The sequence below is a fragment of the Cyprinodon tularosa genome, unplaced genomic scaffold (genome assembly GCF_016077235.1).
Source record: "Cyprinodon tularosa strain WSP-4 unplaced genomic scaffold, ASM1607723v1 ctg705, whole genome shotgun sequence".
Lineage (NCBI taxonomy): Eukaryota > Metazoa > Chordata > Actinopteri > Cyprinodontiformes > Cyprinodontidae > Cyprinodon > Cyprinodon tularosa.
Genome location: NW_024039458.1, coordinates 110,001 through 163,407, shown reverse-complemented (window position 1 = coordinate 163,407; position 53,407 = coordinate 110,001). Strand labels below are relative to the sequence as shown.

General features: G+C 38.1%; 2 protein-coding genes across 3 annotated transcripts; one reads left to right on the top strand and one right to left on the bottom strand.

Annotated features, from left to right (window-relative positions):
- Positions 1-5,108: 5,108 nt before the first annotated feature.
- si:dkey-171c9.3 (A-kinase anchor protein 11) lies at positions 5,109-13,173 on the bottom strand. Its single transcript, XM_038268610.1, has 2 exons — positions 13,071-13,173; positions 5,109-7,601 (listed from the first exon to the last, which is right to left on the bottom strand). The coding sequence occupies exon 2, from the start codon at positions 7,593-7,595 to the stop codon at positions 6,729-6,731; it is 867 nt and encodes a 288-aa protein (XP_038124538.1). The 5' UTR covers positions 7,596-7,601; positions 13,071-13,173; the 3' UTR covers positions 5,109-6,728.
- A 5,515-nt stretch (positions 13,174-18,688) lies between these two features.
- On the top strand, positions 18,689-32,481 carry ccnb3 (cyclin B3). Of its 2 annotated transcripts, none has more exons than XM_038268615.1 (12): positions 18,689-18,848; positions 19,044-19,167; positions 19,275-19,358; positions 22,698-22,813; positions 22,888-23,059; positions 25,553-25,660; positions 25,773-25,865; positions 29,302-29,439; positions 29,530-29,685; positions 29,770-29,919; positions 31,723-31,853; positions 31,923-32,481. In XM_038268615.1, the coding sequence occupies exons 2-12, from the start codon at positions 19,096-19,098 to the stop codon at positions 32,050-32,052; spliced, it is 1,350 nt and encodes a 449-aa protein (XP_038124543.1). In that variant the 5' UTR covers positions 18,689-18,848; positions 19,044-19,095; the 3' UTR covers positions 32,053-32,481. The 2 variants fall into 2 exon arrangements, with proteins under 2 accessions (XP_038124543.1, XP_038124544.1); XM_038268616.1 differs by having other exon boundaries at positions 18,699-18,848; positions 19,047-19,167.
- The last annotated feature ends 20,926 nt before the right edge of the window (positions 32,482-53,407 follow it).

The following is a 53,407-nucleotide window of genomic DNA, read 5'->3' as shown; positions in this document are numbered from 1 at the left end:
ATGGTTTGACCAGTGATTTGTCTTCAAAGAATATTGTTTCATAAACAACTTTGTTTTAATCTCCAAAACTTTCTCCCTGACCTGTCTGTGCTCGTCTGAGGCCTTAACCAATTCAATTCAGTTTATTTATATAGCGCCAAATTCTCAACACGTCATCTCAAGGCACTTTACAGTTCAACCAGATCATACAATCAAATTGATACAAAGTTTATTATCTAAGGAAAACCAGTTGATTGCATTGACTCAAATACAATCCCTCACACTAAGCATGCTTGTAGCGACAGTGGAGAGGAAAAACTCCCTTTTAACAGGAAGAAACCTCCAGCAGAACCAGGCTCAGTGTGAGCGGCCATCTGCCGAGGCCGACTGGGGTTCAAGGAGACAGAAGAAGAGACACAAAAAGCAGCTGTAAAAGGCGGCCCCGTCCAGGAAACACACAGCCAGGCAGACGAGCTCCGAGCCAGCTCCCATTCCAGAGGATGAAGAGAGCACATCCACTCAGTCACGGTCAGAGAAACAGGTCCACACTGGAAAACAGCCCAATCTCCAGCATCTATAAACAAGGGTGTTGATGGAAGCAGCACAGCTGATATTTCTCTCCAGGATGACGTCACAGCCAAACAGGAACAGACGAGGCAAAGCTACTCTGAGGAAAAGCAGATAGAGCAGAACGTTAGAGATTGAACTAACAGATTCTGCAGAATAGGAGAATAGGGAGAGAATGAAGCAGAATGATGAAATGGGGGTCCCTATGTCCTCCAAAAGTCTAAACCTATAGCAGCATAACTATAGAGATAGTTCAGGATAACCTGAGCCACTCTAACTATAAGCTTTATCAAAAAGGAAAGTTTTAAGTCTAGCCTTAAAAGTAGACAGAGTGTCTGCCTCACGGACTAAAACTGGTAGTTGGTTCCACAGGAGAGGAGCCTGAGAACTAAAAGATCTGCCTCCCATTCTATTTTTAGAAATTCTAGGAACCACTAGTAAACCTGCAGACTGAGAGCGAAGTGCTCTGTTAGGAACATAAGGAACAATCAGATCTCTGATATAAGATGGAGCTTGGCCATTTAAGGCTTTATATGTGAGAAGGAGGATTTTAAATTCTATTCTGGATTTAACAGGAAGCCAATGAAGAGAAGCCAGGATAGGAGAGATATGATCTCTCTTTTTAATTTTCATCAGAACTCTGGCTGCAGCATTTTGGATCAGCTGAAGGCTTTTAACTACAGTTTGTGGACTTCCTGATAGTAAAGAATTACAATAGTCCAGCCTTGAAGTAACAAATGCATGGACTAGTTTCTCAGCATCACCCCTGGACAGGAGATTTTGAATTTTTGCAATATCCCTCAGATGAAAGAAGGAAATTCTAGAAACCTCTTTGATATGGGATTTAAATGACAGGTCCTGATCAAAAACAACACCAGGCGTTTTTACTTTATTATCTGAAATCAGTTTAATCCCATCCAAATGAATTGACTGGCTAATCAGTTTCTTTTTCAGAGACTCTGGTCCAAAGACTATAACTTCTGTTTTGTCTGCATTCAGAAGCAGAAAGTTAAGAGTCATCCAGGTTTTTATGTCTTCAAGACATGCCTGTAATTTATGTAATGGGTTAGCTTCATCTGGATTTATAGACAGATATAGCTGGGTATCATCAGCATAACAGTGAAAATTAATCCCATGCTGTCTAATAACTCTACCGAACAGTTAGACTTAAAATTATGGGCTCTAGTTAAAATTGGTAAAATATATCAATACATCACTTTTTTTGTTAAGAAAAAGTGTTGCCATTTGACATAAATCTAAGTTGATCTGTCCTACCTCACCAAATCATAATATGTTACATCAAAGGTAAAAATCTTAAGGTGTAAAACTATTGCAAGACTCCCTAGGTACTCCACACCATCCAACTTAAAACAAAGTAGAGGTAAAACGGAAGCTATAAAGCTAAGTGAAAAGCTTAGAATGTCAAACGCTCCCAGCTGTGGTGGTAACCCTTTAATGATAAGCAGCCTTTATTTCTTTTTTGTTGGCTTTAGGGACCGGACACATTTTAAGATTTGCACACATCCAGATTTTGTCTCCTCGATTGTGTAATCTCAGAAGCACCTGAACCAGCACACTGGAACCAGCTTGGGCCTTAAATTTCATAGCAATACATCCAACAGCTGTTCACACAAAACACTTAAGCCACACCTGATTCTGTAGAATCACTCGTTTTCACTACAGTTTTATTCATTAACTCTTAACCATATTTAAACACGACTAGTTCATCTCATTATGGCAGCAGTTTGTATTCAGACTTGTTGATTGGTCTTAATCCTGTCCATGTTTTTTTGTCTGTAACTGTTTGATTTGTGTGCACATGTTTTTTTTTTTTTTTTTTTTTTTGTTCTTAACTCAACCCATCTGTGCTTGGGGTTAAAGAATACCTCAAATTATTTGCACATCTGTATGTGTGTTTATGTGTTTAAGTGTGAACATAAAAAGGCAAACAAAAGTCTCTCTGCTCTGGGCCCAAATGTCTGTTTTCTCAAACATAAGTTGAGTCTTTGCACACTTTCCTTAACTAGTTACAGACCAGGAGAAAGCTGAGGGAAACCAGAGCTAGTTTTCTTTGGAAACAGCTCTCTGAAGTCCCAGTAATATTTGTCTCATCTCTAGGGTGGCGGTATTCTGTTAATTTTAAGGTCACAAAAGTTAACATTTTTCTTCCCTTCTTGCCACAAGTTCAACAAGTTCAATCAATTAATAATATAAATTAGATAAGCAAACATGTAAATATTCAGCTTGGATAGGAAAAAAAATAAAATGTATTTTGCTGAGAAGTATTGGACGTCCTTTCTAAAATATTAAATTGCTATATCCCTGTTACGTCCCACAGGTAAATAAAATTAAGCACCTAATGCGTTCTACAAACATCTGCGATAAAATGGGTCCCTCTAATAAACTTGGTGGGTTTCAGTTCTTAACATGGATTAAATCAAAAATTCCCCCAAAAATCCGATGTCAACTGCTGGTGGGATCATGTAAAAGTAAATGCAAATGGGAAACAACAACATCTCATCCTCAAAGTGCTGGTTTTTGTAAAATCAGAGAGTTTATGCTGAAAAAAGTTTTCCAGCTGACTTCCAGACATGGTGAGACGTTTGATTAGCTCATAAATATTACATAGTGTATTCAGAGTGATGGGTTGCATCCAACTTACATTACCCATTAATTGTTGGATTCGTTGGTTTAAAGCACTGCACTACTGGATAGAGGAATGGAGATGTGTTCTCCCTGCTGCCCTCTGGAAAGAGGCTTTGCAGCATTCCCTGCAGGTCCAGCAGGTTCTGCAACATTTTTTTACTCATTGCTAACAGACTATTGAACTGTTAAACTCTAAACTGGACTCTGCATCACACTCGCAACATTATTTTGCACTACCAACGTAGCTGAAACTTTTACAATCCTTTTAAATAAGACAGAACTCAATTTTCTGCTGCAATTAGTTCCAGATTTATTTTGCACTGCACTGAACCTTTCCAAATATAATGTCCTTTGCAGCATTATTTTTTCAACTGTTTTCTTTTTCTCTACACTGTTTACATGCTGATGACTGCTGCAGTTTATAACGGTAATTCACTGGTTCAGTTCACTGTTGTAAGCTGTAAGCAATGTAATTTTGCTTTGTATGCACAAAATGACAATAAAGTTTCTCTAAGTGTTACTTAGAATGACAAATCATCCTATTCTGTCTAAATGTTTGATTCCTGATTTGGCACTTTTCAGGACAACGTTACTTCCTGAAGATTTCTGCTAAGTGTAAAGCCTTTTGAGGGCACTCTCATGATGTGGGGGGGGAATCTTTCCTGTAAATATGCTTTTCCACTAACCATAAAGAGTAGCTTAACTTAATTTACCACTCTTGTGCAGATTAACTCTCTAAATTGTGCCTTGAGGGTGCTATATTTATTTTATTTTGCAAACTTGGGTAATTTTTGGTGAACTTATTTAATTCTGCAACATTTTGCCTGATAATGTCTTACTCTGCTCTGCCTGGGTTGGATGGTAAACATTGCAGTTTAATTCAGAAAGACGGGCTTTGTCCAACATATGTGTTTGACCACACAAATACATCTTGTCCTTTAAATCGTTTCCTACCTTTTATTAACTTACAGTAATCTGACTGAAATTAGAAATCTGTTTTGCAAAAAGTTCCTGCTAATGACGACAGCACAGAATTAGCTTGAGACACAATTTCAAACATAATATATGTAACTATAATATATGTAAGTACACATTTTTGAAAACATCTACAAAGAGACATACTTATTTCATAGTCCTTAAAAAACTTTGTATCTGCATTTTGAGCATTTGGAGACTTAAGACATTTTCCATCTGATTCCCTGCAATTGAAGCTGCATATTAATAAGGTCACTTCAAATGTTCAGTCCAGACTCTAAGGACTAAAGAAGTGAAGGTTATGCAAGGAATGACTCTAACATCTCTCAATCTTTTTGATTTACAGCTTTCAGAAAAGTAATGAAGTTTATGTAGCTTCAAATTGCTCAGCAAATTCATTTTAAATCCCTATACAGTAAGAATAGTCTTTAAATATAAACGTTTCTTTAAAGTAAAACAAGTCAGCAATAGCAGGGCACACAACTCTAAAATACAAGGAGAGAAATCAGACACAAAAATAATAAAGGCTTAGTGAAATATTTCTCTGATAAAATGCATTTAATTTAACCTTTTCGTATAATAAAACCACTAATAATAACTGTTCAGTTAAAGAAACACAAAACAAAGCAAATACACTGTGCACATTTTCCTTTGCGTGCAGAAAAGATGTAATTTGATCATAATTGCAAATTGTTTCATATTGATAAGTTTTAGAGTCATTGACCATACGGTTAATCCTCCTTTGGCCTCACACTAAGAAACATGCAATAACATTTTTCCTGTGCTGCCATCTAAAGGAAACACATTGCTATAGATGCTGGAATCCTGCAGATGCTTAAAAAAAAAGTGAGACAGAAGAAGACCGTTTTAGACTGGAACCATTTCTTAGGCAGGTCCCATCAACTTCCATCACAGGAAGAACAAAATTAGCCATTAGCACATTAGCAATCAGCAAAAAAACTTTATTTACAGAAATGTTTACAGGTACATAACATTGATCACCGTTTAGCACTGGATTGCTGATGTGCCAAAAAAACTGAAGTCAGCTGCCACCATCTTGGTACTCCCCATTTATAGGAAGTGGCACCATAAAAATGCCTGTCATGTAATGTAAAAAAAAAAAACATGTATATCTCATGTATATCATTACTTTAGCACATTTGGCACATCATCAGATAGTGTTTGTTTGTGTGTGTGTGGGTGTGTGTTTGTGGATGTGTAATATTCTTAATATCTGACCAGTATTATTATGCTCCATTAACCTACTAATTTTGTAGTGATGGATTTGTATAATATTTTATATTACATGATTTATAGACTTTATGGTATTAATACTGAATATGCAATGTGATGCGCCTGTTTATCATAAATTACAGGAATCTACTGATGCTATGAAACAGCAAGTGTGTGTCAGAGTGATAACTTTATCTTTATTTTAAAAAGAAAAAAAATTGAAAAAGAGGACATTATCGTTGTTCGCTGCTGTTGCGCACGTATTGTTTACATTCTGATCTGTCTAACTAGGGAGTACCAATATGGCGTCTGGTGACTGCACAGCACTGTGTACTACCAACAGCCTATCAGCAATCTAGTGAATAACTAAAGATCAGTGGGACATAACAGCAAATTAAATATAACTGAAACTTAACTTACGGTAGATGGAGAGTTGTAGAGAGTTTAAGATTAGAAGCAGTAAATATCCTTTGTCATGTACATAGATAGCTATTTTTCTCTTAACTTATGAAAAATTCAGATTAGTTTATCTCAGGCAATAAGTTTAACAGAGGCCAAAATCAAAATTGAATATTTTAAAACAACCACAATTTCAAAAATATTGAGTGAATTATTATTATTTGTAAACTTTTAAATTATGGTCACTTTTTCCATGGGAAGTTACTTACAACAAAAACTTCCACAGGATGTAAACGTAGGAGACTGCGAGTCACAAAAAAATGTTTTCCTGTGTGGAATGTACTAGAGCTTTTAAAGCTTTTCCAGTTGGGGGGAAAATAAAAAATATGTCAAAAGTTGGTGTAAAATATCAATAAACCACCATTTATGTACACCTCTGTGATCTTTTTACATGTGGGTGGAACAGGTAATGTCTTTTGAGCCAGAGAGCTGTCATACATGAAAATGATGTAAAAAGATCACAGCGGTGCACATAAACGTTGGTGTAACATATCAATAAACCACCGTTTATGTGCACCGCTGTGATCTTTTTACATCACTTTCACGTATGACAGCTCTCTGACTCAAAAGACATTACATGTTCCACCCACATGTTTCACAAAGGAAGAAGACTGATGTTGTACTGCCCTAAACATATATTCTCTTTTGAAATAATCATAGGTTTCTTTAAAGTAAATGTTTGCACACGGCAAACAAAATGATGCTGAACGGGTTCATTAAATAGCATTTAACCAAAACCTTAATATGACGGAAGATGCTTTAGAGAATAAGCATGCATTTGGTCTTGACCCCTTTAGCCTTTGGGAAGAACTATTCTGCTTTATTCTACATTTATAACCTCCGTAAAACATTTCTAATAAACTGTAACTTCATAAGTCCTGAACAGATACTCCCCCCTCAGATATGAGCTCGCATTTAGCTTCATCCATGGAGGAGTTGATGATTGTTTCAGCCAGTTGATGGGCTAGCATGTGAAGATCTCTCTCATCTGATACCTGCTTCTTGTTTTTCATGCTCAAGACCCAGCTTAATATGTCACATGATAGAACCTCTGCGAAAGCATCCACAGTGGTCCCATGGGCTTCCACGCGGTCTCCTGATGGGTCATTTGTAGACAAAGAATGCATCAAATGCTCCATCAGCTCCACTTGAGTGTCACTGATTTCTGAGTTGTCCTCCTTGTCTTTTGGAGTTGGTGGAGGAGGTGAGGGCAAGAAGACCTTCGCTAGTCCACCTTTGAGCTTACGAGCGAAACTGCTCCTGCTCCTCTCAAGCTCAGGGAGGAGAGGGGTTGTCGGAGGGGCATCTGGGTAGTCGAGGGAACCTACAGCAGGAAGACCTGACTGGTAGAGAGGTGGATGGCTGGACTCTGGGTTTTTAGGGGTCTGTAATTCCCTGACTGAGACCATCTCTTGCTCCAACAGGTCCTCTTCTTCCCCTGATGTATTAACATTCTCTTGTCGGCTTGATATAAGACCATCGGTATATTGAGGTATGCAAACTTCTTTAAGAGCAATCTCAATGATTGCTGATACCAACTCCTCAGCTAACACCTCTGGTGTTTGATTGGGTTGTGGTACCTCGGGTTCCAGCTTTTCCATTTGTTTAAGAGATGACTGGATTATGATCGCTGCCAGATCTTGGGCAAACTCTTCCAGAGTGTTGGCATTTATGGAGCTTCCTTGGCCGATGTTTTCAGGCCGTGGACACTTAGAGTCTGAGCTTAGAGTCGGCATTGAATCCTGCAAAGATAAAAGACAATAAGCTACAGGGTATGGATTAACATGTTAATGTTCTCTCTTTTTTGAGAAGGTAAAAGGGCATTTTACAAAAAGCCTTTGGAGTGTTTTCCAACTCTTTTTTTTCCCCCTGTCTCCTGTCTGGCAAAGTGGCAATAGGAATTGTTGTCTTAATGCCAGAAAGAGCCCAACAGATTTTACTGTAAGTGGAGCATTATCACTTTTTATTATGGTTTATGTTGGGAATAATTCATGTTATGTGCACATAAAAAAGGGAGAAAAGGTCAAAGACAGAGAAGATAAAAGAGAGATATTGACAAAACTTAATCAGCCGACTTCATCACCTGCAAAGACAAATGCAAAAAGAAGAGCACAACCATCTGGTATAAAACTACTGATACAATACAGCAACATACAGTATTAAACAATACAGGATGCATAAAGTGGTAGCTGAAGATAAAAATTGGCGAGTATGTAAGTATTGTTAATGTTCTTCTTTAAAAAAAAAAAAATCAAATTGCATCTACAGAGTTTAGTGTGGACAGCTGGAGATAGGCACCATCACCCTTCCCAACCCCAGCAGGGATAAGCATGATGGAAAATGGATGAATGGCTGGAGTTCAGTGTGAACTATTGAGATTGTATGTGAACAGCCCACAAAAAAAAAAAAAAATGCAAAAAAGAAATAATTTTTACAGGATCACCCTTTTGCTTTAGTAACAGCCTTTTGGGCTTGTTTCTAGCATTTATTTTCATACTTAAAATACTCAAGATGAATATGATTGAACAGATATCATGTCTGACCAACTGTTATAAAATTTGCCCAAAGTTCTATGTGATGTAGGTCTGAACCTTGACTGGGCCATTATAATATATGAATATGCTTTGAATCTCTGAAATATTCAAATTAATATCTGGACATATTTTTTAACTTGATGAAAGGGGAACCTCTGTTCCAGTCTGAAAGAATGATGCTTTTAAGGTGATTTGCTTTGTTACCAGTTCCCCTAATAAGATGATTATGGCTTCCCCTAAAAGCCAGGTTTGTTCAGCAGAAAAGTGATATTTCTTTGGTGCCAATTCGGCCTGATTTTTAAACTATATGCAGGTGGAATAATCAGTCCTCTGAATTCAATTTGTTGGCATAATATTAGTTTGATTAAAGGAGGGCTAAATACAGTTGCAAAACTTTTCGGATGTTATATTTGTAAGCAATAAAAAACTCCTTTTTTGCAGGTCTATCAGCTAGAACCCCTATAAATGGCATTTAAGTTCCTAAAATGTAAAAACAAAACAAAAAGTTAGAGTTTTGCATAGCACTAGATGAGTTAAAAATGAGCAGGAAAAATCCTGAAGCATATTCGTGCAAAGAGGATAAATCAAAGCAAAGGGAAAAAACTATTTGAATGATTTGGCTAAAATATTTCAGATGAAAATAGCTTCTGTAAGAAGCATGGCAGAACACCAATGCTGCCCATAAATGGTCCCGCAACTTTCTTCACCCTCTGTTTTATAAATATTTCTGCATTCTTTATCTGCTTCAGGCTCAAGAAGAAAAAACTGATGAGCTACGAATAAAAAAAAGGCTTCCAGTAGTTTCAGAAAAGAAAATGAAGTCGGATATGTTGCAAAGCGATAGAATGAATAGACAAACAGAGAGAAAAGGAAATCCCCCTCAGATGGAAAGTAAAATAAAGGCCTCAACCACAGCCTGTCACCATATGAGTTGTCATCTAGTCCGGATGTTACAGGCAGGAAGCTCAGATCAGAACGGCATCAGCTCAAATTGCTACTCTGGCGTCGATGACAGCAGCAGCTCAAAACTTTAGGTAATAACAATGGCAATATAAAAAAACAAAAAAAATATTTTACATGAAATCTTCATGGCATTAATATACAAATGTTTTTTTTTATACCAACTCAAGTGTTTGATGGATATCAACAGTCTGCTTATTGTTCTTTGTAATTTTTGCCAAGTTGATGGTTAGTGCAATTATTCTTCAGGCAAATACAGCTTTTTCAAAAACGTGTCAAAAACGAAGGACATTCTGTAATTTTAATGGAAGTTTGTGTTCTGCTGTCTGAGCAGAAAAGACGGATTCTCTCATCTTAATCCTGAGTGCTGGCAAACACAACAAATGCATGTTTCCTTGAACGGAGAGACAGGGTTGCTGATTTTTTTTTCTCTTACTGATCAGAAAAGTACATCCACTGCAATTTTGGCCCCTAAAAGTATAGAAAGGCACAATAGAATTACAAAAACCGGCTAAATTAAGAAACTAGATTGAAATTATGATATAAGTTGCTTGCTGAAGTATATTGCCCACCATTCAGTTCTAAATCCTGGAGGACAACAGATCGTTGAGAAAACAGTGCTATAGAAACAGCATTACAAAAGTTTATTAGTGACACAACATTAGTTTTCTGAGCTGTTAAACTGTGGCAACCAATGGCAACTAGGATATTTTAAACATTTTTTGGTACCAATCACAAATCAGGAGGAGTAAACGGATGATTTTTCAAGAAGCAGAGATATTATTGTGTTAGAAGACCATATTACTGTCATATTTTCAGAGGGAATGCTGTTTCTTTTATTTTCTTGGACATCAGCAGGCCATTGCTTTGGCTAAAACTATTTCAAGGCCAGCTGATAATAAGTTATTTTTATAAAGATGAACAAGGTTATAATTTTTGAGAACATTGTCTTAGAAAGTTAACATAGATTGCCAAACAATCTATAAATTAGCTGATGTGTATTTTATTGTTTATATCTGGATTGGTGGTAAGTAAATGAAAAGTCTGTTGCTAGTAGCAACGGTTAGTCCTCTACTGTATACAAAAAACTGGGTGGTTCACTGATAAATATAAGTCTTTTTCCATATTGATCTAAAAACTATTTTTTAGCTTAAGCCCCTGTCACTCTATGTTTTAACCAGCGTCCCAGAATCTTCTAAAATGCTGGCATACTCTGAACTTTCTATGTATTTTATCAATTTTGAGCATATACTTAGAGTATTCATAACGAGTACAGTGACAGTCTAACATATGCGTAAGGTACGGCAGCGTAATGTTCGTGAAATGTCACAAACCAATGTCCTGAGGGGGGCAGCAATGCAGCCAGAGGAGCCCAGCCTGCATAAAAGATGTCTTTGATTGAGGTATTAACCAAGCTGCTGTTCACTGCCGGCCAAAAAAAATTAATAAATAAAAATAAAAAGAAAAGGAAAGAAAAAGGTTTGCAGTTGCAGCAGATTTAGCGTCATGTCTGCTAGAAGGTTTGTTGGCGGTGGGCGTGAACGCAGGGAGGATCCATCACCTTCTCGCTCACCCTATGATGGGGATGAAGTCTGGAGGAGAACTGTTGATTTCCTCCCGTGAACCCCCTTTATACAAAAACATTGCCAATGCGCCATTAAACAGTAGATGGAAGTTAGAAACACGTTCAACGCTCGTCTGGAACACGTCAGATACGTTAATATACATTGGAGAGCAGTTCTTGATAGATTAAGCATAACTTATGCACAAGTTACTCATAGGTTTAGGATAAGCTGACTTATGAGTAACTTACTCTTAACGTATGTCAACGATAACTTACCTGTAACTTATGCCCCACGTATGAGCATACACTGGCATATGTCGGGAAATTTTGAGCATTATGTCAAGAAATTTCGGCATGCTCAAAAATGTCTTGCGTGCTCTTAACTGATAAAAAACGGACACAATGTATGCCACCATTTTTCCAGATTTTTCATACGTCAGGCATACGCTGGCCTAATTTGTCATGTTGCGCCAGGGGCTTTAGCTCTTTGATTCTATTTTATTTTTGTTATCACGTATAAGTTTATATCTGCTTTTTTTATTAAGCTTCCACTAATATTCTTGTCTATGTAACCATTGTTTGTTCTCGTACCTACAACAGGTACCTGCTGAGTTCATGTAATTCTATTGCTTTGTCAAGTTAGTAAAACAGACTAAATTGACCAACTGATCTACAGTAATGCTATTATTTTATTCTGAAACAACAAGAAGTCTCAGATCTTATGAAAAAGTTGTTAAATGATGGAAATGAGTTCATTCTTAAGAAGTGAAATTATGCTAATGATATAACAGAAGTCAAATTAGCATAAAATGAATAAACTTAACCTAAAAGTTCCTTTTTGTGTTTGTCAATAGTAATTTCTTAAAGTTAAACTTTATGTTTTATCAGAAACCCTTAAAAGAAACAGTGGGAAAATGGGTTAACTTTTAAGAACCTTTTTTATTCTAATGATAGAACCTTGTTCAGCACAACAAACTGTAAATGAATTGAAATTGGTTATCAAAGACAATGAAACAATGGCATAAAAATAAACTCTGGTAAAGGTTTGAAGCTAGCAAAGTAGATTTTAGATATATAATAAAGATTCTGCAAAGTTATTGATTTATTTTTAGATGGACATTTTATAAGTTAAATCAAGTTTCAGAAACTCTGAGCATCTAAATCTAGTAAATATTTTCTCTCTTTTCTTAATAAGTCTATTGTTTATATGCTTTTTATGTCACTTATCTTAAGCTGAACTTAACTACTAATGCTCTACTGCTGCAACAATCTACATACAGTGGCCGAACCAGGCTGTTAATGTTAACAACAGGCTTTAAGAGCAATGAAATCTCCATGCATTCTAAGCCAGTTTAATTATATTATCATCACACTTTGAGTTATTGATTAAAAAAATCTGTTAAAACCAGTTAGGGAGAGATGTTCTGACGTTTTTATGACAAGCTAATATCTCGTTGCATGATTTGTCTCACAACGGAGAGACCACAGAAAGGGTAAGATTCAGAGTAAAGCGCAAATATGGAACAAATTATAGCAAGAAGAGTTGTTTTTTTTAATGGCAACGTGAATTGGAGTTTCTGATGAGGCAGAGGAGCGACTTTCTTCTTGGGAGTCCTCCTCATTATCATCTACAACTCCAATCATAAGGTGTCGATACTGAGTACCACTACATGCCTAGGTTAAAGTTTTCACAACCACACAAATAGACTATTAGTGTAGTAAAGGCACTTCTGATGATGGTATGTTAGTTTTTCTTTTTTCTGGTTGACCTTTTAAGAAGGGCTTCTCTCTTCTTCCTTCTTTCTCAGTGGTTCACATCGTAAAAAAAAAAAACTTGTGCTAAAAGCTATTTTAGGTTTGTGTGAATATCTAAAGCCACCCTCAAGAATAAACTCGGACAGAACAAAACTGTAAAAATGTCCGAAAATAAAAAGGAAGTACATATATACTGTATATGAACTCAGAAGAGGTACAGTAGGTCGCGTTGCTGTGAACAAACTATATAGGATGTTAGATAAAAAGGACAAGTAACAATACAGATTACAGAGAGAATAAACAACTTTAGAGAAGTTATGGGAAGTTTGCATAAAAAAGAAAAAGCAAACACTCAATTGATCAGCCCGCTTGAACAAGGTGCATTTAGACAAACTTACCACATTGAAGCTTGTTGCACAGTGCCTTCAGTGTAAATGGGTTGCATGGGAAACAGTTCACAAGTTTTGCTCACTTCCTGTATGTTTCTATAAGTGTATTTGTGCGTGGGAGGGGTGTGTTTGAGAAAATTACAGCACCAAAAAAAAAAAAAAAAAAAGGAAGTAAGAGAGGATTGTTTTGTAATGTTGACATTAGTTTATTGAAGTTCAAAGAGCTTATATTCTATTAGGACTTTTTTGGGTCTAGGCTTGTATATTTATTCTCCTTTCTATGTCAAATGTTTTGAAATATGTAGAAACGTTTAATTCAAACCATGCAGGCAGCCAAAGTTGCCAAAAATGATGTGATTAATTAAAATACAGATGCATATCATAACAACGACCGAATAAGAAGGTAAATGTAACATATTATGCAGCTTGAAAGGTAAAATGATCTGTTTAGTCAGGTGGAAAATGTAAAAAAAAAGGGTCTAAAAACTATATATTGGGATTTTATTTTTCAATTTTGCTTCTTATTTTCCTTTTCTTCAAAGTAAACAGTGTAGAAAACCATCACTGTCCTCCAAGAGGCTTTAGTAAAAACAGTATACAGTATCTGTGAGGGAAACATGGTGCTTAGCTGAACTGAAAGTAGTAAAAGGGAATGAATGTATTTCCCCATTAAGGGTGGTTCACCTAGACCAGGGGTCTGCAACCTTTCATATCCAAAGAGCCGTTTTGCCCAGAGTCCGACCAAGTAAAAGTTGTTTAGAGCCGCAAAATGTAACATGACTTTTTCTAGAAAACCTTATTTTTTTAATCTTGTATAGGAAATTAGTTGTTGCCATCTCAAACAATCAACAAATCATGTATTTTTAATGTTAAAACATATAATTTTCAAGCTAATTCATAGAAAAATGTCTCTTAAAACATATTTCTGGTTCTTTTAATCTAATTCTTTTCCCACTTATAAAAAACACTAAAGCTATTGATACCGGTATATATTAAAGTAAATTATTTAGCTCTTTATATACATTTTAGCCACTATTAAGAGCCACTGAAGAGGGTCCAAAGAGCCATATGTGGCTCTGGAGCCGCAGGTTGCAGACCCCTGACCTAGACAGACAAAAGGAGCTATGTTAAAACCCTTGTACAGTCTCCAGGTGCGTGTGTGGGTTCTCTCCGGGTACTCCTGCTTCCTCCCACAGTCAAAAAAACATGACTGTTAGGTTAATTGGCTTCTCTAAATTCTCCTTAGGTGTGAGTTTGTGCATGAATGGTTGTTTGTCCAGTTTGTCTCTGTGTTGCCCTGCGATGGACTGGCGACCTGTCCAGGGTGTACCCCTCCTCTCGCCCATTGATAGTTGGAGATAGGAACCAGCACCCCTCGCTACTTCCAGCTAATGTTGCATTTATGGTGACAAATATTCACATAAAATCTGTTAACTATATGGCTCAGACATGGAGAACAATATTGTTACTGCAGCAAGTAATTACTGTGATTAAACATGCAGAAGAAACATCTAAAGATGGATAGTCTGGTTGGGATTTTGACATTTTCAAAACAGTCAGTGACTGTATGAAGAGTTAGGTAATTCTGCTCAATCATCACTGCAGGAAGTAACAGGTTGTTGTTTAGCAAAGCCCACTAGGTTAGAATTTCACACGCACAAATTTTACTGATTTCTTTGTTGGAGGAGGGCAAGGGATTACCGTATTGCATAGTTTTGCATTCCTATAGTCCCATAGGAAATGGATTTAAGAATTGGTAAATATATGTATTGTACATTTGAGGTTATATGCAAAAAAAACAAAAAACATAATGATTTAAACAATATTTCCTTTTTTGGCTGAAGTCAAGACAAACCAGCATAAAAAGCTGAAACCCTCAGCAATGATTTGTGGATCTTTGGTTTGTACATTCCACATCTGGCGATTGATCCAGTTCTACATCTCGAATGCATTTCACGAGCCTTATGTGAATTGTTGCCACCATAACCCTGAACTCCATGTCCAAACTCACCCTTTGAATTTTCAAACACTCTGAGGAAGAAGAAACTATTCAAATCTGTCCAGAGTGCACTGTGAACAGCAAAATATTCACCTAAACTATTCTAATTGTGAAGCTGGGCTTGCTTCTAGTACATGAAATGATGTATGCTGATGGTTCACTCAGGGAATGACATAACTCTTTCTCACAGGTCAAAGGAAAATGGCCTTTGAACAGAAATAGATTTATTTCTATTCAGTTATTAAGACACAGAGAGAATTTATGGACTCATCTCTTGATATTCTGACAAGAATCCAAACTGCTGGCAGTGGGATGGATATATTCTGCCAGTTTCCTCTTCTTTCCATCTTCACCTGCCCTCTGAGTTTACACACATGGTATCCACAGTTCTATATCCATCTATGATGTAAATTATCGATGAAGCTTCTCTTTGCTGTAAGACTCAGTTGATCTTTTTTTATTCCCAAGCTCTGGAAACACTTAAGGCATCCTCTACTCAAGGTTAAGATGTGTAAAAAACTCAAATATGTCAATAAAGAAGCATAATGTAAATGTGTACCACAGATTTTTTTATTTTTATTTCTTTCAAGTATTGTTAGATAAGCTTTGTCTGAAATTTATAATCAAATAAATGAAATCAAAATGTAGTCAAAAAATGTGATTGTTTTTCGACCTTTCTTTTAAGTATTATTAAAGAAATAAGTTATTTTCTCTTAAAAGATCATAAAACTAGAAAAAGAGAAGCTATACTGATCTTACAAGGAGCCTAGCTGGAAGAAGATGTTGTCAGTAAAATAACGTTTTTCCCCCATTTTTACAATCATGAGTGATTTTTTATTTTTTTTTTCATTTTATTTCAGTGTTGAAAACAGGTACAGACCTAGAACTTTTTTTTTATGTTTTTTATTTTGTGCACAAATCCCTCATTTTTTAAAGAGCACACATTTAAGTCAGGCAGATGTGTGGAGATCTTCATGTGTCACAAAAAAGAACTCTTAAAAACAAATGCTCACTTGAACTTGGCAGTTCTATCTGTCATATATTACTGTAGAAATAGTGAGGAATTGCCGTAGAGTCAACAACAAAAGATTTTAACCAATCTGGTTGTATGATCTAATTGAAATGTCTCTGTAAAGTGCCTTTAGATGATGTGCTGTAATTTGGTGCTATATAAACTGCACTGAATTTAAACTAATTTACCAATATTTAAAATTGAAGCTGTAAAAGATAAGTTTTGTTCCTATAACGATCACCATGGAGTAGAAAGTCAACTCTGTCTAAAGGCATCTTCAGGTCAGGTCACCAAGTTTCCTTAAAAAAAAAAATGAAAAGCTCCCTGTTTGTTCAGGAAAATGTCTTTCCTTTCCTGCTATCATTGTTTTTCAAAAATGGGGATAAACTGTTTTACTGAAACGCCCACATTGATGCTAATTTGGTACAAAATGTCCTAGGTTGACGCAATCAAATGTCTATAACTCTTCATCGCCTTGGTTAAGCACAGTAAAGGATCTGTGATGCTGTGGGTCTGCTTCTTTTCAATTGGTGCTGGGAAACCTTTTAGAATGAATTGCACTATGAACTTTTTAATTAATAAGAAAATGGCAGGATACTGATCTGCTACATACACTCACCGGCCACTTTATTAGGTACATCATGCTAGTAACGGGTTGGACCCCCTTTTGCCTTCAGAACTGCCTCAATTCTTCGTGGCATCGATTCAACAAGGTGCTGGAAGCATTCCTCAGGGAGTTTGGTCCATATTGACATGATGGCATCACATGGTTGCCGCAGATTTGTCGGCTGCACATCCATGATGCAAATCTCCCGTTCCACCACATCCCAAAGATGCTCTATTGGATTGAGATCTGGTGACTGTGGAGGCCATTTGAGTACAGTGAACTCATTGTCATGTTCAAGAAACCAGTCTGAGATGATTCCAGCTTTATGACATGGCGCATTTTTCTGCTGAAAATAGCCATCAGAAGTTGGGTACATTGTGGTCATAAAGGGATGGACATGGTCAGCAGGTAGGCTGTGGCATTGCAATGATGCTCAATTGGTACCAAGGGGCCCAAAGAGTGCCAAGAAAATATTCCCCACACCATGACACCACCACCACCAGCCTGAACCGTTGATACAAGGCAGGATGGATCCATGCTTTCATGTTGTAGACGCCAAATTCTGACCCTACCATCCGAATGTCGCAGCAGAAATCGAGACTCATCAGACCAGGCAACGTTTTTCCAATCTTCTATTGTCCAATTTCGATGAGCTTGTGCAAATTGTAGCCTCAGTTTCCTGTTCTTAGCTAAAAGGAGTGGCACCCGGTGTGGTCTTCTGCTGCTGTAGCCCATCTGCCTCAAAGTTCGACGTACTGTGCATTCAGAGATGCTCTTCTGCCCACCTTGGTTGTAACGGGTGGTTATTTGAGTCACTGTTGCCCTTCTATCAGCTCCAACCAGTCTGGCCATTCTCCTCTGACCTCTGGCATCAACAAGGCATTTCCGCCCACAGAACTGCCGCTCACTGGATGTTTTTTCTTTTTCGGACCATTCTCTGTAAACCCTAGAGATGGTTGTGCGTGAAAATCCCAGTAGATCAGCAGTTTCTGAAATACTCAGACCAGCCCTTCTGGCACCAACAATCATGCCACGTTCAAAGTCACTCAAATCACCTTTCTTCCCCATACTGATGCTCGCTTTGAACTGCAGGAGATTGTCTTGACCATGTCTACATGCCTAAATGCACTGAGTTGCCGCCATGTGATTGGCTGCTTAGAAATTAAGTGTTAACGAGCAGTTGGACAGGTGTACCTAATAAAGTGGCCGGTGAGTGTATATGGATACTTAATGAACCTTTAATGGCCTCTGAACTCCCCAGACTAAATCCCCAAAAAAGGCCTTACACATTTATTATGTTTATTGATGTCAGAGAAGAGTTAATGTCCCATTCACAAAAAAAACAAAAAAAACAATGGATGTTAACATCAGAAGTAGAACAACTATTTTATGTGCCTCTACACAAATCAATTAAAAATGTTTAATTTATTATGATCAATACATTTATAATAATAGCAGCAATTTGCAAGGCAAATAAAAAGAAAATCTGAATCTAGAACATAGTTAAATATGTCCTTTGAAAATTTCCAAGTATATTTATGTATTTCAATAGTTTACACTGTGGATAAACGATAACAGATGGGCTGAGAGGAAACACATGCATGTCTGTCCTGTGACTATTTAAACCTCGCTGCTGCCTCAACTTATAGAAAAAAACAGCAACAAATCCCTTAGCGCTTGAATTTCTGTTGGTCCTATGATGTTTGAAAACCTTCACAGCTCCTCCCTCTTTTTCTAGGGTGTGTTGGGTTATTCGTCAAACAGACGGTTTCTCCGTCACTTTAAAAGTATATTAACAATATTCATATAAAATAGTTGCGATGTTTTAAAATATTAAAGTAAGTGAATTTATTTTGTTTATTGTTGCTTTTGATAATATTTCCTTAAAGAAAAAAAAAACTAAATTAAAAGTTCTTTAAAAAGAACCGGGAGAAGCTGGTATATGTAACCAGCGCTCCTTATCAACTGCGTTCTCTTTAGCTTTCTGATTGGTTGGTTTGGCTCAAATTCTAGCCAATGAGAGCGAGGCGCAGGAGATTTAGATCCTCAGCTGAAATACTTTTGTTTGCGCTCTGGGCTACAGCAACTCCGCCGAACTGGGATATATTTAACTAAAAAAACACCTTTTATAGTGTCTAAACTGGACTTGACAGAGCAAGGTTTAATAAGGTAAGGTAAAATTTCAAACTGCGGGGTATTTAAATGCTCAGTCGCTACGAGAAAAAAACCCACTCGTAAAGTTTACCGCGGGGAATCCTTGCTTTGAACGACCGAGTAACTAATATGTAAAAATTTTATTTATTTTTTGGTTAAAGTGTTTCATTTTCGTTTTTTTTTTTTTCTTCTGGTGTGCAAACCAAACAGCAGCGACTGGACGGTGGTTTTTGGGGTGAGCTAGGAAGTGAAGCTGCCTGCCATGCCTTTCACTAGAGCCAAATCTACGGCGAGCAAGACGTCCAAACTGAGCGCTGCAGCCACAGAGAACCAGGTTAGAACAGGACACACAAAGTCTGGCTAAAGAAAACATCCAAAAGCAACTGTGTTTCATGCATATCAACATTTTTTAATGAATCATATGTGCTGTTTGTGTTTCAGGAAGAGGCCTCACATGTAAAGAGGTCCTCCTCCCCTCCTCATGGAGCTCCAAAGAAGAGAACTGCTTTTATCGACATCACCAATGTGAGTTCTGCATGTTGCTTTGCTAAAAAGCTTAAACTCTAAATAGTAAATATTCATTAGATGCAAAAATGTCCTCCTAAAGAGAAACAATGAACCAGCTGTTTGTATGCATGAGGAGGTCTGCATTGAGTGGGTGGCAAGTTCTGCTCTTTAGATCTTTTAATGGAAACTATAGGTTTTTGTGCAAAAATAAAACAATAGTATTGTGGTATATAGTGCTTTTTGTTTACAACTTTCCATTGTCTTTAGTGTACAGTAACCACCGTTTTTATCTAAGCTGTTTTAATGCTCCCAGTATTGCATTTTAAAAGGATGTATGCCCTTTGCATGTTATAACCTTTTATCTGTTTATTGCGTTTTCTTTTTTTTAAGGAAATAGATCCAATGTGGCAGCATCATGCATTCAGGATAGCTTTTCTGATAGGCTACGTTCACACTGCAGCCTGAAGTGACCCAAATCCAATTTTTTGGCACATAAGCGACCTGGATCTGATCTTTTCATGGCAGTCTGAACAACACTGATCCGATTTTTTTCCAATGCTACCCAGGCCTCTTGGCTATGTGGTCCTGAGCCCGATACGAATCTGATATTTTCAAATGCGACCTGTGTGTGAACGGCCAGGTCACATTCATCCGACCTGAGCGTCATTAATACCCGACAAAGGTCACTGTTCTGCGTCTTTCTACGCAGATGCGGAAAGAAAAACAACAACCGTGGCAGATGATGATGCAGAGAGTAGTATTTATGTTTAAACATATTGAAAAGATTGTGTTCTTGCGTTGTATGACTGCAGTGCACACAGGAGGTCACATACAAGTCGCATATATTAAGAAATATGAACGGCAACGCCAAAAAAATAAAAAAAATCGGAATTGAGCATCAAGGCCTGCAGTGTGAATGTAGCCTTGGAGACCGTGTTGTTTTGACTCAAGAATGGATGGGCTTAAATTCAAGGAGAACATTTCAGAGGCTGTAAAAAGAAAAAAAAAAGGGTTATCTTTCAACTTTAACCCTAAACGTATCCACAGATAACCAATGGGTTCCCCCCGATTGTGATGGTTTAGTGCAACCTGCAGTTTTGGAGTCTCATCTGACTGTTTGGACTTTCTACAACAGGGGTGCTCAAGTCCAGTCCTCAATAGCTACTATCCTGCAACTTTTTGAGGCAACCATTTTTAACACACATTTGTATCAATCAGGGGCTCCTTACCACACCTCTGCCGAGCTACATGAGGGGATTGAGGCTTTAGGCCCGGTCCACACGAAGTCAAAACGAACACGAAACGCTGATATTTTCCAAAACGTTTGCCGTAAAGACGGAGACGTAAAATAAATGTGATCGTCCACACGAATGCATGAAAACGCTGCAAAATGTATGCCAGGCCTGTAAGTGGCGCTGTGGTGCCAAAGCAAAAATAAGCGACGAAATGTTGGGCATGCGCACTAATATTTATACATGGATGCCCCGCGGGTCCATTTTCGTGGTTAAGTCAAATTCAGGTGCTGAACTATGTCGTCGATATTGTTCCGTTCTTCCTGGAGGTATTCCAGAAGAAGAAGATTCTGTTGTAAGCCCGACAGCAGGGTGAGTAGCATTAGCAGCAACGGCGCCATTGTTGTTGTGATACTGTCTCGCGCATGCGTGTTTAGAGGCGACGCTATGACGCATGCGTGTAAAAAAAAATATGCGGTTAGAGCGTAAAGATGGAAACGCGAAAACGGCGTTTCAAAATCTTCCCACTCTGAAGGCTGAATAAAAAAAAGATCGTTTACAGACCCCCGAAACGCCGGCTTCGTGTGGATGAGAGGCTGGTTTGGTGAAAAATTTGTGCGTTTAGGCCAGGGTTCGTCTTCGTGTGGACGGGGCCTTAGAGAAGAGATTCATCTAAAAGTTACAGGATGGTAGCTGTTGAGGACTGGACTTAAGCACCCCTGTTCTACCATGACTCTTGATAGTAACTAAAAATAATATAAAGAGCTAAGTAATATAGTTTAATAAGAGATACCAGACTTGGAAGCTTTAGCTGTTTTTCCGTAAAAATTCAAAAAATATCCACTGGACTTGGTTTCCAAGATTTGAAGACGTTTCGACACCTCTCCAGGAAGCTTTAGCTGTTTTTTTGTTAAAAAAAAAGAAAATTGAATTGAATTTTCACATTAAAAGAACCAAAAAATGTTTTCAGAGCCATTTTTTTTGTCAATTTTTTTCATTGTTTTGGAATTTGTATTTTATTATATATTTAACATCAAATACCCCTTAGAAAATAATCCATGCTTCATCTTTATGATTTTTTTTTTTACCTCATTTTAAAATCCAAACATAAACAAGCAAACTGTTTAAAATCAGACTTGGACAGATTTATTTGTCATTTTGTTTACGCAAGTGTAAACAAAAATACATTTTGTTTAGAAAAGCTCTATGACATCTTGAAAACGAGCCACTTGTGCCGTAAAAAACTCGAGAGAGGAAAAAAAAAAGTATGTTTTATTTAAAGCTCATCTAATATTTTTTTGGCACTAATTTATTTATTTAGCTGCACTCATGGGGCCAAAAAGGTTGCAGGCTGCTGGTTGTGCATGTATAGTAAATGCACTCTAATAATTTTTTATCTATAAATGCACGAAATAACACAAAGTGCATGATGCAATTTAAATGTTTAATGACTGACATTTATTTTTGCCAGAATATTCATTCTGCTGGAAAGTTTTCAGGTTTTCTTGGGTTTTGGATAAATTTGTATGGTTTGTTTAAACAAAAAAAAAAGAAAAAAAAAAAGGCAAACCAGTTCACCATTAGTACCTTTTTATAGCATTTATTTTCAGGATTTACAGCTACAAGCCTGGTGGGACATGCCTGTACTTGCTTTGGACATTTATAATTTCTGCTCATTCTTGAAGAAAATGACTCCTGTCTGGTCTGACGGGTTTAAAAACCAGTTTGGAGACAAATTATCAAGTCTAGCCTTACATTTCTTAAGTGTTTTGGGTTTAGTTTTTAAATTGTCCAATCTAGCACAGTAAAATACATTTATTCCGTCTTAGCCCTGCTTGTAGGTTTAGGACTGTTTTCTTTTTAGCAGGTGAACCAGTTCTCGGGTCTTTTGCCTTTAACCTCTAACACAGGACCTTTAAACTGCAGTCCTGGGTGACTGAAAGCCTTCAGTAGCAGAATAAAATGACTTGCAGGACTCTGAGGAAGTAGAATTAATCTGGAGGACTCTGCATTTAGCTCCACCCATCCTCTTACTATATTCCCAGTCACTACTGAGCTGTGGTTCGCTGCACCTCCTCCTGTCATTATTTAATGTTTTCCCCCCTCATCCCATCTATGTCTTCAGGCTCATAAGGTGCAGATCAGCCTTCCTGGGAGGAAGAAGGGGATAACAAAGACGACAGTGGGAAAGAAGAGCAGCTCCACCTTGGTTCAGTCCAAGAATCAAGCAAACCTTAAAAAGTAAATATTTCCATGCTTCTGTCATGAATCGTTGTGGAAGTTTCCTTAAACTCGCATCTTCTCACCTCCTGCAGGTCATCATCTGTGAGCTCAGAGGAATCGACAGCTGAGAACGAGAGAATAAACGTCGAGGAGGACAAGAGGAAAGAGGAGCTGCAGAGAGAGGAACCGACTCCTACAGAAGAGCCTCTAGATGCTTTACCGCCGATTGTTAAGGAAGTGCCAGCACACCTTCGGAGGCAGCATGTAAGCACAATTTTGTATTTTTTAAAGTCCTATGGAAATCACATTTAAATGTAAAATCATTCTGGCTTATACATGTATATAAATTTACTCTTTATCAGACCATATTGTCCCAAAATTTAGGACATATCTATTTAAAAAAAATTCCTGTCTTAAAATCTAGAGTTATACGTCAGCCTGAGCACCTAAATTCGGCCAATCATATATCAACGTCATCTGTTATTATTATTCAATTCTTTTTATTGGGTTTTCAGAAGGGTTTTTTTTTTCAAAACATACAATACATACAAACACAAAAAAAGTGGAAGATAGATACAAAATTACCCATGTTCTGAAGTGGTTCAAACTAAAAGAAAGCTGTTAATCATAAAAATATGCATTAGTATATCAATACTGGTTGCTGGAATGACAGTATGAATAAGTAACAACAAAATAATTACAGACCGGATCTAAAATAGAGAAGAAAAGGTTGCCAAATCTTGTAGTACTTTTGCTCTGATCCATTCACAGTATGCCGAAAATGTTCAAGTTTTAAATGAGACATAACATCCTCGACCCACCGTTTAAAAGATGGTGCAGTTGCATTTTTCCACCCAAACAGTATTATGCGTCTTGCAAGCAATGTCATGAAGGCTATAGCGTCTGCCTGATGAGGGGTCATGGGCACACTTGGAGGAACAATTCCAAACAAAACAGAACTCGAGTTCGGCAAAATAATTCTTTTACATACATGTGAAAAGACCTTAAAGATTTTCTCCCAGAATTCATTTAGCTGGGGGCAGTGCCAAAACATATGGCTAAGATTGGCTGAATTATGCCCACAGCGTCTACAGGAGGGATCTGCTTCAGTGTAAAGTCTGGCTATTTTACTTGGTGACATATGTAACCTGTGCAATACCTTAAACTGTAGTAAACCATGCCTGACACAGATAGATGTAGAATGAATTTTCGAAACAGCTTTTTGCCAGGTAGTTTCAGTTAGTTGTTCACCAAGTTCTTCTTCCCATTGCGTTTTTAGATGGACAAGAGATGGGGAAGCTTCACATTGTATTTTGTTGTAAATTACTGATATTAGACCTTTCTCAGAGGGATCTAGGTCGAAGCATTCATCAAGCCATGATTTTGAAGGCAAGGTTAATGAAAAGAACTTCTTAACAAAGCTACGTAATTGGAGATATTTGAAAAAGTCTGTTTGTGGGATGTCAAAGTCAGTCATTAATTGTTCAAAAGATATAAATACATTATTTTGGAAAAAATCTTTGACACATCTTAGTCCTCTTCTATGCCATTGTTGATAAGAGGGGTCAATTAGTGATGGTTTAAAGTGTTTATTTTGCTGAATAGGAGCTGAGATTAAAGGTTGTTTAAATTTAAAATGAGTTCTAAATTGACACCATATTTTTAGTGCACCCTGGACAATAGCATTGTTAGTCAGCATGTGTTTACCCAATGGAAGTGGACTACATAAGAGGGATGACAGTGAGACTGGGTTACAAGAGTGCTGTTCCAGCTGCACCCAAGATGGAGATTCAGCACCCAATCCATATGTGGCCCAAATCAACGTCATCTGTTAATCACATTTTTTCGGTCATAGCATCTTGATTCATATGTCGCAGCTAATATACGCAACGGTTGAAATAAGAATAATTTCCTTTCCCACTGAGTTCCGTCCCAGTGTTCACAGGGATGGACGTCTGTGTCTTCAGCAGGCGTAGAGCTAACAGAACTGGCAGCGTTGCGAGGCAAGGGCTCAAACATGTACGGCTGTAAGCCTTCTACACCAAACCAAGCTTCTGCTGCCCTTGCGTCCTCTTCCACAACATCTTCGTCCCCGCTTTCCGCCTCTAAATAAAAAATGTATGACGGAGGAGACTCATCCACGACCTCCGACACTAAACTCTCCTCCTGCATGTTTCCTCTGTCCATAGCGTTCCTTTACAGTGTTGTTTCTAAGTCACTAATTTAGTGCTACTTGGTCCCAATGGAATTTCCCATTGGGAACCTACTAGCACTAAGCTGCTAACTGGTTAGCAAGATGCCTCCCAGACACCGGCCAAAATCAAACTTGCTTGTGAACCTTCTGCCACAACAATCCCGCCCTCTTGATAAACGACCAATCACATGCACTTTATTTTTTCGTGTAAAGTCGTGCACCACTCGGGAGAATTCTGAAATGCAACGGTTGGAACAGCCGATTCCCTACGACTTTAAAGTTTAACCCCAGTCGACATAGTTCTTCCTGTTAAAAGGGAGTTTTTCCTCTCCACTGTCGCTAAAAGCATGCTTAGTGTGAGGGATTGCATTCGAGTCAATGAGTCGATGCAATCAATGGTTTTCCTTAGAAAACTTTGAATCAATTTGACTGTATGATTTGGTTGAACTGTAAAGTGCATTTAGATGACGTGTTGTGAATCAGTGCTATGTGAAGGAACTGATCTAAAGTGTGTTGGAAATTAGGCCTGCTGTTTTAACTCCAAGCTGCTCTTACTTCTCTAGATCCCCGAAGAGTTCGACATCGACTCTGAGAACTTTGAGAACTCTGAGGGGTTTTACCTCTGCCCCGAGTATGCAAAGGATGTTTTTGACTACCTCAAAAAGAGAGAGGTGAGGTACTTTAGGATGCTTTCGTGACTTTTTATTTTATTTTTGCATGTTTTATGGATTTTATGTAAATGGAGAGTGCTGCAGGTTCCTAATTCTTAGGTGTGTCCTTTAGGAAAAGTTCGTCCTTTCCAACTACATGCACAAGCAGCCGAACCTCAGCCCAGAGATGAGGGCGATCCTGATCGATTGGCTGGTTGAAGTACAGGTGAGTTCTTTAGGGAATGGCTTTCGAGGTGGAGGAAGAGATTTCAGGGTTTTCTGAGCTGGAGCCTTTGAATTTGAAGAGTTAAGACTTGTTTAGAGATGCATCTGTTCAATACTAATGCATGCATCACTTTGATCAGGTTTGGTGAAAATAGGCCATCTATGGGAGCACATCTATTCAGTCTCTATAACCAGTTTGTCAGTTAAAGATGGCTTGAAGAAACACTTACCACTTTATGAGCATCTGTTTTATAAGTCATGCCCTTTAGCTAACAGCAACCCAGTTAGAGCAGTACCGTATTTTCACGACTATAAGGCGCACCTAAACGTCTTTTTTTTCCCCTCAAAATGTGGGGTGCGCCCTATGGTGCGGTGCGCCCTATCTGCGGACGTTGTTGAGACCACCATGAGTATGTGAGAACCTTAAAGGGGGAAGTGTGGGCGTGGCTTGTATATAAAAGAACAGGTATGTGCTTTATGCAGAACATTGTTGTCTTAACAACCCTGAAATTGGCAAAGAGACACGCCTATGAAGCCCAGTTTAAACTGAAGGCTATCAGCTACGCAGAGGAACATGGAAATCGAGCAGCTGCGAGAGAATTCAATATAAATGAATCGATGGTTCGCAAGTGGAGGAAGCTGGAAAACAAACTCCGACTGGTGAAGAAGACGCAGCTGAGTTTCCGCGGACATAAGGCCAGGTGGCCCGAGTTGGAGGAAAGACTGGAGCGGTGGATCGTGGAGCAAAGAACGAGTGGGGCCAGCGTTTCAACGGTCACGGTTCGACTAAAAGCAGTAAAGCTGGCGGAAGAAATGAAAATTTAAAATTTTCAAGGAGGTCCATCGTGGTGCTTCCGTTTTATGAAACGGTGCAATTTTTCCATCCGGACCAGGACTACAGTTGCTCAGCGACGTCCGGCGGATTATGATGAAAAGCTGGCGAGCTTCCACTCATTCTGCAGCAAACGCATCGCTGACAAAGTCATCCAGCCAAGCCACATCACCAACATGGACGAGGTGCCGCTCACTTTCGACATCCCGGTGAATCACATGGTGGAGAAGAAAGGGACCAGCACGGTAGCGATACACACAACGGGGTATGAAAAGGCGTCGTTTACTGTTGTGCTTGGCTGCCACGCAAATGGACAGAAACTGCCGCCTATGGTGATTTTTAAAAGAAAGACTTTGCCTAAAGAGACTTTTCCAGCTGGAGTCGTTATTAAGGCGAATGAAAAAGGCTGGATGGACGAGGGGATGATGAAAGCTTGGCTGAGGGAGGTGTATGTAAGGAGACCAGGTGGTTTTTTCCACGCATCTCCATCTCTGTTAATTTGTGATTCCATGCGTGCCCATCTCACAGCCGATGTGAAAAAAAGGTCAAAGAAATTAACGCTGTGCTTGCTGTTATTCCGGGAGGTCTGACAAAGGAACTTCAACCGCTCGACATCGGTGTGAAGCGGCCGTTCAAAGTAAGGCTGCGAGCGGCGTGGGAGCGATGGATGACAGACGGAGAGCACAGTTTCACTAAAAGTGGAAGGCAGCGCCGGGCAAGTTATGCCACCGTTTGCAGATGGATTGTAGATGCTTGGACTAACGTTTCTGCTGGGACTGTTGTTCAAGCTTTTGCAAAAGCCGGCCTCATTTCCAAGGAGCCGCCCGGCACGGAAAGTGACTCTGACAGCGAAGAAGGGGAAACTGGCATGTCGGATTTAGCGCAGCTGTTTAATTCAGAAACAGAGGATGAGGACTTTGAGGGGTTTGATTAATACTCTGTAATAAATACTTGAATAAAGCACAATCATACTCAGTTTTGCTCCCGCTCTATTTTTCTACTTGAAAACTTAATTCAACAGCAGCCTCTGGGCCGCGGCGCATCCGGGCTCACCTCAGCAGGTGTTTTTTCATCTAAATAATCTAAATCTTTTTAAGTGAGAAAGCCCACCGGAAAATTTAATCATTGCAGTCAGTTCATCCAGATTATTATCCTGCCTATTTTTTAAGTTAATTTATGCGTCAATAAACTGTATCAGAGGAGTAATCACAGCCCTGTGTCATCAGCGATGTGTCTCTCACGGCAGGTTCCCAGGTTTTAATAATACTTTGTAATAAATACACCTTGCAGCTTTATTTGCTGTGATCAGTGGGAATAAAGTAGTTTTAACATGTTTTTAAGTGGGAAAATCCACCTGAGAGGACATGTACCTGTATATAAAAAACGCGCCCTATAGTCCGGTGCGCCTTATGTGTGTGTTAAATACAGAAATGGGACACATAACTGAGAGTGAGCCTTTTAGTCCGGTGCGCCTTATGGTCGTGAAAATACGGTAATTATATCAAAATAATAAAAAAAAAAATATACATATACAAGCATTTGCATTTAAGATAAAAACTTTCACCTGGTTTAATTTCATAGAAAAATCTTCTTTAAGGAGTCTTTGGCTATCAGATTATTAATCGGAAACATATTTTACAGATTAATCAAATTGCAAAATAATCTTTAGTTGTAGCCCTAATTTGGATACATGCAGACCCAAATACTGTTTGCTTTAATGCTATCAACAATAATGGGATTTTATTATTTTAAAAGATATTTTCATAAACTCCTGTCTACAAGCAAGTACATGTATGATTGGACACATGAATTTCACAAAAGGACAATTTGGATTAGTTGAAGTCAGAAAAGAAAGCCATAAAAAGAGTAAATTCCATCCTGAAACAAATAAGTCAGAGCTTGGTTTTAATTCTGTTCTCTGGATTTGTTTGCAGGTTCTTTTCTTTTTTCTTGAACATCAGTAGCTGCAGATGCATCCATTGCTCTAAATGTTCAAGTGGATTCTGAAAACATGCTCTCCTGTTGCATTTTAAGATTTACAGAGGGGCTGCAACTAACGACTGTTTTGCAAATCGATTCATTTCTCGATTATGTTTTTGATTAATAATTGGATATGAAAAGGTTCCTTAAAGATTTTTTTTTATGAAATTAAACCAGGTGAAGCTAAAATTATTCCACCTGAGGAGTTTTGGATGAAGCAGATTGACGGACGTAAAATGCTTTTTTTTTTTGTCTTAAATGCAAAATGTTCACACATTTATTTATTTATTTTTTTCTTAATTTTGCTATAATTACTGCTCTTAGTGGGTTGTTCTGTCAGTAAAGGTATGTTTTAGAGTCTACACTCCATATAACAATGAATTGATAACTAAATTAGTTTATTATTTAAATTATTGATTAAACAAATTACTTTCAGTGTTTATTTAATGTTCTATAAAATTGATTTCTTGCATTGACCTTTTCATGTGTTTATATTAATCATACAATTTAGTATAATAAAACCACTGCAGATCTGTATTTTTTTTTTTTAATCCAAATTGATAGAATACTGAGTTACTTAAAGCCTATTAGAATTGTTTGATCCAGTTTCTCTCCTGTTTTGCAGGAGAACTTTGAGCTGTGCCATGAGACCCTCTACATGGCCGTGAAGATGACAGACCACTATCTGTCAGAAACGCCCATCCAAAGGCAGATGCTGCAGCTCGTCGGCTCCACCACAATGCTGATCGCTTCCAAGTTTGAGGTAAGAGTCGCATTCGTGGATATTTTCAGCTGAGCTGAAGCTGCAAAACTTCAACCCGTTCCATCATTTTTTCCACCTTCGCCTGATCAGGAGCGCTGTCCACCGGCTGTTGAAGATTTCCTTTACATTTGTGACGATGCGTACAAAAGGGAGGAGCTCATCGACATGGAGGCCAGCATTCTGCAGGCGCTTTCGTTTGACATCAACATTCCCATCCCTTATCGGTTCCTCAGACGCTACGCCAGGGTGAGTAGTCAGGTTTTGCCTGCTGCATCAGTATGATCCGATTTTTTTTTTTTTTTACTTGGCTCATATGTTGTGTCTCTGCAGTGTGTGAGTGCCAAGATGGACACCCTGACTCTGGCTCGTTTCTACTGCGAGATGAGTCTGATGGAGATGGACTTTGTTTCGGAGCGGGGCTCGCTGCTGGCATCAGCCTGCCTGCTGATGGCGCTGGTCACCAAAGACCTGGGAGGATGGGTAAGCCGACCATCTAAGATAAGATGGCCCGTTCTGCAGCTCTTGCTATCTTTTCTTCTTGATCCCAACGGCACAAAAAATGTGTGCAGGTGTTGATTTATCTCTATTGTGGATTAGTGATGGCTTCAGACCAGTGACCAACCTCACTTTGAAAAGCTTGCATTTATAAAAGATTTTATAAATGGCAAGCTTTACCATATTATGATGTTTGGCTCAACCTGCTGCTGTGAAGCAGGATTCTCCACCATGAACAGAATCAAAAATAAATATGGATCCAGGCTCAAAATGAGCTCCTTGATATGTGCTTTAGAATGGCTTTGTCTCCATTCAAACCCAGGTTTAAAGCCTTGCAGGGCAGCATGAAGCCCACTGTTCTCATTAAGACAGAAAAAAGGAAGAAATAAAAAACGTTCAGTTCAGATGTTTTATAAAATATGTGAATCAGGAAATTGTTTATATACCAAACTGAACGATTTTTCTCTACTTAAAAAAAAAAACACTTTAGGTTTTAAAATGGAAAAATGATCTTTTTTTTAATATTTGAAAATTCAAAATATAACATGGATGCATAAACACCTCATTTTATTTCATTTAAATTCTGTTTGAAGTAACAGATTATAATTAGAGAAGACTCCGGACTGGTTGATGGATTTTCTTTATTTGGACCCAGCTGATTTTTAATTGGTTACCCCTGATCTAAACATGCCTTTAGCTGACATAGCAAGCCCATAGAACAGCAATTAAACCTGAATAACAAAGAAAAACAACATAGAAACTTTTGCATTTAAGATAAAACTGTTCTGCTATATCATTAATCTCATTAAAGGGATAGTTCGGTATTTTTGACATGAATCTGTATGGCATCCCCATCACCAGCGGCATGCAATCACACTGACTTACCCCTGGCAGCGTCCTGTGAGCAGAGTTATCGTCCAGTTTTGGTCAAGCCGAAAGTAGTCCGGCAGGTTTTTAGGAACAGCGAAATAAAACTTTTCTCTTCCCAAAACATTATGTGTTCAAAAGAGTGATATTTTTGCATCCCAAAAACATTGTAGTGGAAAAAGTCACACGTCGTTATCACTTGGTCCTATTTTCTCTCTGTTCGTATCAGTGCGCGCCGTCATTCAGACAGCGAGCTCAACAACAGCCCAGCTAGCAGCAGCCGTAGCCCCACAATTACAAATACTGCTCTGAAAAAATACATCTATAAAGATGGATTTAAATAAATTAAGTCACATATTATTAAATGCCAAATAAATAAAGAAATCCCACAGACAGAAGTGTGAGTTATATCACTAAATGTAGTAACCACATTTAATCCTACTCTTTGAATTTGCTAATGACCTAATGGTAAAAAGAAAAGAGTAAAATATTTAAAGTAAAAATTTAAAATTCACCTTTCATTTTATTTTTAGTTTTTCTTTATCATTGCTTATTCAAATATAATGTTTAGAGAAATCAAATTTGTTAGGCCTATAAATGTAATTTAATGACAAACATGATAAATGCTCACCACTAGTCCACACTAAAGAATGTATCACCCCAGCATAATGCTGCAACCTCTATGTTGGGCCGGTGTGATGAGCGTTGGAGGATCTGCTGGATCCTCTGACTGCTTATAAACCCTCTTTCTTGTTGCCGCCTCTCCATAGCGATCAAATCAGAGGTGATGATCGACTAGTTGAACGATTATTCCAAAGTGCTTTACAATAAATACAGCATAAAGAGTAAAATCTATATTTGCTGTTCTAAGCTTAGTTGTAAGTTCTCTTTTTTTGTTTTGTTTTTTTGTTTCCCCTTCAGTCTCCCATCCTGCAGTTCCACTCCGGCTACCAGGCGTCTGATTTGATGCCTTGTGTCAGAAAGCTCCACTCTATGCTTCTAGCGCCACCTGACGATAAACTGAAAACCATCAGGAACAAATATTCTCATAAGTAAGTCTGAAAACAAAAATAAGATTTGCATTCTGAACATTTTAGGTCTAATGTCTGTTTTTATTTCAGGGTGTTTTTTGAAGTTGCTTCTCTTCCCCTGGTTGACATTGATGTTTTGGAGAAAGTCTTCCTCACCATGAAGATGGAAAAACGGGTCCAAGTGGAGGGAAACCTTCCCTTAGAAAACCTTTGTACATAGTTTGTTGATATGTTAAATATTTATATGTAGTCCATTTTGTTTTCCATGTGATATTGGAAATAAAACCAGTTCAGAAGGAGTGTTTTCCATGTGGGCATTGTTATCAACATGTTAAAGAGTTATTTTAATGTAGGATTTTTTTTTCTTTGTTTTTATACTTATGTTTTTTTATAAGAAGAATGAAATGTTTATCCATTAGTAATGCGTCACCTCCTCTGTGTATATTTACTAATTAATTATGCTCTGGCCCACAACTTTTAGACGTTTCCAAACACTGTTAGCAGCTATGCTTGCTTTTATGTTTGTACAGTGTTTATCATGTTATTAATCTAATATTTTGTATAGAAAACGACCAAATAATGCTCTGTTTTTTTATTTTTTATGGGCGTTATGCATAGTCTCAAAATAAAGAACTGTGTTTTAATTTTTTTTTGCCAAAGACTGGTTATTTCACTCAAAGCTTACAATGTCGATTTAAGAGAACATTAATTTTAAGCTTCTGAATCCTTGTTAAATGGAGCAGTGTATTTATTTGTAGGTTGCAATTGCTCATTTTGACCACCAGAGGTCAGTAACGCAACACAAATGATTCTACTTGGTTTTTCAGAGTGATGGGGTTAAAAGGCGCCTGGATAATCAACAGATCTTTCTTATTGAATGTTATAATAGTGAAACAGGACTCGTGTCTAGAACTTGTGAGGCTTCTTGCAGCTTTAACATTATTCTTGCCTCCCATTCATCACTGCAGATTTGAAGAATACAAAGAAATGCTAAAACCAATTCTGTATTAAAATTTTTGTTTTTTTTTTTCAACATAGACTAGTGTTCCTAGACTAGTGAAATTGAAAAGGCTTGTTTGCCAAATGGTGCTTTACACATTTAAGGTATTCTTTTAAAAGCTACACACAGTAGCGTGTGTAAAGTTAGTATAAGTTGGCCAGAAGTTGAACAAGAATGTGACGAGCAAATGCATAACTGATGCAATTTCTGAGGAAAAGCACAGTGGAAGATGTTAAAAAGTATACAATATGAGATTAGATTAAATGGCATACGCGTGCTTGGAGGTAATTAGATTAAATGATATACATGTTAAGGACTACAAACCTAAATTTTAATTTTGATATTTAAATGTGATGTACAATAAGTAGGGTATTTTGATAACAATTTAGTCAAAGCTGGTATAGTGGTGCTTAAATATTAATTAGTTATAACCGTCAAATCATGTCTACTTTTTATTATTTGAAAGACATATTTTTAACATTTGCTCTATTTAATTTGGCCTGTTTCAAACGAGCGCTCCACTGAAGTGGAATTTTCCCCACAAAGTTATTGAATGTTTGACCAACAAACAGAAATCGGTAAATATCAGCTAAGTTTTTCTTAGAGATGCAACGATCCAGTGTTTTCTGATACAATAAAAGGGTTGAGCATATCGGCCGATATCCTATATGATACAATTCAAATGTTGAATGAATTAACCATATATCATAAAATAAACATGGTTAAAAATAGGTAACAAGTTAACACATATATGTATTTTTTTTTTACAAATAAGCAGAAAAAAGCAAGATGTAACATTTCTATGTAAACTTCATTTGGATCTCATTTGTCAATCATGATTAATTCTCTTCTAGGATATATACAAGCTTCATACATTTAGGCACTTGACATTTTTGCCCTTTTTCTTCCCTGCAGCCTAATTAAGCGGAGAGAGTCTGAACATCAAAGGTCTTACCAAAGATTGGTTGGATTTAACTGCCACACTTCAAACACATGCTTTGATCTGAATCAAGAGTGTCAAACTCAATCATAGAACAGGTTAAAACCTTCATCTCAGACCAGGCTGTGAGCCAAACAGGATATATGTTTATTTTATTAAAGGGAAATTGCCTCTTTTAATCATCTGGATCGTGCAAGAAAACTATGAATTTATAGTCATTCAAATATAGGATAAAATCAATTGTTGATTGTTAGTTAAATGATTAAAACATAATATGCCTACTCACCATGGTTCTTAGTCTTTTACATAAAGGTTGGACTGCTGGGCTGGCTGTTTATTATTAGCAGAGTTATTAAATAAATCTGTTCATTCAAATGTTATTGAAAGGAGGGCTAATCTGACTTGAGTGATAAACCGCTCACTGCATAAAATAACCACAAAAGACCACATTATTGTATCTAACAACGATGCAAACACTAAACACTACTGAAAACAAGAAGTAACAAGTAAATAAAAGAAAGCAAAAAAAAAGGGAAAGGGATTTTAAGAGTCCATTCAAGAGTCTCAGAGGTATTTTTAATTTTGAATGCATCCTTTAAAATAGCAGCAGATGAATCTGAGTTACCCTGATGCAAAGATATTAAATGCACTCAAAACAGTGAAATTTCACCTGGTTTTACTGTGAAAAATGAGCAATTATTCAGGAATGCATTAAAAGATAATGTGGCTGGAAAGAATCGCACTGGAAAGAAATGAAATCTAGTTAAGTCATTTTTTCTTAAAATAAGTGCATTATTTCTTGGATTGAGGAGGTAAAAGAGACATTTTGCCAATGGAACAAGACAATTGACATTTAAAATAAGAAAACACAATGATACTTGTCTTATTTCAAATGCATTTTATCTAAATATCTTATTTCAAGAGTAAAAATACTCATTCCATTGGCAAACTATCTCCTTTACCTACTCAAATTTATTAACAGGATTTTCTGTTGGCAGACAGAGAGAAGTGCCATTTAAATGTATTCCCCTGCATTGACTTGAATCACGCCAACAAGAACCATTTGTAGACAAAGCTCTTGTCTGCTCTTTAGTTTTTTTTTTTAAAGTCTAATACAGACATGCTGCACATTTCAAATGTGGGACGTTGTCGTCCTTCAGTTCATTTCTCTGGAAATCACCTCACACAAACACTCAGAACGCTGCTGCTTCTGCTCCCAGAGCCGTCTGAGCTCATTATTCCCAACGTCACTCACCCGATCAATTAAAGTGATTGATTGGCTGCAGTGGGCATGCAGGCATTGGGAATGTGAGTGTGAATTTTATCCACCGCTTCACTCAGATCAACAATTCGGATAACACCCCCTGATTAAAGTGTGGTGGTGCAGATAGTGCCCATCCCGTTGGGGTAGATAATAATCTGAACCGTAGCTGCCAAACTGCATATGAGCTATTGATCAGAAGCTGGATGGGAAACCAGCTTTTACCCTGCTAAGCACTGCACTCTCAGGCAGACATAGTTTGGTTTGTATAATTCTTTCTTATGAGATGCAAGTGTTCATGTCTCATCCTTATAGCTTTTACTGTAACAACAAAAACATATGCACTCCAGATCCAGTCATTCAATAATCTTGTATCCTTTGTTTTAGCAGAAAAAAACTTTTTTTGTTTTACCTATCTGAAGGTCCAGCCTGTTCTCTCTTAATGTTTTAGTTGGAGTACTTATATCTAAAAGGCCTCTTTATCTCTGAGGGCCTTTGGGACTAATTCTTTGTAAATCTTTGCTCGGCCAAGTCAGCTAATTACAGGAACATTTTAGAGGGATGTTGGCTGCAAGCTTGTCCTAATTAAGCCTCTTGGCAAACAGAGCTTGTTTTGGGTTTATCTGGTCTGACTGCATTTTAGCTGCTGCCACCAAGCAGAGTTATTTACAATGAGCTGTAATTCAAATTGATTTACTTTAACTGGAAGGACTTCAAAAAGGAAAAGCTAGATTTATGTAGATGTTTACAAAGATTGGTATCTTTTGTTGTGCCATATGCCATGATCATACTTTTCGGACATTGGGAAGCAGTGTCCATATTTCATCCTGATAGGATGACCAGAGAAGAAAACGCAGCTTTGGTGAATAACAGCTGGGGGACTTCAGCAGCCACCCTTTTTCAGCCAAAGTAGTCACATGGAAGTCACAGAGGTGTGAAAACCTACCCCCCTCCCTGTGAGGACAGAACAAAACCACAGAGCACACAGGATTCTGCCTCTTTCTCCCTCTTCTGATCCAGCCTGCTTCTGCTCCTGCGCTCAAAGCTGGGGCCCACTGTGGCCCACAGTGGAGATGCAGGCCCCAGGGGAACCAGATCCCCAGAACCATCAAGGATGAGTCAGAACTCTTCAGAACCTAACTTCTGCAAACAGACCTTTTGCAACACATTTCTCTTGAGTTTCAGAACTTACAGAGCCAAACTGGATGAAGACCATGCCCTGGTGTGAGACTGAGGGGACCCCTGCTGTGAGACTGGGACAAAGAGCCCCTGACTGCAGAGCTGCAAAACTGGATGAAACTCAAGCTTTCCAAATGGACATGGAAATAGGTTTGCAGGTCTGACATGATTAGGGACAGAACAAGCAATGTGTCTTTTGATGATGCTAATCATATCGTGTGTTTACTGCTGAGTAAAGACAACGCTAATTGATGCTAAAGAATGGACTGCATGCTACGCTATGCTACAGGAATATGTGTTGAGCTGTTGCTAAAGCTTAGACAAGCGTTATTCACTAAGGATTTAAACACTGATATAACATTAGTGTTCACGTGTTCCTCAGATGTTCATTACATTTCCATTACCAAGTCTGACCAAGAGTCATTTAGTGGAATCCTGATGTCTATTCGCTGCTAGCTACTTTAAAGAGGGTAAAGAATCATTTAGCTAAAGGTTATTGGTTCTTGATTAAGCAAATCATTCAATAGAACATTATTTGGTCAAATAATGTTTTATTCACCTCATGGATTTGCATTGTCAATTGGTCTGAAAACATTCCAATTTCTTTAAAATTAGTGAAAAGCTAATTTGATCATATCCCAAATTATTCCAGATAAACTTTGGTTTCATACACAGAATCCATCTTAAACTAAATATGGTTTTCAACCGTTTTCCCCTTCCTCTTTGTACATAGTAGTTAGTTTAGTTTAGTTGAGTTTTACTAGTCTTAGTTGAGAATGTTAAACTGGAATACGTTTGAAGTGGAGCTGAATGATTTTTGTTAATAAACTCTTATATTTTGAACAGAAGTTGTGGTGAATTTATTCCATGTATGTGCAGAAATAACTGTTTGACCATGATTAGTGCTCGAATCACTCTTTCATTTATTGTTCTAACACACAGTTAGTAGGACTGTGTGTCATAAACACTATATAACAGCTGAAATAATATCTGATTAAATAAGATATTTTACCACCCCTACAGGGGAGGGCAATAAACATCTTAAAGTATCAGAAACATAAATTCCCAGCGGGCTGGGAATAGAACTATAGAATCACAACACTTTGATATCAGTCCTATAATTTTCAGATATTCCCAAAATTACTGAATTCAAAATTACTGACGTTTATTATATATCTATAGTGTGTAATAATCTAAGTAACAGATTAATGATTTTGCATGTGGAATGCGGGAGTTTTTTTTTGTTATTGCATACTAAAACTGTTTACCAAACCATACTGGTTTGTTTACATGCTGATGTCTAATTTCATTTCTTTTGATCTCTTGAAAAGAAAGTTACTTTATTGCATTTTAACATTGTTATACTGCTTAAACTAAATATTTCGACATAGGTGTGTTATTTGGACGGAAGTAGCTTTGGGGAAAGGCTTCTAATAGCCAGTTAACAATCACTTACAGCAGTCTGAGGATATTTTGACACGCTTTTCTCTTTCAAGTATTATGTTTGAGAGGCGGTTTTTGTGCATGTACAGCTTTTGTTGACATGTCTCATAGTAGCAATAGAATTGAGTTCTGGGCTTGACTTGCCCCTGGTCTTTTCATTTTACCGGCTAACAAGACCCTAGTGAGTTTACTGGTACACTTTTGTCAGTGGCTGTGTCTGGACGTCCGCCCTCATCCCTAAATCCCTCAATCACTATATAGAGCGGGGACTATATTGTGAACTTTATAGTGAACTCAGTTAACTTATCATTTGGACAGATGATCACTACTTTTCGCTTCCCGTTGGTAACGTGACTTCGCCTCCCTACATGGTGCCTGCGCCATATATGGTGTTTGTCGCCGCTGTCGCTATCCAACAGCAGGCCGCTGTGACAACAAATCCCATAATGCTTTGTGAGGAGAGCTCTCCTCACAAAGCATTATGGGATATATCTGCTCATCTAGTGACCATGGATGATTACTATTTTTTAAGGTGCATTTTGGGAAATTTCAAATCCACTACTTTTTCATCCACTAAAAGTTGGGACACTCATTTTAAAATGTATCATCTATGCCAACACTACATGCTACTAGAAAATAAACAGGTAGGATAATGAATAGTTTAGAAAAAGGGGATAAGGGGTTCTAAAAATCAGTTTAAATGGCTTCTGGGGATTGTCCAAGGTTGGCCAAATGTCCGTTTAAAATAGCTGCACATATAATGACAGTAATAGGTGCAGTTAAAACAACATGAATACATTCAGCTTAAAATGGTTAATGTTTACAAATGTATCAACAATATTTATAAAATATATTATTAATAATAATGCATTTTTGGCAATACTAGATTGCCAAAGGATTGGGTGTTGAGCATTTTGTTTTAAATCTAAAAAAGATACAGTAATTTCTTTTTACAACTCATACAAACTAAGGGTCGGATTTATCAAGATCCAATTTTGCGTGCAGTAATTTGCGCTCGCAAACTGGAATTTTGCGCGAGGGGCTGAACCATGGTTTGCGGGTGATTTAACAAGAGCGATTGCGTAACTGGTGGCAGGTGCAAAACTGTTGGAGACGCCCTATTTAAATGATGGTTTTGCGCGTTTTGTGGTTTGCGGCAAAGTAGTTTGTAGTTTCTACAAACTAGTCCATTAAGAAATTTAAATCTTACAGTGATATATAAAGAAAAAACTTTGGCAACCTTTATTCCCTAAGGTGGTATGTGGCTGAATTTCTACTTCACTGCAGTAAAAAAAAAAAAAAAACAAAACAAAAAAAAGGTGTTTTGTATTGGCCTGTAGAAAAATGCACATACCAAATGGCTCACAAGAAGTGACTGTGGATGAGATTACGCATCCCCGCAGCATTGGCACGTTGCTCCACAGGCGCAGGGGGAGAACCCCGACCCCGTCGGACAGCACTTCTGAAAAACGAGATTGGGAGATCCCAGCTCTCGCTGCAACCGTACGCTGGAATGACCCAGATGCAAAAAAGTGCAACGTTGCAAGGAGTTTTGTGATATCTGGTATTGCGTGGATCCTCCTTGTGGCTGGCTCCAAATCCATTCGGAGTTCCCCCAACAGCTCCAAACTGGCAATGCTGGATAAACGATATGTTTTGATGATCGTTTCCTCGTTCATTCCAAAAATATTCACACGAGTGAAAAAATGCATTCTCTGCGTCTCCTTGCTTCATTTCCATGTCTCCTTCTTGCGACAATAACCGCTGCCATGTGTGCGCAATTACGCATACAGACCATTTGCACCTTCTTTTGAAACGTGTTAAATATAGAGTCAGATACCGTTAGCAAAATTGTTTTTAGGTTTGATAAATCACTTTTCGAGTGCCAAATTAATATATTTACATGTTCTCCTCCCACAAGACGGACTTTTGCGTGTAAACGCCCCATATTGCATATTCATTGCAGAAAAAGTACTAAATGGATAAGAGGCGCTATTTAGCACGTTTTAAAGACCAAATCCTTTTAGCGCGCTGTTGATAGATCAGTTCGTACATTTTTTAGCGTGCGCAGTGAAATAGCTCACGTTTTTATACACGCAAACCTTTGATAGATCCGGCCCTAAATGTCAAGCCTGTCAGTGAAAAAGGTGAAAAAACCATCAAGGTGAGATTTTATTTAGAAATATAAAAAAAAAAAACAGATCCAGTGAGGGTTGAAAGACAAACCAGATGAAGAAACAATGTTGACTGTAAATGTAGGAGATTCTGTACAGAACTGATTTGTACCAAGGAAAAAAGAAAAGCACACTGCATTAAAAAGAGATATGTGAGGCAAAGGTTGTGAGTAACAAACATAACAAGGGGTTGGGTGCATTTGTTTGGACATTCTTCAAATCACTGAGATTACAGGAACATAGCATGTGCTTTACCTGTGTAGTGAGATCATAGATGCAGATTTCTCTTCAAAACAAATGCTAGAGCTGACATGCATGCAGTGAGGTGGATATATGGGGACCATTTCAGTTAATTTATCTATTTTTTGTTTAGATCACATGGCAAGCATGGGCAATGTTGAGTCAACAAGTCATCTCCATGTCATGTATTTGTTCTACCCAGCCACTGAAGCAGGGGAGTCCAATCTTCACCGTGAATTAACCTGTGCAGATTGGACTCACCTGGTTAATTGGCTGGGTAGATTAAATACATGACATGGAGATGACTTGTTGACTCCACATTGCCCATGTCTGTCACATAGATATGTTATGGGATTTTAGCAAATAACAGTTGCTTGTTAAAAAAAAACAACAACCCAAAAACCAACAAAAGGCACTCAGCAATTACCATTTTTTTCTTTTTATGTTTATTAACAGTTTGCAGTTAGGTGCAGCACTTTTCTCGGCTGTGAACTTACCTCAAGTATTACAAAAAACAGTTTTGAGACACCTAACAAAACATAAATGAAATCAGCTGCTGTTCTTTAACCTTTGGGACAGTCTAGTCTGGCATATAAAACCATTACAATGACAGCAGTAACCTTAATGTAGCAGCATGAGCCTGCAAATTTGGAGGCATCCCTTACGTCCCATGAATGGAACCTGAACGTGAAAGGATTAAAATGTTCCACATAAAAGTTGGTATGACTTTGCTTTCTTTAACTGCAAAGAGCATTTTCAAAAAAAACCAAAAAAAAAACCAAGACCTTGCATTTTTGCCTTTCATTTTGTCTTTCTAGTTGTTTACAGCCGGTACTCATTGTTCAATATCTCCTTGTTATCATCTGCTTTCTCTGTCTGCTAATTGCCTTGGCTATGTTGCAGCATCATTAGCATTTCCCAGCTGTGCGGATAGGAAAGGGCATCGGGACCCCTGTCCGAGGAGTGAGGGCTTGAGCAAAGACAGAGAGAGTGGCGATTTGGGAAAACAGATGAATGAAAACAATAGTTTCTCTGTGGTTTGGCTCTTGCTGTGCCTTGTCATTATGTATCCATTTTTGTGTTTGAGCTAGACATTTGTGAACAGCAAGAGGCTTTATGAATATGGATGAAGAAACTGAAAATGCAAAGAAGTGGAAATCATAGCAACATGGGACATTTTGTGGGTCTTAAATTATTCTTAAAGGTGTTTGAAATGGGACAAAGTGGGAAAGTAAAAGACACATTTTTCAAGTTTTCTGTATAAAAGTGAATCTATGTTAGCAGTAATTGCAGTTTCACCCACAGTTGATGCAAAGAACAAACCAAACTAGCTGCAAGGTCCATAAATAATACTCTGGAGTCTGTCATTTCTAATCCCACTAGTGCATGAAGTGATGCTCTGGTGGATTAGCAAAACATTGTTTCTTTGTTGGACCACTTTTATTAGACAGTGGGACAGGCATTACTATTTTAGCTGCTTGTTTGTTTGGTGACTTGCTTTTAAAGTTTTTTTCCCCACCATTTCACTCTCTCATCATTTTGCAAACTGAACTTCACAAAGTATATCTGTAAAGTTTCATAGTCATCCAGATCATGGTCAAGCTTGAAAAAGTTCAGTCTAGGCAACTGGACAACTGGCAAAATTTACTTCCAGTTGCCTAGACTGAACTTTTTCAAGCATAGGCCTCCCCAGCTATAAACTGCTCTGCAGTCTTTTTCGTGGCTGACTCTCTATCTTTTAACTTAGTGTCCTTCATATTGTGTATGAAAATCCTTCACCTGTTCTTCTTTCTTTGCATTTAGGGTAGCGGTTGTGATTTTTTTTACTTTTCTTTTTATTTGACCCAGTTACTAATCCCTGGATCTGTTCTGCCATTTCAATTTGCATGTTTTCTAAGCCATAAGAAGGTTTCATTGGGCTATTCTATGAAGCTTTGAACCCACTGCTAATCCAGACATTTTGGATTGAAAAAGCTTCTTGGATGGGAAGCGAAAGGTCTTCAACCTTGGAAAACAAAGTCCTGTAGTTTTTTTAATTGAACTTTAAATTTTTTTTTTTTAGAATGATCCAGTTAAAAGAGGGACACCAATTTGATTTGTGGGACAGAAGGACAGAAGTGAAAAAATGTGGGAATATCTTTCCCAGATTTGCGGCATCTGGTCACCCTTCATGACAGGAGTCATAATTTTCTGCCTGATCATTGATATTTTGCTGCTTTAGTCGGACTCAGGCTGACCTTCATCAACCAAAATGGGACAAGACCCTTAGTAAAGGCATAAACAGCACCTGATGAGAGATTGAAAGGAAAACTTCCTTTTCTTTCTTCCCTCAAAATGTTCTCTTGTCAGGCATCCTATTCATATTTTTGCAACAGATCTGATTCATAGACATGAACTCATGATTATTTCCATGGTTTGGTACCATATGTGTTGAGGATCTGCTCTCCTTAGTGGTCTGGAGGAGCATAATATCTGTCTTTGAGGGTTCCATTTTTGTCCTTGCGGTACTTTTAGAATTAGCGGTGAATTTGGATATTTGCAAAAAAATCCCAACAACCTGAGAGCAGTTTCTAGTCATAATCCTGTGACCTTATGATGCTTAAACGTGTTTCAGACATGCAGCAGGACAATGATCAGACACACATAGGTCTGTTTACCTCTAAATGGCTTAAAAAAAAAAAGTATTTCGGTTGTCCAGTCAAAGTACGGACTTAAATTTGAAGGAGATGTAGTGGCCATAAAATAATTCAGGCTCATAAACCCTCCAGTCTCACTGAATTAAAACAAAAAGGAAAGAAACAATAATTATCTGCAATGTAAAATACACACTTTGGTCAGGTATGAACATGAAAGGTGGCACAACCAGTTGGGGGGACGATTTCTTTTTTATTTTGGATGAGATTGAACCAGACGCATCAATAAACATTTACTTGAACCTACAACGGTTAAAATGTTGTGTTTTATTCAGTGGTGTGTTGTTTATGCTGTTGTTTTTTTACCTTAGTTGGACAAAGCCTGGATTATTCTAAAGGTAATCTCATGTGACTCCTGAATGCCAGCATGTAAAGGAAATTAACCAAATTACTGCATTCCATCACGCAGTTATTTGCACAATGTCATGCAATAACAAATCTTCAAATCCAAAGCAGCACAAACGAAATTTTTTGCTCCACAAACCAGCACAAACGGAGCTGAGTTAATTGACACCTATTTCGTCTGATTTGAAAAGGGTGGGGGAGCTGGTTGACCGTTGATGACCTCTAGAAATATTTCTTTATATCTTTAAAACGATAGTGGCACAAAGGAAAATTTTTTGCTGCACAAACCAGCACAAACGTTTGACACTAATTTTCTCCAATTTGAAGAAGGTGGGGGGGCCAACTTCACTCAGGTGCATGACCTCCAAAGCCAATTACTTCTCAAGATGCTCTTTATGAAGACAAAGGCCCAGCTTCCCCATTCAACACTTCAGCCAAACTTTGACCCAACTCAACCCCATCTCCTCCCTCTCTCGTAGTCCACTCTCAGACCCTCTCATCCTAGAAGACTACTCTGTTACTCATCCAAGCTGATTCTCAGCATCAAAGTCTTCTGCCAGGGCCAAAGCGCCTATTTCCATATGTCAATATCTGCTTATGTCCCGTTGAACCCCAGTTGGCCTCTGCAGATGGCCGCTCAAACTGAGCCTGATTCTGCTGGAGGTTTCTTCCTGTTATAGGTAGTATAGTGATTTTTCCTTTCCTGTGTCGCTACAAGCATGTTTGGTTGAGGGATTGCTTAAGAGTCAATGATTGGATGCAATCAGCTGGTTGTCCTTACATAGTTAATCTTAACCAATCTGAATGCATTACTTGCAAATAATTAAACAATTTGTTTTTACAGCACTAGTGGCTCATTTTTATGGACAGTAGGCATGAGAAAGGGGGAGACACATGCAGGAAAGGACCACAGGCCAGATTCAAACCCAGGTCGCCCGCAACGAGGACTAAGGCCTCCATACATGGGTCATGGGCACTAACCCCTGCGCCACCAAAGGATGCCCTACTAAACATTTTGTAATTGCACGTTTTCTCCATGTGAGTCTATCCAGGTTGAACTGTGATATAATGAATATTGAGAAAAGCAAGGCACATTCACATAATTCATGTAGGCAACATTTCCCCCAGTGATCCTTGCTCTTTGCGTTTGAAAGTGTTGGGAAGTGCATGCCTGCTTTTTGTGTTTATAAGCTGTCATTTCAAGAATAAAAAAATGTCAACAATGAAAAACAGTTTCATTTTATGTCTTGTTTTAAGGTACCAGGCCAGATATGCAGACTATCTAGGATCTCTTGGTTTACCTGTAAATCTTTTATTCCGTTTTTACTGATGTTTAGCAACAGATAGAATGCGTTCGCAGATGCATGAAAGTACTGAACTCCAGTGACCTTTCTCTGTGTGTCAGGTTTTAGAGCATATTGATTTAAGAGACTTTTAAACCTTCATTTCACAAACAAAAGAGGCAAAAGATGGAAAAAGGCTTTCAGGACTTTGCATATAACTTTAAACATCAACCTTAAAGCATAATATCCAAAAGAGAAGATTAAAAGGACCCCTAGCCAAGCTGTGATTGAGGCACAGATAACATTCAGTGAGGTGAAAATAAAAGAGGAAAAACTATGTTTGACTTCATCCATTGAAGCCCTAGATTTAACTCTTCATTGATTGTAGTATTTTTGGCTATTTGAAAGACTAAGGATGTTTCATTGATAATGGTTTTAGTCTAATGCAGTAAACGGAAAAACAAATTAGCAGATTTGGAAACCAAAAAAGAACAAACATTAATTAACATTAATCGTGGACCTGATCCACTCTGGTGCACAGTACCTGAAACATCTTTTTGTGCCAGGCGTTTAATTCCTTTCAGTGATTCATCCAGGAGGCAAATATAACCAATTAATTACAAGAGCGAACATGCCCGTCAAACTCAACAGGTGCCTGTAATTCTTCAGGCAGATTAATGTTGCTTTCTCCTTTCAATACTTGACTTTCTCTCACAGACACAGCAGTAAAAAATAGTTACAAAGACTAAAATATTTTCCATATTTGCCAATTCACGACAGATAAAGTCTTTTCAAAACTTTAGCATAAAGTTATGTCATAAAGAAATGTCCCCTGAATCAGGCTTTTTTAGCCTTTTTCATGGCCAGACATTTCATCACATGATTTAGCAATTTTCACTTATGTTGTAATGCACAACATTAATCAAAGAATAACGTTTCCAAACAGAGAAAGGCTCAGGGGACATTCTGAAGAGCCTTTGTTGGTGGGCAGGCCTTCAACCTCCTCTGGAATGAAACAGACATCTGAGTCTCTGATACGACTGCTACCCCCAACATGGAAAACAATTAGATGAGAAGAGAATTTAGCTGATTTATGCTCTAAATTTATGTAAATTTTAAGTATGCAACAACCAATAGTGGCCCCTGGCCAGATTAAAATGACTATTTCACAAGTTACTAACTTTCTGATGCTTCACAAATTGTTTCAAAAAATGTCTTTCTCTTGATGGTTTTTGCATCCATCCATCCATCCATCCATCCATCCATCCATCCATCCATCCATCCATCCATCCATCCATCCATCCATCCATCCATCCATCCATCCATCCATCCATCCATCCATCCATCCATCCATCCATCCATCCATCCATCTTCTCCCGCTTATTCCATCTTCTGTCTTTAAATCAATAATTAAATTCATTTAAAATGATAACGTGTAATCAAAACTCATTGGCTTATAATTTGACCTGGTTTTATGCAAAGCTTTTTGTAAGCAGTCTAACTCCAATGCAACTGAAATCCTTTTCATGTCACTCTGAAGATCTAAGAACATTCCATGCTTACGCTTGGAAATAAATGATAGAAATGCTATGATAGAAAGAAATCAAGGTTATCATTCTAAAGTACTGAAAAAAAAAATGATTTTCCCTTTAGGGAAACTTTGCTCAATGTCAACGACTATTTACATCAATTTGTAAAAAAAAACAGAGAAAGCAAAAAAAAAAAAAAGACAAAAACAATCAAGTAATATAAATAACCTCAGTCTAAACCTACAGTACTTAGCTGCAGGCAGAGTAAGACAAAAGTTCAGCAACAGCTTCCGTAGCTCATGGCTTCAGTGCATAACACACCTTTTTTTAAAGCATTTTCTTACTGTCTGTCTCAGAAATTTCTCTCCAAATGAATGTAGTTGCTTCTAAATATGTTTGTGACAGAGAGGCCTCTGTCTGCCTAACAGATGTGCAAAAAAAAAAAAAGTTGTGTGTATGGGAGCCACCTCATGTTGGTTATCAAAAACACACCCACACTCAAAAGGATTGAGACAGGAACAAGCAAGGATCCACGTCTTAGTTTAACGAGCTCCAGAAGCGAAAATCCTGAAAATTCCTGCAGAGGAAGACACCTTTGTTCTGCTTACTTGTAAAAGTGTGAGTGTGAAATTGCATGCCCTGCACTAGACAAATAGAGTGAAATGGAGAGTGGACTCTTAAATGTTGCATAATTCATTATGGATGGTAGTTTGTCATATTAGTAGATGAAAAAAATTAATTCTAAAGTAAACTAAGTCAAAGCTGTATAATCTCTTTATGTTTTGATGGATGCATCTATTAGTTCTTTAGAGGGGTAAACAGAGAAGCAGGACCTTAAAAGTGTATAGACGCCCCAAGGGATATGAGCTCTATAGCCCTAATTAGCTTGTTAGGGGATTGGTCTGCTCACAGTAATCATAATAAACAAGCTAATTCTATGGCTTTCTGAAGTCTTTGACTCCTTAAAGTCTAATAAGCAGCCAAAGACTCCTCTAAACAACTGCCTTGAACCTAGATAATTAAAATAACTAATGCCCTCAGAGACCCAGAAGGCTATACGTAAAAAAGGTTTTTCCTCAGTTGTTGGTGTAATTAAGAAATGGTAGATCACAAGAAGAGTGAAGGTCAATTTGGGGTTTAAAAGACCAGGAAAATCCTTAGAGAGAACTGCTTTTCTAATTGTTAGGGGAAAATAATAGTCTATTTGAATGCCAAAAGGTGGAATATACATAAAGTCTCCTTGGAAAACATGGGAAATAACAAATATTATATCACAAGTGGTTCTAGTATAATTTCAAAATTGGTGCAAATTGTCTGTTTCTCTGTGTATCCATCTATGAAAGCATATTTATATAGCACTAAGAGGATAATAGAGATAAAACCTAAAAATATGCATAATAGCATGATTCAAAACAGATCTTGCAAAATAAACAAAAGAAAACGTTAGCCACTGTTGAAAAGCAAAAGGCTCTTCTGAAAAGATGTGTTTTTATCTGTGAGACTCAAAAACTCAAGGCTAAGTAGAACTCCATAGCTCTTGTCGTAGCATGTTTCACAACTTAGAAGCAAGAAAAGCAAAGAATAATCATCCAATCTTTCGAACCTATAGTCCTGTGGAAATGCAGGGTTATGAGCTCTGATTTGCACAGAGCCCAGATGTTTTAGCAAACAGCTAATAGTGCAGATAAATATACAGGAGAAAGGTGATTTATGACTTTAAATTAAAATGGTTGGACTTTCAAGTGTATCCTAGAACGAACTGGAAGCTGGTGGAGTAAAGAGATAATGGAAGAAATATTTAAGAGCTTTTGGGGGAGACAGAGGAGCTACATTTTGAACAAGATGAAGAATCGACTGATGATGATGATGATGATAATGAACAGAATTCATCTTTATTGTCATCAGTGTCACCAGTACAAAGCAAGGAAATGTAGATTGCATTCATCCAGAAGTGCATCTAGAAGTGTGCACAGAGACCATGGATGTATTGACTATAATGGTATATATAAACAGAGAGTAATTGTTAAAGGCTATAAAATAAACAAATATCCATACAGATTATACTTGAAGGTTAGGATATGGATTATATACCGTATTTTCACGACCATAAGGCGCACCGTACTAAAAGGCGCACTCTCAGTTATGTGTGCCATTTCTGTATTTAACACACACAAGGCGCACCGGACTATAGGGCGCATTTTTTATATACCGGTACATGTCCTCTACTACCTTTAAATACCTCTACTGCGTATTTAAAAATACAGCGGGGGCAAAACTGAGTATGACTGTGCTTTATTCATGTATTTATTACAAAGTATTAATCAAACCTGGGAGCTGGCCGTGAGACAGACACATCGCAGATGACAGAGCTGTGATTACTCCTAAATTAACTTAAAATCCTGAAACCTGCCGACAGAATATGTTCGCTTTTGTTACCGGTATCCTGGTGCCTGCAGTTTAAATTATTTAGATGAAAAACACCTGCCAGCCACCGCGTGAACCCGGAGGCTGCCCAGCCTAGAGGCTGCTGATGAAAGGATTTCTACTGTCGGTGCACCGCTGGTATGTGGGGGTCCCTGCGCCTCCGACAGAAATAGTAGGCAGGATAATAATCTGGATGAACTGACTGCAATTATGAAGTTTTCAGGTGGACTTTCTCACTTAAAAACATATTAAATGATCACAGCAAATATAGCTGCAAGATTTAGATTATTTAGATGAAAAAACACCTGCCAGCAGCCTCGGTGAACCCGGAGGAGACCCGGCCCAGAGGCTGCTGTTGAATTAAGTTTTCAGGTAGATAGAGCGGGAGCAAAACTGAGTATGATTGTGCTTTATTCATGTATTTATTACAAAGTATTAATCGAACCCATCAAAGTCATCATCCTCTGTTTCTGAATTAAACAGCTGCGCTAAATCAGACATGCCAGTTTCCCCTTCTTGGCTGTCAGTCACTTTCCGTGCAGCGCAGCTCCTCAGAAATAATGCCAGGTTTTGTGAAAGCTCGAACAACAGAGCCAGCAGACACGTTAGTCAAAGCATCTACAATCCATCCGCAAACGGTGGCGTAACTTGCCCGGCGCTGCCTTCCACTTTTCCTGAAACTGTGGTCTCCGTCTGTCATCCATCGCTCCCACGCCGCTCGCAGCCTTACTTTGAACGGCCGCTTCACACCGATGTCGAGCGGTTGAAGTTCCTTTGTCAGACCCCCCGGGATAACGGCGAGCACAGCGTTCATTTGATTCACCTTTTTTTTCAAATCGGCTGTGAGATGGGCACGCAGCGATGGTGATGCGTGGAAAAAACAACTGGGTCTCCTCACATACACCTGCCTCAGCCACGCTTTCATCATCTCCTCATCCATCCAGCCCTTTCATTTGCCTTAATATCATATGTCATCAGAGCGATGTGTCTGTCTCGCTGTCAGTCTCGCTGTCAGCTCCCAGATCAGCTTCTCTGATTGGTTGATGCGGCGCGTCCAGCAGCAAAACTTCAATTTTTCCATCTCGTGCAGCAGCAGCGCGTTGGCAGATGCTTAAACGCTCCCGACGCGCTGCGCCTGCTGCTCAAAACGCGCTGTGGGACCTTTTGCTGCACCTATACGCGCGTCAACCATTGACTTTGCATGTAAACACGCTGCTTCTGCTGCACCTGCTGGGTCCAGTTCACACCGATGCCCAGCGGTTGAATAACAGCGAGCACAGCTTAATTTGTTTCACCATGTTTTTCACATCAGCGATGGTGATGAGTGGAAAAAAAACACCTGGTCTCCTTACATTCAGCCACTCTTTCATCATCTCCTCAATGAGGTGGTCTCAAAAGTCGCAGTTACAACACACATAGGGCGCACCGCACCAAAGGGCGCACCGCACATTTTGAGGGAAAAAAAAGACGTTTAAGTGCGCCTTATAGTCGTGAAAATACGGTATGTTAGTGGGGTTATAATACAGGATAAATAATGACAGATGATAGATCAAAATGAGCATTGACTCATGCATACATATTTATTACAGTACTCCAGCCTTGAAGGGATGTAGGCATTGGTTTTTCCAGTTTAGCCCGAGACATAGACGGTTTGACTTTTCATAAGAGTCTTAGCTAAAAAATGCCTGCTCTGAACACTGAGTTAACCTGTTTATCCAACTCCAGGGTTTAAAAATCCCACCTACTGTAAGTTTCTCACAGCTGAAGTAAAAGGTGTGTAAATGGAACCAAAGTTCAGGGCCTGAAACGATTGTTTAGAAGTGAAGAGATTTTACTCAGTTTTCCCTTTATTTAGATTGAGAACATTTTGATAAAACCACAGCTTGATGTTATTATTGTCATTCTGTTACATTGGTAAGTAGATGTGAATGTCATCAGCATAAAAGGAAAAGAGGCCATGTGTTTGGAGATGATAAGTCCTAGTGACAACAAACCGAAAGAAAACAGAATGGGTCCAAGAATTGAGCCTTGCAGCACACCAGATGGCAAAGGGACTATTTCTGAGATTAAGTCATCAATCAGTGCACAGAATTATCTATTGTTTAAATACGAAGCAAACAACTGGAGCACTGGACCATGCAGGTAGAGACAGTGTTAAAAACAAGATAAAGAAAACTGCTTGGTCTGCACTGTCTAAGGCATCTGTGAGTCCAACATCACAAGTACGGCAGAATTGTATTCATCTAGAGCTGCAAGGACATCATTGTGAGTCATTAGCAACGCAACTCTGTGTTGTGACTGGAATGGAAGCTTCAGTGAAACTTTTCAGCAATTTCATACAGTGAGACAAAATCTTGTAACTGTGACAGGACAATTTTTCCCACAATTTTAAGAGAAATGTCAAATGTGAAATTTAGCAAAAAACTAAAATTAATACATGAATCAAGATTGAGGTTTTTCTTTAGTGGCTTAACCACAGCACTCTGAAAGCCAGCAGGGACAGCACCCAGTGTATAAAAGAGACAAGGCAGGGTCCAATGTTAGCAATTACTCCTATCATTATTGAAGTGAAGACAATGTCTGGTGGGCAGGTGGTGGAAGTTAGAGGTTCTACTGGTCTTTTCAGTTCTTTGAGAGAAGTAGGATCAAAACTCTCAAAATCATGTGATACAGAAGAAAATGGGCAACATCGTAGTTGAGGTTTTGGATATACCTTGGCTTTTAGACAAAACCTTGGCAATAAAGTATTGTTTGAAGACATTGCAGGTGTATATACAGATATAAGTGAAAAAAAAAAACAAAAACAAAAAAAACGATACCAGGATTTATAACAGGGATAATTTTGTTAAATTGAACTCTAGGGCGATGAGCTTAGATAGCTATTGGGACTTTGCTTCCTTTACAAATTTTTGGTACAATGCAAGACAACAGTAGTATGTTCAGTAACACATGCAGCATTACCTGATTATAAATAAATAAAAGCTCACATCCAGACATTACAGTTATGCCTAATACTGCTAGACCTCTGGTAGATTTAGTTTTAAAATAATTGTAATTCAACTGAAAGTATTGTCTCTGATTGGACATGAGAGTAGTGTCCTCAAAAGATAATAGAATGAAGACTTCTGAAAATCATATATGTCCTTATTAATATAAAGTCAAAGGTTCCAATCTAAAAAAGAAAAACAGGCTGACAAAATTTTAATTTTGCTTAGACCTTATTCCAGTGTAGGAATAAATAGTTTTAAGATAATCTGTTCGACCAAGGTTTATGTTTAGTGGCAATATGCACCTTCACCACATGTCTTTTGGAATTAATTCAATTCAATTCATTTATATAGCACCAATTCACAACACATGTCATCTCAAGGCACTTTACAGTTCAACCAGATCATATAGTCAAATTGTTTTCTATCTAAGGAAAACCAGTTCAATGGATCAACTCATTGACTCAAAGGTAATCCCTCAAACCAAGCATACTTCTAGCGACAGTGGAGAGGAAAAACTCCTGTTTAACAGGAAGAAACCTCCAATAGAACCCGACTCAGTGTGAGCGTCTATCTGCCGAGGCCGACTGGGGTATAAGGAGACAGTTAACCGAAATCTTCTAGCATAATTCTGGCTGTATGTTTTAAACTTTCTCCTGGCAGAAATAGTGAAGTTTGACAAATTGTATGGTTTGTACAGCCAACTTTAAACCAAGATCCTGTCAAGTTAATAGGGTTGAGATCAGATTGAAATGACATTCATGAAACGTCATTTGAGCCTAAATCTATTTGTGATGGGACACCCACCTTATAATTGTGAAATGTAATTCCATCCATTCTCCAATTCAGCTTTATTTGAGAGATACTTTAAGACGCTGTGGCAAACCAGAACGTTGTACGTAGAGAAAGGCAAACATGGCTCACAGAGGACAAAAATAAAATATAAGACGTGGTGGGACTAAAACAAAATACAAAAAACAACAAACAAAAATGTAGTAAGATAGAAATTAGAAAATATTATAAAGAAAAATACAATGGAATCTAATAAAACAAGTTTTATTTACAAGCCATGGAGAGAAGAGAGGTTATAGGAATAGTTTATAACAACAGATGATAAAGAGGCTTGTCTGAGTTTGAAGGCCAATTTGTTCCACAGTTAGGAAATTGTTAAGTAAAATCAAAGATTTAAAAACACATAGGAGTTTTGAAATATATCAATGAACAGAGGCGGAGGATCGCAGTTTCACCTTCCAAGTCTTGGAAGTCATTCCAAAAATGTACATAAGCACACTCATCAGGATTCAAATGACCAAACCAACAAAAAAACTTCAACAACCATAGAGAACAATGGTGGGTCAATGATTTGCATGGAATGTGCATGGGAGGAGGGACTCCATGTAGCTTAAAGCATCAGTGCTCCAACTACAGATTGGTCTAGTTCAAGCCGATTACTGTGAGCTACTGTATTGGTGCACACTCCGGCTTTCTGTCCTCTGCAAGATAATTGAAAGCTCCTCCCAGTAGATGGCAGTAGTTCTTTTCCCTTCTTGTGATTGATCCAAAAATCGTAGATTTTCCCAGTGTCTGGAAAAGTATATTTACCTCTGAATCCTATAACTTCTCTTTTTTATTTGTTTAAACCTTTTTGATTTGGATCTAGATCTGATAGATTGTCAGATACCTTTCTGGCAAGTTGCTTAGGATGCCATTTCCACATGACCTGCTTTGACATCATAAATTCTTAACTGTTGATAACCTTGTTTCTCTCTGGACAAATACAAAGGACTCAACAGTATGAAAGCCCGGCAATACTGAAGGACCAAAAGCTATCATCCAATGTACCATCCGATGTATTTTATTCTGAGAGCTGTGAAGTTCTTTTTTTTAACATTTTCAAATGTGCTCCTGTAGATGTTCCCTGACTCTCACCAGTTTTATTAATGTAGAGTCTTTTAAAAAAATCCCCCTTGTCTGCCTGAAACGTTGGGTCCTCTGTTCCTCTGTTTGATTCATGACAATAAAAGCAATTGTAATATCTTTATGTTGCAGTGACTGGCATTGCATCTGGTATTATATA

Coding starts and splice junctions, on each gene's coding strand:
- ccnb3 (XM_038268615.1), top strand. CDS start 19,096: ATGCCTTTCACTAGAGCCAAATCTACGGCGAGCAAGACGTCCAAACTG. Junction 23,060..25,552: donor CACACCTTCGGAGGCAGCAT/GTAAGCACAATT, acceptor TTACTTCTCTAG/ATCCCCGAAGAGTTCGACAT. Junction 31,854..31,922: donor AGGAACAAATATTCTCATAA/GTAAGTCTGAAA, acceptor TTTTTATTTCAG/GGTGTTTTTTGAAGTTGCTT.
- si:dkey-171c9.3 (XM_038268610.1), bottom strand. CDS start 7,595: ATGCCGACTCTAAGCTCAGACTCTAAGTGTCCACGGCCTGAAAACATC.